The sequence below is a fragment of the Silurus meridionalis genome, chromosome 12 (assembly GCF_014805685.1).
Source record: "Silurus meridionalis isolate SWU-2019-XX chromosome 12, ASM1480568v1, whole genome shotgun sequence".
NCBI lineage: Eukaryota > Metazoa > Chordata > Actinopteri > Siluriformes > Siluridae > Silurus > Silurus meridionalis.
In genome coordinates, this window is record NC_060895.1 from 19879751 (window position 1) to 19940698 (window position 60948).

Sequence of the window (60948 nt, forward strand, 5' to 3'; positions counted from 1 at the left end):
AAAAAATAAATAAAATAAATAAATAAATCCTCTCAACAGAGTTGTAGGCTGAGGAAGTTTGTAATCTAGCGTACCAGTGTAGATTAATTCATTGATAGAGACTCAAAGCACTTTTGTACAATTATTTAAATGTAAATGTAAAACCTACAGACACACTGGCCCTTTGCAGGCATGCTAAAGAGGCCCATTCATTTACTAACATTCCTTGCCTCATTTTGTTACAGCATGCACTTTATTAACTGGAGTATTCTTTTTAAGCATTTTTACAAGGACCTTTCTGAAATCCTTAGTATTCAAGACATAAATGATGGGATTTAACATGGATGGAATTGTGAATGATAGTGAAGTATTAATTATCCTAACATTAGGATGAATTGAAGATGTTATAACAGCAAGGTATGTACTTAATACCGGAAGAAATATTATTCCTACTACCAGCAGATGAGAGCCACAAGTCTTGAACGCTTTAAGACGACCCTTCCACGTTGTAATCTTAGTTAAGGCCAAAAAAATGCCAATGTATGATAAGATTATGGCAGTCAATGGTACATAAAGGTAAACTATAATACAAAATCTTGCCATGAACATATTCAGGCTGGTGTTATTACAAGCAATTTTGTAAACTGGCCCATGGTCACAAAAGAAGCTTTTTACCTCATTGGTTTTACAGAACGAAAGTCGTGTAATCAAAATCACCATTGTGCCAAATATGCTAAAATTAAATACCCATATTGCTGTTAAAATTGCAAACATAAAGGAGTTATTTACAATAGCATGGTACCGCAGAGGTAAGCAAATGGCAATAAATCGATCATATGCCAGAACAACAAGAGTTAAAGACTGTCCACCAGAAAAGAAAAAAGTAAAAAACATATTAGCCAAACAAGCATCATAAGCTATGTACTGTGAATCAAAAAGAAATGTCTTTACAAGATTAGGAATTAGTGCATTTGTTTCACCAAAATCTGAAAGAGCCAAATTAAAGATTCCCATGTATTTAGGAATATGCAGACTTTTGTGTATTAATATCATTAAAAGAACAACTGAATTTCCACACAGTGTGAACATGTAGACAACAATTAAGAAAACAAAGTAGTATTTACTAAAAGGTATTTCAGAAAATCCACTGATGAAAAAGTATTTTGGACGAAAAAAAGATTCATTTTGTAATAAACTGGAGTTCAAAGCGCTCATGATGGATTTAATTGCAATATTGTGCACGTCTTTTCCAGCCTGAAATGACAGACATAATTAAATAAATAAATGAAATAAGTACACATTTATCATATTTAATTTTTTATAATGTACACTATAGTATACAATTATCAAAGAATACATGCAAAAAATAAGCATTAACAGCTTTAACAGTAAATTTGTGAAAATAATCAATTTGATATTTTATGAATAGTTCATTTTATTGTAGCACTTTACTTTTCCTTACCTTATACGTAAAATAACTTCTATTACAGTATGTTCCGCCTTTGTACGAGCATTATATGTAAAGGTATACTCATGTGACAAAGTTCAGAAGCTGCTGCTATATAACCCACCTGCTACTGTTTTTATAGGCCAATTTTCTTGTTAATTATTTTTTTTGTTTGTTTGGGAACAAGGGGGAAGGACTGACCTTGTTACAATTATTATTTTTTTATTATTTTGGGAACCTGAAGGAAATCTTGACATATTGGAGACTATAACAATAACAAAAACAAAAATTGTGAATGTGATATTATGAATGTTATAAAAAATTAAACATAAATGTCTTTGCTGTCATTTATGCTGAGGCATAATAAAATGTTTTAAAGATGAGTGGTAGTATGTTAGCAAAATCATGCAAATAATAATAATACACTTAGTCATCGGTTTGTATGTCAAAGTTTAAAAGTATAATTTACCACATTGTTACATGGACTAGAATTGGATAAATATGAATTCAACCAGAGTTATATAACGAGTAAGCAAAGTCATATATTGTACAAGTTGTACAACACAATTCAATTTTCCTGAACATGACCCTGCTGAATTTTGAGCCTATGTGAATTTTGCAACAAATTGTTTAATTATTATAGTTAATGTAGTTAGAAGATGAAATGAATGAACAAAACATCAGCCTCACAAGTCCTAAATCTCATCAAGTCAACAAAGCTTGTTCCAATGGTAGCAAACCCCTAAAGACTCTGGGTTGAATCTGCCATCATAGAGACCTCATTCCTAGCTAAACATGTCCATTAACATACTTTTTTCAAATTGCAAACAGAGTAAGCCCAAAGCATCAAGGCCTTCATAGCTGCACAGGCCAAAGTGTCTTCAACCAATGAGAAATCCCATAAGCCTCCATAGGGATTTGCTGAATTGAATTACTGAGGAGGCAAGACCAACTCGGCAAATTGGAAGGAGAGACCTTTACAGAGCAAACAAGTGTTTGCAGAATCACCCAAGATGAGCTTTAATCTGCTTGGAAAGTGTCAATATAGAAAATGGGATTTCTACTTCTTTTGCTTTATATAAATTGGAGATTCTTTCTTTTACTTTGTTTGGAGCCCTGACCATGTTTCAATACCTCATGTACAGACTTCTGTGCACATTCAGCAGTTAAGTTTGTCTTTGAAAATTTGAATCTGGAAAGTCTCACAGCAAACCTAAAGGAATATGCAATTGCATGAGTGAAAACACAGTATCCTGGTTTGCATCTTGGGCAGGCATAACCCCAAATTAATACCTGGCTACCCTTAATTCTACAAGATCATTAGAAACAAACTCAGCTATGGCGACTGTGATAGATGTTCAGAGATTATTCCTGCATACACAGAAGAGACAAAATAAGACCCTAAAAGATCTGGAGTCGGTAAATGTCATTACCTCGTTAGTTTTAGTGTCAAAACCATCAATAGTTCCCATGAGGATGAAACACTCTTTGGGAAACCATGGCAACATGTTTGTTGGCTAGGATAATTGCCTCTTTCACCCAGTGGGCCTGTCTTTGCTTTGACTGGGAACAACTTATTATTTCACATTACATTAGAATAATAAGATAAATGTTATTTATTTTTAAAAAAGTATATACAGATTTACAAAAATCATATATTTTATGTTAAATTTGGATTTACAAAATATAAGAAAAAATATAAAAAATGTATTTGTAGAATTGAATTACTGAGGAGGCAAGACCAACTCGGCAAATTGGAAACCTGTAGTAGTTACAGGGAATAAAGTTGATCAGTTACACCATGAAGTTATGGGAAAGAGTAGTGGAAGCCAGGCTGAGAGAAGAGGTGACCATCTGTGAGCAACAGTATGGTTTCATGCCGAGAAAGAGCACCACAGACGCATTATTTGCTTTGAGAATGTTGATGAAGTATAGAGAAGGTCAGAAGGAGTTGCATTGTGTGCTTGTGGATTTAGAGAAACTGTACGACAGCGTGCCGAGGGGGGAATTGTGGTATTGTATGAAAAGGTCAGTTGTGGCAGAGCATTATGTAAGGTTGGTGCAGGACATGTTTGAGGACAGGGTGACAGCATTGAAGTGTGCAGTAGGAATGACAGACTGGTTCAAGGTGGAAGTTGGACTGCTTCAAGGATCGGCTCTGAGCCCTTTCCTGTTTGCAGTGGTGATGGACGAGGTCAGACAGGAGTCTGCATGGAGTATGATGTTTGCAGATGATATTGTGATTTGTGGCAAGAGTAGGGAGCATGTTAAGAAGAGCCTGGAGAGGTGGAGGTAAAGAAGAAGAAGAAGAAGATTCATTTCATGGTATAAATCCATTAAGGCAGACACTTTGGCTGCAGAAAATTAATAAACTTCAAATTCAGATAAGCATATGAATTATATATATATATATATATATATATATATATATATATATATATATATATATATATATATATATATATATATATATATTAATATTATTAATGTTATTTGTACTTTCATTATCATCAGTTATTTATTGTGATATGTCTGTATTAGTCTGATGTTATTTTATTTATTTATCTTTTCAAATGTATACATAGCACTTTTTTTTACTTTGATCAATTATGTACTATTGCCATACAGTACATACACTTTTTGACTAGAACTCAACTTGAAGGTGCAAGTTTGCATTAAGATCAAATATCACATATTAGAACATTAGGATCCACTTTATTTATTAATATATTACACTCAGCATAGCTTATAAAAATGTCAAAGCCACAGTCATAACTACATTACAAAAATAATTCTATCAATTCACAAGGTTAGTAAATATAATTTGTTTTACCAATGTCTGTAACTACCAAGTTTAACATCTTTGTTCTAAATTTGGAAAAAACATAAAACCATTTATTTTACACGGTGTCATTGTTACAGCTCTGTAATTCAGCTGTGCTTGTTAAATTCAATAGAGTTGAGAATATATAAACAAATAATGCGCTGAAGTAAGAAAATTGCTGATAAAATTGTTCCTAATGCTTCTAATGAAATCATGTGTTGCCTTTGGTTTCCTGGTTGCAACTATGTTGCAGATTGTTGAACTTTCCATAGAAGATACCTTATAAAAGGAAGCCAATAGTTTTGTTGTATTGCATTGAGCAATCTTGAAATCCTAGTACACTATTTTTAAGACAAATATTATTGTATTTTCTTGAGAGTTTCTCTCCTAATTTGTATTTGTTTCTGTTTAATTAACCTTCGATTGTGTGATTTTGTTTAGGCAAATGCAAGTCTTTTATTCCCCAAAAATAAATAAAATAAATAAATAAATCCTCTCAACAGAGTTGTAGGCTGATTTATCTTAAGTTTGTAATTTAGTGTACCAGTGTAGATTCATTCATTGATAGAGACTCAAAGCACGTTTGTTCGTTGCTCTGGACAAGGGCGCCAGCTAAATGCTTTAAATGTAAATGTAAATGTAAATGTAAAACCTACAGACACACTGGCCCTATGCAGGCATGCTAAAAAGGCTCATGAAATAACTAACATTCCTTGCCTCATTTTGTTAAAGCATGCACTTTATTAACTGGAGTATTCTTTTTAAGCAGTTTCACTAGGACCTTTCTGAAATCCTTAGTATTCAAGACATAAATTATGGGATTTAACATGGGTGGAATTGTGAATGATAGTGAAGTATTAATTATCCTAGCATTTGGATGGATTGAAGATGTTGTAACAGCAAGGTATGTACTTAATACAGGAAGAAACAATATTCCGACTACCAGCAGATGAGAGCCACAAGTCTTGAATGCTTTAAGACGACCCTTCCACGTTGTAATCTTAGTTAAGGCCAAAAAAATGCCTATGTATGATAAGATTATGGCAGTCAATGGTACATAAAGGTAAACTATAATACAAAATCTTGCCATGAACATATTTAGGCTGGTGTTATTACAAGCAATTGTGTAAACTGGCCCATGGTCACAAAAGAAGCTTTTTATCTCATTGGTTTTACAGAACGAAAGTCGTGTAATCAAAATCACCATTGTGCCAAATATGCTAAAATTAAATACCCATATTGCTGTTAAAATTGCAAACATAAAGGAGTTATTTACAAAAGCATGGTACCGCAGAGGTAAGCAAATGGCAATAAATCGATCATATGCCAGAACAACAAGCGTTAAAGACTGTCCACCAGAAAAGAAAAAAGTAAAAAACATATTAGCCAAACAAGCATCATAAGCTATGTACTGTGAATCAAAAAGAAATGTCTTTACAAGATTAGGAATTAGTGCATTTGTTTCACCAAAATCTGAAAGAGCCAAATTAAAGATTCCCATGTATTTAGGAATATGCAGACTTTTGTGTATTAATATCATTAAAAGAACAACTGAATTTCCACACAGTGCAAACATGTAGACAACAATTAAGAAAACAAAGTAGTATTTACTAAAAGGTATTTCAGAAAATCCACTGATGAAAAAGTATTTTGGACGAAAAAAAGATTCATTTTGTAATAAACTGGAGTTCAAAGCGCTCATGATGGATTTAATTGCAATATTGTGCACGTCTTTTCCAGCCTGAAATGACAGACATAATTAAATAAATAAATGAAATAAGTAAACATATTCATCATATTTAAATTGTTTTAAATGTACACTATAGTATACAATTATCAAAGCATACATGCATAAAATGAGCATTAACAGCTTTAACAGTAAATTTGTGAAAATAATAAATTTGATATTTTATGAATAGTTCATTTTTATTGTAGCACTTTATTTTTCCTTACCTTATACTTAAAGTAACTTCTATTACAGTATGTTCTGCCTTTGTACAAGCATTATATGTAAAGGTATACTCATGTGACAAAGTTCAAAAGCTGCTGCTATATAACCCACCTGCTACTGTTTTTATAGGCCAATTTTCTTGTTAATTAATTTTTTTTTTTTTTGTATGGGAACCAGGGGGAAGGACTGACCTTGTTACAATTATTTTTTTTTATTTTGGAAACCAGAAGGAAATCTTGACATATTGGGGACTATAACAATAACAAAAAAAATTGTGAATGTGATATTATGAATGTTATAAATAATTAAACATAAATGTCTTTGCTGTCATTTATGCTGAGGCATAATAAAATGTTTTAAAGATGAGGGGTAATAAGTTTAAAAGTATAATTTACCACTTTGTTACATGGACTAGAATTTGATGAATATGAATTTAACCAGAGTTATATAACGAGTGAGCAAAGTCATATATTGTACAAGTTGTACAACACAATAAAATTGTCATGAACAGGACCCCGCTGAATTTTGAGCCTATGTGAATTTAGCAACAAACTTTTGTTTAATTATTACAGTTAATGTAGTTAGAAGATTAAATGAATGGACAAAACATCAGCCTCACAAGTCCTAAATCTCATCAAGTCAACAAAGCTTGTTCCAATGGTAGCAAACCCCTAGAGACTCTGGGTTGAATCTGCCATCATAGAGACCTCATTCCTATCTGAAGTCATTCCTATCTGAAGTCTATTAAAATACTTTCTTTAACCTTTAAACAGAGTAAGCCCAAAGCATCAAGGCCTTCATAGCTGCACAGGCCAAATTTTCTCGGTGAGAAATCCCATAAGCCTCCATAGGGATTTGCTGAATTGAATTACTGAGGAGGCAAGACCAGCTGGGCAAATTAGTAGGAGAGACCTTTACAGAGCAAACAAGTGTTTGCAGAATTACCCAAGATGAGCTTTAATCTGCTTGGAAAGTGTCAATATAGAAAATGGGATTTCTACTTATTTTGCTTTATATAAATTGGAGATTCTTTCTTTTACTTTGTTTGGAGCCCTGACCATGTTTCAATACCTCATGTACAGACTTCTGTGCACATTCAGCAGTTAAGTTTATCTTTTAAATATTTTAATCTGGAAATTTTCACAGCAAACCTAAAGGAATGTGCAATTGCATGAGTGAAAACACACTATCCTGGTTTGCATCTTAGGCAGGCATAACCCCAAATTAATACCTGGCTACCCTTAATTCTACAAGATCGTTAGAAACAAACTCAGCTATGGTGACTGTGTGTGATGCAGAGAATGAGGCAGAAGCCGAAGTTTACGCACAAAAAGTCTTTAATAAACAAAAGCAGGAAAATACACACACCGGCAGCAAAGCTGTATATTCCTGAGAACAAAATACGGCAGTTTGTGTAATGTAATCCACTGGACCACGCTGGGGAAAGCGTGGCGCTGGCAGCAGCAGAGAGAAAGCAGTGCAGACAGCGTGACTTGTGGAAACAATAACGGACAACGTGTGGGTGAACATGGGCTGCTTATATGTGTGTGGTTAATGGAAATCAGGTGCACCGTGTTAATAATCAGGCGAGCAGCTCCGTGCGGGCAGGGCTGGTGCGGGTGAAGACGCAGGGTGTTCCCTGACACTGTGATAGATGTTCAGAGATTATGCCTGCATACACAGGAGAGACAAAATAAGACCATACAAAATCTGAAGTAGGTAAATGTCAATACCTAGGTTGTTTTAGTGTCAAAACCCTCAATAGTTCCTATGAGGATGAAACACTCTTTGGGAAACCACGGCAACATGTTTGTTGGCTAGGATAATTGCCTCTGTCAACCAGTGGGCCTGTCTTTGCTTTGACTGGGAACAACTTATTCTTTCACATTACATTAGAATAATAAGATAAATGTTATTTATTTAATAAAACGTATATTCAGATTTACAAAAATCATATATTTTATGTTAAATCTGGATTTACAAAATATAAGAAAAAATATTAAAAATGTATTTGTAGATGTTTTGATGTAACAAACATTGTTAAAAAGTATTAATATAGTTTATTTAAATAGCAATCGCTTGCTATGGGAAACAAATAATCAAAAAAGTAGCCAACAGGCACAACATTACTGAAAACGTTTGGTTTATATAAGAAATAAATTAAAACTAGCAGTTAGGAGTAAAGCAGTTAGGAATAAACTAATTTATTTTATTTAGACTGGGATATTTAAAATCAGTGGATCAATTTTAGAAATTTTATTGCATTATGTTAAAAGAAATAAGGTTATTTGCTTTAGGCTCTATTGAATCTGTACTAATCTACAGCCTTTTCCAACATGACAATGAAGACGTGAAATTAATTAAGTGCCTTGCCTAACTTAGTTGGTCTTTTTCAACGGTTTCTAAAGTAATTTATGTTTAAGAGATCTAACATGGGTGGAATTTTGAATAATAATAAAGTATTTGTTATCCTATTAATAAGATGATATAAGTAAAAACAGCAAGGTATTGTATGTACTGTACTTGATGCAGGAAGGGAAACGTTCCTACGATCGTCAGATTATTGCCACAACTTGTGACTTGTTGACCCTCCCATATTGAAAATTATAGCTAAAGCTAACAGAATGCCTATGTATGATTAGATTATAGCAGTCAAAGGTGCATACAGGTACTGTATATTATACAGATCTGCCATCAAGTCATTCATGCTGTATCATTACAAGCAACTGTATAAATCGACCCATGATCACAAAAGAAGCTTTTTATTTTGTTAGGGTTTACAAAGTGAAAGTTATGTAATCAAAATCAGAGTCTGAAAGAGCTAAATTAAAGATTTTTATGTATTTCTGAATATTGGTCAGCTAATATAGTGAAAAGGACAATTGAGTTCCCTCACAGTGAAACAATAAAGATCTCATATAAAGAACACAGCATACTATTGGATTATGTTGACATATTAATATTTAGAAACTTTAAGATCTATAAACAATACAAGCAATCAAAGTTTATACGGTTTACACAAATATACAGCCAAATATATATGTGCACACTTGACCGTAACATTCATATGAGGCTGCACAGACCCTAACCACAAATTAACTGTGCACCTATAGAAAGAATTTGAACACCAATTTCATTTCAGGCTTTTATGCCAGATTCAGTGCCCAAACTCATGTGCTCTTGTGGCTAAATAACTATATAAACTTATTTCAAAACCTAGTCGAATGTCTACTCAGAAAGTGAAGACTGCACTTATCGCAGCAATTGGGGACCCACCATATTAATACCAATGGTTTTAAAATGAGGTATTTAATGGTGAGATGTTTACAGACCTTCAGCTATATAGTGCATGTACAGTATAAAATGTTATCTCTTACTATATCCAGTCCTAGGAATTATTAAAATGCCTGGCCTTACTTTGTTATAGCCTGCACCTGAGAAACTGAATTATTCTTTTTAAAAATATTCACTATGAATTTTCTAAAGTCCTTTGTGTTAAAGACATAAATGATTGGGTTTAACATGGGTGGAATTGTGAATGATAGTGAAGTATTAATTATTCTTGCATTAGGATGGATAGTGGATGTTAGAACAGCAAGGTATGTACTCAAAATTGGAAGAAAGAATATTCCTACTACTAGCAGATGAGAGCCACATGTTTTGAGGGCTTGGAGACGACCCTTCCATGTTACAATCTTGGTTAAGGCCAACAGAATGCCTATGTATGATAAGACTATCGCAGTCAAAGGTGCATAGAGGTATATTGTTGTACACAATTTTGCTATGAAGGAATTTATGCTGTTGTCATTACAAGCAATTGTATAAATTGGCCCATGGTCACAAAAAAAACTTTTGACCTCATTGGTTTTACAGAATGAAAGTCGAGTAATCAAAAATACCATTGTGAAAAGTATGACAAAATTAAATAACCATATTACTGTTAAAGTTGCAAACATAGACGAGTTATTTACAATTGCATGGTATCTCAGGGGTAAGCAAATGGCAATGAAACGGTCGCATGCCAGGACAACAAGAGTTAAAGCCTCTCCACCATAAAAGAAAAATGTAAAAAACATGTTAGCCAAACATGCATTATAGGATATGTACTGTGAATCAAAAAGAAATGTTTTCACGAGGTAGGGAATCAGTGTGTTTGTTTCACCAATGTCTGACAGAGCTAAATTAAAGATTGCAATGTATTTAGGAATATGCAGATTTTTGTTCACTAATATCATAAAAATGACAAATAAGTTTCCACACAGAGAGATAATATAGACAAAAATTAGGAAAACAAAGTAGTACTGGCTGAAAGGTAACCCAGAAAATCCACTGATGAAAAAGTACTCAGGACGCACAAATGCATTTTGTAATAAACTGGAGTTCAGTTCGCTCATGATGAAATTAACTTTACTGCTGTTCATGTCCTATTTTTTTACCTGAAAGTATAACGTTAATTCAATAAATAATTGAATAGATACACATAGTCAACATAGTTCATGTTATTTAAAGTATTTTAGCTGTTTAAGCATTAATATCTTGAAAACATCATTTATAATACTTTTAACACCAAAATTTTAGCAGTGAACATTAGACTTAAATTATTACAACATTTAACTTTACCATTGGTGTTTATTTTTCTGCAGGATACTGATTATCTTGTATTGTTAATTCAACTTGTATGCTTTAAAATGTTTTATTTCTACATTTATTCTCATGTGATAGCTCAGATAGTGACACTAATATACTCATCTGCTAGTGTCATATGGTTTTATAACCCTGTTGGTACGTTTTAATTCTCCTCTTTTGGGAACAAGAGGGAAGGGCAAATACATTATATATGAATAGAAACAGGTTGGGGATCATTAGAAACCTGAAACAAACAATAGCAACCGTAAACAAACACCAAAATGTATGAGAAGAATTATACCGTATGTTCACAAGACCTGTATGTATTATATTTGTTTTCAAGAGGAGATTTTTAAATTGCATGAATCTTCTATTTTTAACAAAGGAATCTATAGTAATTATATTGTGTCTGATCCATGAGGTTAAATGGTTAAACTCAAGAACCATGAAGATGGCAATGGCTTAGGGCTGCAATTGCCATTTTGCATGAGCAGTTTTCATTCAGGTGCCCACCAGTGAGCAGTTGATAACCCAAACAATGATGAAACTAAAATGCATGGATTTTTCTTGTCACCCAAATAGATAGATAGATACAACTTTATTGTCATTGCATAGTACAGGTACACAGCAACGAAATGCAGTTTGGCATCTAACAGAAGTGCAAAATGTAGCAGTCGTGCAAAAGTGCAGATAAATATCTAGCATATTTACAGTGCAGATAACTATCTGGCATATTTACAGCAGTGGTATATATGAAGTATATACAGTGAATAAATATAAAGGCTATTTCAGTGCAGAGATGTGTGGACATTCAGAAGTACAGTGAATAAATATAAAGGTGTACAGTAATTAAGAAAAATGTGCAGAAATGAAAGGTTACAGATCACAAGATTATGGCATTTAAGGAGTAGCAAGCTGAATAAACAGTCTACTATATATAAAAATATATATATATATATATATATATATATATATATATATATATATATATATATACACATACATTATATACACAGATGAATGTGAAATGTTGGGCAGAATGTACAGTAATGATAAATATACATACAGATATAAAAGTGCAGATGTAATGAGGAGTGAAAAGATATAATATGTAGTATGTACATGTATTGTACAGAGGTTATATACAGTCTTTTGTTTATGTTTGTTTTGTAGTGATTTAGCGGTGTAGTGTTGAGTTCAGTAGTGTGATGGTGGATGGAAAAAAGCTGTCCCTGAACCTGCTGGTTCTGGTGCGTAAGTTCCTGTATCTCCTTCGTGATGGAAGGAGGTTAAACAGTTTATGACTGGGATGTGAAGAGTCCTTGATAATGTTGTGAGCTCTGCGCAGACATCAGTTGTGGTGAAGGTGTTCAATGGCAGGTAGTTGGGTGCCAGTAAAGCGTTGGGCGGTTTTGACCACCCTTTGCAGTGCTTTACGTTCACACACAGTGGAGCCTCCGTACCATACAGTGATGAAGTTGGTCAGGATGCTCTCAATGATGCAGCGGTAGAAACTCGTTAAAATCCCCGGGGACAGATGAGATTTCTTGAGACTTCTCAAGAAGTACAGGCGTTGTTGTGCTTTTTTTTACCAGAGCTGACGTGTTCTGCTGCCAGGACAGATCCTCAGAGATGTGAACTCCCAGAAAGTCCAGAATCCATCTGCAAGTGGAGGTGCAGATACCCAGCTTACTGAGCTTAGTGATCAGTAAAGTGGGGAGGACTGTATTGAATGCAGAGCTAAAGTCAATGAACAGAATTCTGATGTATGTGTTGCTTTTATCCAGGTGGGTGAGCGCTGAATAAAGAGCTGTGGAAACTGCATCCTCTGTTGACCTGTTCGGGCGATAGGCAAACTGGTATGGGTCCAGTGTAGGTGGTAGGCCCGCAGTGAGGTGATTCATTACCAGTTTCTCAAAGCACTTCATAGCAATGGGGGTGAGTGCAACCGGGCGAAAGTCATTCAGGCATTTAGCAGCTGAGTGCTTAGGCACTGGTACGATAGTAGTGGTCTTCAGGCATGTTGGTACCGTGGCTTGGGCCAGTGACAGGTTGAAAATGTCAGTAAAAACCTGTGCCAGTTGTCCAGCGCATGCTCTGAGAACACGTCCCGGTATGCCATCCGGGCCAGCTGCCTTGCGTGCATCCACTCTGCTAAACACTGAATAGACGTCCGTTGTTGAGATTGAAAGTGGGCTGTAAGCAGTAGCAGAGTCCGTGGTTGGTGTAAAATGTCCTGTGCTTTGGTCAAAACGAGCAAAAAAGTGATTAAGTTCGTTCGGTTGGAAGGCACTACTGGTTGGTTGAGCTGTAGGTTTGTAGTCTGTGATTGACTGGATGCCTTTCCACATGCGTCTGGGGTCAGAGTTGTGGAAGTGCTCTTCTATGTGGAGTTTGAATGTGAGCTTTGCTTTCCTGATGCCCCTTTTCAGGTTGGCCCTGGCTCTGTTGTAGTCCTCTGCACTGCCAGATTTAAAGGCAGCATCTCTTGCTTTCAACAGGAGACGGACTTCAGAGTTCATCCACGGCTTCTGGTTAGGAAAGCATTTCACGTGTTTGACGGTAGTGACATTGTCAATGCACGTGTTAATATGGTCCAAAACAGATGATCAGTCAGAAGGTCCAGTGAAGTTCTCCAGACTAATCGGTAGAACGGACAGATAGTGTTTGGAAGTGTGTGCTTATGTAGTGTGAGCTGATGAGAGTCAGGTGTGCATGATTAGTAGGACAGGAAGCTGCTAGGAGGAATGTGTGGCTCAAGTGAGAGTGTGGCTGGTGGATCCCTGACAGTACCCCCTCCCCCAGGGGCCACTCTCAACGCCCAGACCTGCCGCCTGGGCCGGCCCCGGGGCGCCTGCCGTAGCGGATGAGACGCATAAAACTCCTCGAGGAGCGCTGGGTCAAGGACGTCCCGCCGGGCCACCCACGACCGCTCCTCTGGGCCGTAACCCTCCCAGTCCACCAGGTACTCCAGACCGCCAGCTCAAAGACGGGAGTCCAACACCTCCCGTACCGAGTAGACCGAGGGCTGGTCCAAGATCTCCGGAGGCGGTGGTTTCGATGTCTCGCCTGGATCCCGTGACGCCGGTGGAACATAGGGCTTTAGGAGAGACACGTGGAAAGCGGGGTGAATGCGGTACAGGGGAGGTACGTCCAGCCTGTAGGACACCTCGTTAATCCTTTTCTCTACTCTGAAGGCCCGATGTACCTGGGGCTCAGCTTTCTACAGGGAAGCCGAAGTCGGAGGAGTAATGAACGCCGTTTTCCTCTCGTCCCCCTGGTGTATGCATACCAGGTTGTACGCACTCCGCAGATCGAACTTGGTGAAGATCTGCGGAGTGCGTCCAACCTGGTACGCATACGCCAGGGGGAAGTTCGTAATTCCTCCAGGGCGGCAGGAACCAGGGGGAGAGGGTACGGCTGTGGAGAGATTTGTGCGTTCAAGCCAAGTCAAGGCAGGGCCGGAGTCCCCCATCCTTCCTGCCCACAAAGTTGAAGCTGTAGGCTGCAGGAGATGAGGATGGGGTGATGAAACCCTGTAGGAGGGCCTGACAGATGTACTGTTCCATCGCTTGGTGTTCTGGAGCTGATAAGGGATAGATCTGACCCCTGGGTAGTTTGGCCTCAGGCATCAGGTTGATAGCACAGTCCCACGGCCTGTGGGGTGGCAACCTGGTGGCAGCCTGCTCGCTGAAGACGTCTTCGTACTCCCGATATTCCGCCGGGATCTCCACCTGTGGGGCCTGTGAAACGCCCTCCACCTGAGTGGCTGCCAGAATCATTGGTCTCTGGCAAAGCACGGGGAGTGGTTGTAGGCAGTTCCTCAGGGCTCCACTCGAGGATGTCACATGGGTCCCAGGAACACCTGGGGGAATGTTTAGCGAACCAGGGACAAACCAGGATGATTTCAGCAGTGGAGTTCTCCAGCACCAAGAACCGTATCTCTTCCTGATGTAGCACCCCAACCTGGAGTGTGATGGTGGGTGAGCAGTATCTGATCCAGCCCCTTCCCTGCGGGCGTCCCTGAATGGTGTTGACAGCTTGCTTGTGAGTCCCCGTCTCACGGTGTAGCTGGAGGCGTTCTGGGCACGCCTGGGAAATGAAGTTCCCCGTGGAGCCGGAGTCGACTAGAATGGAGACAGAGAGTGTGAGAGAAGGGGTTATCAGGGATACGGGTAGCTTGGGTAAATGCGAGATGTCAGAGGAAAAGTCTACAGCACTCCGTTGAGGAGGACGTGTTGGGCACTGGGCGACTCAGTGTCCTTGTTCTCCACAATATAGGCAGGCTCTGAACGCCATCCGGCGTTCTCGCTGATGGGAGGTCAGTCTGTGGGAGCCCAGTTGCATGGGTTCTGGTTCTGAGGCTGTAGATAGCGCAGAGGCTTGGGAGGTTTCTGCTGCAGGAGTGCGACTCGATCTTTGTATAAACGCCTCCAATCGCTAATTGAAGCTCCTGATTTAAACCTCTTTTGTATGTCCCAAGCAGTGCTGCCTCATTCCAACCACTAGGGGTGGCCAGCATGCGGAAACGGAGGCTGTAATCCACGACGCTATCCGCCCGCTGGCGGAGTTCAAGGAGTTGGTCGGCCATGGAAGTATTACCGGTGCTCGTGCAGAAGACTTCCGTGAAGTGTGCTATGAACGTGGCATATGACGTAATCGCTGGGCTCTCTGCACTCCAGAGTGCTCTCGGCCAAGCCAACGCACGTCCGGCGAGCAGCGAGATTAAAAACGCAACCCGGGCTCGCTCTGTGGGAAATCGCTGGGGTTGCATTTCAATGTACAGAAATACCTGAAGCAGGAAGCCGTGACACTCGGCCGTGCTTTCAGAAAAAACAGCCGGGAGAGCCATCGGGCTTCAAAGTGGTGGTGCAGCTCGGCTGGAAGCGGCCGACGTGAAAGCTTTGCGGATTGCCTTGGTGAGCTCTCTCACAGGATCATCGGATACTTCGGGCTGGGAATAAATAAGGTAACGCTGTTAGGTTTCCTTTTATTCCCAGTTGGCAAAGGTCCGTTCTTCTGTCAGGCTGAAAGAATGAGCAGAAGCCGAAGTTTAACAGAACAAAGATGTGTTTAAAACCGAAGGAAATGAAGATGAACCAAACCAGCATTAAGCACGGGATGACAGAATGCACAGGCAAAGAGCAGTTTAATAGATATATCCACAACAAAATAGTCCAATAAAAAGAGCAGACAGAAGGTCCAGTGAAGTTCTCCAGGCTAATCGGTAGAACGGACGGGGAGTGTTTGAAAGTGTGTGCTTATGTAGTGTGAGCTGATGAGAGTCAGGTGTACATGATTAGTAGGACGGGGAGCTGCTAGGAGGAATGTGTAGCTCAAGTGAGAGTGTGGCTGGTGGATCCCTGACAGTTCCCTTCAAACCAGTGAGAAGGACATTACATATAAAAACATAGTGTGCAGCTGCATTCTGCATCAGTTAAAGATGTCGAATATCTTTCAAACGCAGACCTGCCCAGGGTGAGTTGTAGTATTTAAGTTTTAAGTAAGTGTGGGACTGAATGTGTAGCTGAGTGGCCTAAATGGACAGAAAGAGCAAATTCTGCTAATGCTGTATAGGAGAGATTTATACAGGGAGTGCAGAATTATTAGGCAAGTTGTATTTTTGAGGATTAATTTTATTTGAGGATTTAATTTGAACAACAACCATGTTCTCAATGAACACAAAAAACTCATTAATATCAAAGCTGAATATTTTTGGAAGTAGTTTTTAGTTTTAGCTATTTTAGGGAGATATCTGTGTGTGCAGGTGACTATTACTGTGCATAATTATTAGGCAACTTAACAAAAAACAAATTCATACCCATTTCAATTATTTATTTTTACCAGTGAAACCAATATAACATCTCAACATTCACAAATATACATTTCTGACATTCAAAACCAAACAAAACAAATCAGTGACCAATATAGCCACCTTTCTTTGCAAGGACACTCAAAAGCCTGCCATCCATGGATTCTGTCAGTGTTTTGATCTGTTCACCATCAACATTGCGTGCAGCAGCAACCACAGCCTCCCAGACACTGTTCAGAGAGGTGTACTGTTTTCCTCCTTGTAAATCGCACATTTGATGATGGACCACAGGTTCTCAATGGGGTTCAGATCAGGTGAACAAGGAGGCCATATCATTAGATTTTCTTCTTTATACCCTTTCTGCCAGCCACGCTGTGGAGTACTTGGACGGTGTGATGGAGCATTGTCCTGCATGAAAATCATGTTTTTCTTGAAGGATGCAGACTTCTTCCTGTACCACTGCTTGAAGAAGGTGTCTTCCAGAAACTGGCAGTAGGACTGGGAGTTCAGCTTGACTCCATCCTCAACCCGAAAAGGCCCCACAAGCTCATCTTTGATGATACCAGCCCAAACCAGTACTCCACCTCCACCTTGCTGGCGCCTGAGTCGGACTGGAGCTCTCTGCCCTTTACCAATCCAGCCACGGGCCCATCCATCTGGCCCATCAAGACTCACTCTCATTTCATCAGTCCATAAAACCTTAGAAAATCAGTCTTGAGATATTTCTTGGCCCAGTCTTGACGCTTTCAGCTTGTGTGTCTTGTTCAGTGGTGGTCGACTTTCTGCCTTTCTTACCTTGGCCATGTCTCTGAGTATTGCACACCTTGTGCTTTTGGGCACCCAGTGATGTTGCAGCTCTGAAATATGGCCAAACTGGTGGCAAGTGGCATCTTGGCAGCTGCACGCTTGACTTTTCTCAGTTCACGGGCAGTTATTTTGCGCCTTGGTTTTTCCACACGCTTCTTGCGACCCTGTCGACTATTTTGAATGAAACGCTTGATTGTTCGATGATCACGCTCAGAAGCTTGGCTATTTTTAAACTGCTGCATCCCTCTGCAATATATCTCACTATTTTTGACTTTTCTGAGCCTGTCAAGTCCTTCTTTTGACCCATTTTGCCAAAGGAAAGGAAGTTGCCTAATAATTATGCACACCTGATATAGGGTGTTGATGTCATTAGACCACACCCCTTCTCATTACAGAGATGCACATCACCTAATATGCTTAATTGGTAGTAGGCTTTCCAGCCTATACAGCTTGGAGTAAGACAACATGCATAACGAGGATGATGTGGTCAAAATACTCATTTGCCTAATAATTCTGCACTCCCTGTATGTGTGAAAATAGGGTTACTCAAAGGTTACATGCATTTCTTACATGCACAATGCCAAGTTCCTAATAAAAATAAGGCTTTAATAAAGAGTGTGGTAAATCTGCATGGCCTATAAAAAACTTCTCAACAAAAAGTTCTTTTTTTTTTCTTGGCAACAGCGTTACGGGTTAGTCAAAGAAAATAATAAGGACATAATCCTCGGTCTTGCACACGTGCAGTAATACCGGAAAAATGCGGCGGCAGGCTGTTCCCAAAATGTTGCTTTGCTCTTAAAGGAGCCACAACATATTTCACCAATTACAACGTGTAACAGACACTGTCTTTTGTTAAAGCCTGTGTAAAGTTAATTAGTTTCAGTGTAAAAATATTTGTCAAATTCAGTGGTTGCGTCTTATGTATGGGTACGCTTTATAGTCCGGAAATTACGGTATATCAACAATATTCAATGTTTAATGCATGCTGGCAGAATAATTTTTATTATATATCATTTTATTAATTAGGAGAAATGCTTTGCCATAGCAATATCCAAAACCTAGCAACCTACAAACATGGCAGTGATCACCAGAACATAATTTCATACACAATCACTGCCAAGGTTTAAATGGACTTTGTTTGTATATAATCAGTTTATCACAATGTTTCTAAGTTTCTTAAAATCAAATTTTTTATTTTGCCTAGTTAAGTCTTGAGAAAAGGCCCTTACATCAGCATGAAACTTTTTTAAACATACACAATGTGTTGCATTTTTATTATGGGTCTTGCACTAGCACCTCAGGATATAGTGCATTGAAGGACCTTAACTGTTTAATTCTGGAGCAATGAAAAATATTAAGTTACTGATCATATTGAACACAGAGAAAACACATATGACATGATATGATTTATAAATAAAATAAATGTCATTTATTTAAAAAAAGTATATCCAGATTTACATGTATATATTGTATGTTAAATCTGGATTTACAAAATATAAGAAAAATATAAAAAATGTATTTGTAGATGTTTTGATGTAACAAACATTGTTAAAAAGTATTAATATAGTTTATTTAAATAGCAATCGCTTGCTATGGGAAACAAATATTCAAAAAAGTAGCCAACAGGCACAACATTACTAAAAATGTTTGGTTTATATAAGAAATAAATTAAAACTATTTAGCAGTTAGGAATAAACTAATTTATTTTATTTAGACTGAGATATTTAAAATCAGTGGATCAATTTTAGAAATTTTATTGCATTATGTTAAAAGAAATAAGGTTATTTGCTTTAGGCTCTATTGAATCTGTACTAATCTACAGCCTTTTCCAACATGACAATGAAGACGTGGAATTAATTAAGTGCCTTGCCTAACTTAGTTGGTCTTTTTCAACGGTTTCTAAAGTAATTTATGTTTAAGAGTTCTAACATGGGTGGAATTTTGAATAATAATAAAGTATTTGTTATCCTATTAATAAGATGATATAAGTAAAAACAGCAAGGTATTGTATGTACTGTACTTGATACAGGAAGGGAAACATTCCTACGATCGTCAGATTATAGCCACAACTTGTGACTTGTTGACCCTCCCATATTGAAAATTATTGCTAAGGCTAACAGAATGCCTATATATGAATAGATTATAGCAGTCAAAGGTGCATACAGGTACTGTATATTACACAAATATCTGCTATCAAGTCATTCATGCTGTATCATTACAAGCAACTGTATAAATTGACCCATGATCACAAAAGAAGCTTTTTATTTTGTTAGGGTTTACAAAGTGAAAGTTATGTAATCAAAATCAGAGTCTGAAAGAGCTAAATTAAAGATTCTTTTGTATTTCTGAATATTGGTCAGCTAATATAGTGAAAAGGAAAATTGAGTTCCCTCACAGTGAAACAATAAAGATGTCATATAAAGAACACAGCATACTATTGGATTATGTTGACATATTAATATTTAGAAACTTTAAGATCTATAAACAATACAAGCAATCAAAGGTTATACGGTTTACACAAATATACAGCCAAATATATATGTGCACACTTGACTGTAACATTCATATGAGGCTGCACAGACCCCAACCACAAATGAACTATGCACCTATAGAAAGAATTTGAACACCAATTTCATTTTAGGCTTTTATGCCAGATTCAGTGCCCAAACTCATGTGCTCTTGTGGCTAAATAACTATATAAACTTATTTCAAAACCTAGTCGAATGTCTACTTAGAAAGTGGAGACTGCACTTATCGCAGCAATTGGGGACCCACCATATTAATACCAATGGTTTTAAAATGAGGTATTTAATGGTGAGATGTTTACAGACCTTCAGCTATATAGTGCATGTACAGTATAAAATGTTATCTCTTACTATATCCAGTCCTAGGAATTATTAAAATGCCTGGCCTTACTTTGTTATAGCCTGCACCTGAGAAACTGAAGTATTCTTTTTAAAAATTTTCACTATGAATTTTCTAAAGTCCTTTGTGTTGAAGACATAAATGATTGGGTTTAACATGGGTGGAATTGTAAATGATAGTGAAGTATTAATTATTCTTGCATTAGGATGGATAGTGGATGTTAGAACAGCAAGGTATGTACTCAAAATTGGAAGAAAGAATATTCCTACTACTAGCAGATGAGAGCCACATGTTTTGAGGGCTTGGAGACGACCCTTCCATGTTACAATCTTGGTTAAGGCCAACAGAATGCCTATGTATGATAAGACTATAGCAGTCAAAGGTGCATAGAGGTATATTGTTGTACACAATTTTGCTATGAAGGAATTTATGCTGTTGTCATTACAAGCAATTGTATAAATTGGCCCATGGTCACAAAAAAAGCTTTTGACCTGATTGGTTTTACAGAATGAAAGTCGAGTAATCAAAAATACCATTGTGAAATGTATGACAAAATTAAATAACCATATTGCTGTTAAAGTTGCAAACATAGACGAGTTATTTACAATTGCATGGTATCTCAGGGGTAAGCAAATGGCAATGAAACGGTCGCATGCCAGGACAACAAGAGTTAAAGCCTCTCCACCATAAAAGAAAAATGTAAAAAACATGTTAGCCAAACATGCATTATAGGATATGTACTGTGAATCAAAAAGAAATGTCTTCACGAGGTAGGGAATCAGTGTGTTTGTTTCACCAAAGTCTGACAGAGCTAAATTAAAGATTCCAATGTATTTAGGAATATGCAGATTTTTGTTCACTAATATCACAAAAATGACAAATAAGTTTCCACACAGAGAGATAATATAGACAAAAATTAGGAAAACAAAGTAGTACTGGCTGAAAGGTAACCCGGAAAATCCACTGATGAAAAAGTACTCGGGACGCACAAATGATGCATTTTGTAATAAACTGGAGTTCAGTTCGCTCATGATGAAATGAACTTTACTGCTGTTCACGTCCTTTGAACCTGAAAGTTCACCTTAATTTAATAAATAATTGAATAGATACACATAGTCAACATAGTTCATGTTATTTAAAGTATTTAGGCTGTTTAAGCATTAATATCTTGAAAACATCATTTATAATACTTTTAACACCAAAATTTTAGCAGTGAACATTAGACTTAAATTATTACAACATTTAACTTTACCGTTGGTGTTTATTTTTCTGCAGGATACTGATTATCTTGTATTGTTAATTCAACTTGTATGCTTTAAAATGTTTTATTTCTACATTTATTCTCATGTGATAGCTCAGATAGTGACACTAATATACTCATCTGCTAGTGTCATATGGTTTTATAACCCTGTTGATACGTTTTAATTCTCCTCTTTTGGGAACAAGAGGGAAGGGCAAATACATTATATATGAATAGAAACATTTTGGGATCATTAGAAACCTTAAACAAACAATAGCAACCGTAAACAAACAAATAAAAAACAAAATGTATGAGAAGAATTATACAGTCGCCACGGCTTGCTCATCATGTCTGTTGTGAAAAGCGCTATAGAAATAAACTTGACTTGACTGTATGTTCACAAGACCTGTATGTATTATATTTGTTTTCAAGAGGAGATTTTTATTGTAGGTGTCATACATTACAAACTTTTGTGCAAAAAATTTCATGAATCTTCTATTTTTAACAAAGGAATCTATAGTAACTATATTGTGTCTGGATCCATGAGGTTAAAAGGTTAAACTCAAGAACCATGAAGATGGCAATGGCTTAGGGCTGCAATTGCCATGAGCAGTTTTGCATTCAGGTGCCCACCAGTGAGCAGTTGATAACATAAACAATGATGAAACTATAATGCATGGATTATTCTTTCACCCAAATGAGGATGGGTTCCCTTTAAGTGTGTTCACTTTAAACCAGTGAGAAGGACATTACATATGAAAACATGGTGTGCAGCTGCATTCTGCATCAGTTGAAGATGTCGAATATATTTCAAACACAGAACTGCCCAGAGTAAGTTGTATTATTTAAGTTTTAAGTTAGTGAGGGACTGAATGTGTAGCTGAGTGGCCTAAATGGACAGAAAGAGCAAATTCTGCTAATGCTTTATAGGAGAGATTTATGTGTGAAAATAGGGTTACTCAAAGGTTACATGCATTTCTTACTTGCACAATGCCAATTTCCTAATAAAAAGAAGGCTTCAATAAAGAGTTTGGTAAATCTGCATGGCCTATAAAAAAGTTCTCTGCACAGAGCTCTATCGACTTAAGTAAACGCACTATATCAACAATATTCAATGTTTAATGCATGCTGGCAGATTAATTTTTAATTATATATTATTGTATTTATTAGGAGAAATGCTTTGCCATAGCAATATCCAATACCTAGCAGCCTACAAACATGGCAGTGATCACCAGAACTTCATACACAATGACTGCCAAGGTTTAAATGGACTTTGTTTTTTACAATATATGATCAGTTTATCTCAATGTTATTTAGTTTTTTAAAATCAAATGTTTTTTTATTTTGCCTAGTTAAGTCTTGAGAAAAGGCCCTTGTGTTTTTGATTACATTATTTATCTAACATTTTGGAATGGTCTGTTTGGTTTCCATAAAATACAGTAGAACTTTGAACTGAAATTACATCAGCATGAAACTTTTTCAAACATACACAATGTGTTGCATTTTTATTTTGGGTCTTTTTGCACAGACCTCAGGATATAGTGCATTGATGGGCCTTAAACTGTTTAATTCTGGAGCAATGGATAATATTAAGCTACTGATCATATAAAATAACAGAGAGAACACATATCTGACCATATTTTGTCATTTTATTTCATATTTATGTTGAACAAAATGGTTTGTTCAGATTTGATGAATTTATTTAGTTCCGTGGTTTACCACCCATGGAGTAAAATTAATATGGTTAATACTATACTCATATGTTAATATACATGAATTAATATTTTTTCACATTGTTGAATATACTGAATTCCTAATTATAAGTGTAACCACATTAGTACCAGGTGTTTATATGCTAACACTATTGCATTCATATGTTGACAGTAACAGATACAAACCTGTTAGTTCCTAACTAACGGGCATTGTCATGTGTAAATGCACCTAAGTGTGATTAACTTTGGTTTACATTTCCTTTATGCAATTTCACAAGAGCATTGTGTGTGTGTGTGTGTGTGTGTGTGTGTGTGTGTGTGTGTGTGTGTGTGTGTGTGTGTGTGTGTGTGTGTGTGTGTGTGTGTGTGTGTGTGTGTGTGAGTTTAGCAAGTTAATTATCTCATTTAAGATTATTCCCAAGATGAGAAACAAACCCCAAACCCCTCACCCTGTTTATTCTTTCATACCAGCTACTCCTGAGTCCTCATTCTCTCTGTCTAGGGTGTCACAGTGGTGGCAAAAACTCAGAGGATTTGTGACAAATATGTTATCGTGGAGACATCAACCCTAGCTGAGCACAAGCCTCTCGACAATTTACACCAAGTCAATCAGCAGGTCAAAATCAAAAAAAGGACAAAGTGGCTGTAAGGACAAAGTGGATTGAACCTATATTCATACATGTATGGAGGCCCTGCAACTCTCTAAATGATTTTCCTTTTGTGAATTACTGAATAGCCATGCCCAGCAGTATCTTAAAAGCTTTCTTTCTGGGAGAATTACCAAGAGAGACTTTTATCGAGCAATGATCTTGACCTGAGAGCAGAACAGAAAGCAAGTGTTTCGATTATTAAGATGAGCCCTACATTAATTGCAAACTGTGGCATGCCTTTTAGGTATTAGATTAAGTCAGGACATTAACTAGTAGTTATGCTTTACATCTGGCTTAAAAAGTGAAAGTCAGTCCACCCCAGTTGGCATATACTGTATGTCATATACAATTTATTGTTTATCATTTATTTAGTTTTAGAGTAAAATAGTTTGTCCCATAATCAGATTCAGTGTTTATTATTGTAAAATTAAAAAAAACAGTTTTATTCATAGTCAAAATCGTAAACTAGTTTGACAATTTTTTATATATATATATATATATATATATATATATATATATATATATATATATATATATATATATATATAAATAATGTGGATATAAGACACAGATAAAATATTTTCAAATTAAATAATTAATTAATTCAGATTACTAACTGATGTTAGGTTCAGAATACCACACACATATACACACACACACACACACACACACACACACACACACACAGAATGAGAGAGAGACTCCTTTATATTGTTTATGATTTGTGGGCCTATAATCCTATTACTCACTTTTTCTGTAAATGTTAAAAACAGCATATCATTCGTTGCTTCTGCCAACTCTCACAGTTCTCAGTATTTTGTTTCTAATCTCTTTGGTTCTAAAAGAATATATAAAAGGATTTACTAAGGACGGACCAAGAATTGTGCCAATTCTGAACCCATGTCGCATCTCTAAAGTAAGAACTATACCTGTCCTAGTTAAAAAGGTTATAAGAAAAGTAGGCCCGTAATAACACACTACAACCATCAAATGACTAAAGCATGTGTTAAATACTTTTTTCTTGCTACCTTTTGAGTTCATTTTGAAAACGACAAGAACTATCATTATATAAGACACACAGATGAAACTAAATGTTCCAAACAGTAGAATGAAAGTTACAATTGCCATTAAATCAAAATATGGGTTAGGATCTACACAGGTGGCTCTGACAACAGATCCATAATCACAAAACATGAATTTAAGTGTAGAGTAACAAAATGATAGAGGAAGAACAGTTCCAGGTATGACAGATATTGCAGCAGAACCCAGAATCCACAGTATGAAAGTGAGTATTACAGAACGAACATTTGTCAAAATTGAATGGTAATGCAGTGGCTTAATTACGGCAAGTAATCGGTCAAAAGCCATGACAGAAATAGTAAACACCTCCATCACAAAGCCTAATCCAAACACATACATCTGAATAATGCATGGTGCAAAAGATATAGTTTTAAAACCAACTAAAAGGTTTCCTACCATTGTTGGACATGAACATGAACAATAGAGCATGTCCACAATTGCTAAATTGCAGATGAAGAGATACATTGGCTGGTGTAGACGTTTATCCATGGCAATAACACATATGTTTGTCAGGTTCCCAAGCATTACAAGAAGATATAAGGTAAGGATGACAATTCCAACAGTCATTGGTTTTTCAAAATTGTCAAATCCTGTGATGATAAATTCACTGATTGTTTTTCTGGAAAGATTCTTCGACATATTTACCCCATTGTAGCTCTATTATAGTTCAAAATAATTAAAGTGGCACTATTAAAGTACAGTACTTTAAGTAAGACTGGAACTGTATATCCAGTCATCTGGTACTGTAGAGCTCTTCTATTATACCACCATAATGCTGCATTAGGCATCCAGTGCTCATCTTCTGGCAAAAGGGTAAGAACTGGTCTGTATAAAAGTTCATGGTATTATATAACCACATTTGTTGAAGCTCATTGGCTACATCAAAAAGATTACGTTGCTTCTGTACTATTCCCAATGCATTACACTATATAAGACATACAGTTGTTTGCAATGTTTCAGCATGTGTGCATTCATTCTGTTATAAGGATAAATATTTCACATGATTGTCTTTTATGTTATGTACAGTAAATTTTACTGACAAAATTAGTGAATGCTAAATGATTTGCAGTTAAGTAATCAAAATCAAGATCATTCTTGATTAAATTCAACATTATTCATTAAAATCAACAAATATACAAAATAAAAATTGCATTTATAATGAATAATAATTTGTGACTTCAAAGTAAATTACAGTTAACAGAGTTTAGTGTCAACATAATATGAAATTAGGAGTTAATAATACAAATGTGGGATCAAGAGGTACTATAAGGTTTTGAATTGAATATTACTTCTCATAGATTTTGATTATTTAGCGATCTGAGATACAGTGGAACCCCATTGTACGAGGAACCTATTGTACGAGCAAACGGAGATACAAGCAACCTCGCTCGCAAAATTTTACCCTGTTTCACGAGCAAATTTCGAATGCACGAGCAAACCCACGCTGCCGGTTCCCCGTTTTCGGCGGAGGGTCGCATCAGTCGCTTAGTTGATGACGTATCACTCGGTTGCTCTCGTTGTTCAGTGCAGCAAAAATGTAACTGTGGCAGCGGGGGCATGGCCGAGCAGCGGTTTGTGAATGGAGGGCGGGTCCGGGAGCAGATAGGCAGGGGATTGCCTCACCTGAAGTTAATGTGACCTAATGATTGTTCTCTATTTTCAAGTGATCGGAGGGTGCATTTAAGGAGGAGACTGTGTGTGTGTGTGTGTGTGTGTGTGTGCGCGTGCCAGAGACGTGCTGCGTGGGGCACTAAGCAGACTGACACAAAAAAAAAACAAATAAAAGTGGCTGTGAAGCCTTTGCACCTGACCTGTTGTGGCGTTCCTTATTCCCGTATTCATACGCTCTCCCACAGTACCTTTTTTTAGTTTTATATTTTTAATTCACTAGAAATCTTGAAAAATGTCTCCCAAGAAAATCAGTGATGGTGCTGTGAAAACGAAAGTAAATAGAATTACATGGAAACCGAGGAGGTCATGAGTGTGGTGCGTGTCTCACACTCGCAATCAACCACTATCACACGAGTAAGTGTTAAATTATGTTTATATTACGGTCATTTGCTGTGTATTTGTTTTGAAAAATAGGCTACAAATACTTTTTAAGTGCAGAAATAAGCGATTGGATGAGATCTCGGAACGGATTAAATCACTTTTACATTCATTCCTATGGGGAAAATTAGTTTGAACATACGAGCAAATGGACACACAAGCAATTTTCAAGAACGAATTATGCTCGTACAACGGGGTTCCACTGTATTATGAGCAAATTTGAGGGATGAAGCCAGACAAAATATAATCCTAAAGATATCCATGAATGTCAGGCATAGGTGAGCACATGTTTAATCTCTTGAGCTCACCACATGAAGGATGGGGTGGGGGTATAAATGCACTGCTAGTGAAACACAAAATATCACTTATCTTCAGGAGTCTGGGCTAGGGTGAAAGCTGAAAATTTGTTTACTAGATTCTGTATACTCTTATATTTACATAAAGTATTTGTTTCTAAATTCAAATTCTTACAATATCTATAAACATTTTTTCTCAGTTTCCATTGTGGTGGAAAGCTAATATTGTATCGGACATCATATTAAATGAACATAATTTTTACTGACATTGGATACACAATTATCATTAACATTTACAATTACACAATTTTACACAGAATCCTTGTTCCAGCATGCCAGTGCCCTATGCACATTTTAAACTTTATAAAAACATGGTTTGCCAAGGCTGCTGTGGAAAAACTGGAGTGGCTTGTTCAGAACCCTTCTTTATTCCCACTGAACACCTTTTGGGATAAATAGACTGTGTTCCAAGCATTCTCTCCTAACATTAGTGCCTGCTCTCATTAATGTGTTTGTCGCTAAATAAGTACAAATCCCTAAAGCCTAGCTCTAATATAAAGCTTTCACAAAAAATGCTGGATGTTATTGTTTAACTGGCATATGATATTTAATTAACAGATATGTATGTGATGGCCAGGTGTCCATGTATTTATTAACATATATGTCTCTCTCTGAAAAAGGGAGAACAACAGTATTTATCTTCTCTAGTGGAAAAGATGGCGATTGCCTATGGAAATACATATTAATTAAGTTTTCATTTATTTACCTTAAAATTTTGTGTCTGAAAGTGTCAGAAAATGTCAATTTTCACAACAGTGTTGGGAATGTCTTGATAAAGTGAGTGAGGTCTCTAGCATAAGAGATGAATCACATGCTGTATGAGACAGCTTTCCTCAGCCAAGATTGAGATTTAAGCTTGTGAGATATGGCTAGGAAAACTATATGTGGTTCCTGGGTCTGCCCTGAGCCTTAACTAGATGAGAGATACCAAAATCACCTGAACCCTCTTTCTCACGACCCAGAGAGACTATGGCTGCTGGCAAGGATTGATAATTTGTATTAAGAAATTGCTCCTAAGGTATCAAATTGATTTAAAGCTTCTAATGAAACAAATGTAATGAAATATACGTATATAATCATAACAAGGCACTGATTTAATCCTTTATTTATATGTTTGTTTGTTTGTTTGTTTGTTTGTTTTTATGAAGTGGCTCTGGAATCTTATAGACCCTAAACAAAATATGAGTTAAGTAAAAAGCACAATGCAAGCAGAAAACCTGAAAACTGTATAATTTAACTTTTGTTTGGTCTATAATTTTTTATTTAAAGGGCTACATGATAACAGAAAAGCATAGTAGAAATAGTGTAATATATAGTTTTATCTAAATGAAATGTTCACCAAATCTTTCTGTATTATATATTTCCCTACCAGAAAGCACCTCTAAACTAAGAGCACATATTTTTATTTTTTTTTTGGAATCATTATGAGTTTGTCAACAGAACACAGAAATTGTGCAAAAAAAAATCCCTCAGTCACCACACTGAACCTTTTGGAATTAATTACACTGTGGACAATGCTCCAGGCCTTCTCTCCTAACATCACTGTCTAATCTAACTATTGTTTTCTTTAACTGAATAATCACAATCTAATAGGAAGCTTTTCCAAAATACTCAGGCTATGATAGCAACTTTGAAATGGGATGTTCAACAAGAACATATGAGTGTGATGGCCGGTGTCCATTTACTTATGGTTATGTATGTTTCTCTGAAAAGTGAAAAAGACAGTATTTATCTGGTCTAGGAGAGAGAATGTTGATTGCACATAAAAAAATATTTGTTCATTTATCCATTCATTTTCCTTTCAGACTTAGTGGAAATAGTTTCATAAAACAACTGTAAAACAAAATCTCACAAGCAGTCCCTGGGTCTGCCCTTATACAGAAATTGGACAAAAATCCCTCAGTCAACAATGTGTGCTGCAAAGTCCAAAAATGCTTTATTCAGTTGGTCCAACTTTTGTCACAAATTGTATTATTTTATTTCTAATCTCTTTAGTTCTCAAAGAATATATGAAGGGATTTACTAAAGCAGGTCCAAGAATTGTTCCAACTCTCAGACCGTTCCGTTCCTCAAGTGATAAAACTACCCCAAGCCTGGTCAGGACTAACAGAATAAATGTTGGTCCATAATAGCAGATTATTACAATTAAATGACTTAGACAAGTATGAAACACTTTTGTCTTGCTACCTTTTAAGGTCATTTTGACAACAACAATAACTATTTTAAAATAAGATAAACAAATGAAAGTGAATGTTCCAAACATCAGGATAAAGGTGAAACTTGATATTAAATCAAAATAGGGGGTTGGATCTATACAACTGGTTCTGACAACAGCTGCGTAATCACAGAAAACATACTTTACAGTTGAGGAGCATAATGGTAAAGGAATCACAGTAACAGGAACAATTGATATTGCAACAAAACCCAACATCCACATTAAAAATGTCAGAATAATGGAGCGAACATTTGTTAGAATTGCATGTGGCTTGATTATGGCAATTAATCGGTCAAAAGCCATAACTGAAATAATAAACACCTCCATCACGAAACATAAACTAAAGCCATACATTTGAAAGATGCATGATATATAAGTTATTGTTTTATAGCCAACTATTAGAATGCCTATCATAGTTGGACATGAACATGTACAGTAGAGCATGTCCACAATTGCTAAATTGCAGATGAAGAGATACATTGGCTGGTGTAGGCGTTTATCAACAACAATGAAGCATATGTTTGCCAAGTTTGCAAGCATTGCAACAATATATGCAGCAAGTATGACACAACCAACAATCACTGGTTTTTCTAAAGTGTCAAATCCTGTAAGAACAAATTGATCAATTTTTTTACGGGAAATATTTTGATCCATGGCCTGCTGTACTCTTTACTAATGAACAGGGTATACAAGCTATTTTTAATATCATAATACTTCACAAGAGTCTACAAATGTAAGCTATTTCAAGTCACAATTGTAAGTTATTTCAATCCATCCATCCTCTTGTGTTCCTTGCTATCTCTGTGAGTCATCTAAAGTGTGAGCATCAAGAAGTCTCTCAGTGTCCAGGTAACAGAAACAGAAACGACCATAGTACACATCTATCCAAAACAGACTGTGAAAGACTCTTCAAATGGCTCTTTATATAATTCAGTTGGAACCTTCTCATTGGTTTAACATATATATTATGTTTCTATTCTTAACCCTATGAGCCAATCTAAAATTAGTCGCAAGATTCCCGCAGGGCCACCTTAATTACAATTCATCATAATAGTCAATTATAATTCAGGGTCATGATGCTATCCAGAGAATTGGTGTCCATAATTATAATTTAAAAAAGTAACGTGTCTTTGAAGTGGATATATGAAATTATTTTAAGTTATAAAAATAAATATGCCAAAATAATTACCCACCCACACTGTACCTAGACAAGAGCTTAATATACAATACATCCCAAAAGCATTCAGACACTGTATTTAAGTGTTATTTCTATTATATTAATGAATTATTAACAAATTAATGAAGGTTAATTAAAAAAAAACATGAGTGGCGTGTCCAGCGCTCTCACCTCATTTACATTTACATTTGCAGCATTATGCCGAGACACTTTTCGCTGGGCATGAGTGGCATGTCTAGTGCTCTCACCTCATTTACATTTGTGGCATTTAGCAGACGCCCTTATCCAGAGCGACATACAAAAGTGCTTTTAGTCTTTAGCAATGAATAAATCTACACTGGTATGCAAGATTACAAACTTAATATAAATATAACTTTAATTCTACAAAGAAAACTTGGAAAATGCTAATTTAAGTGTTTCAGGAAGAGGTAGGTCTTCAATTGTCGCTTATAAAGCCAGGGACTCCAATGTACGGACATCTAGGGGAAGTTCATTCCACCATCTTGGTGCCTCGGAGCCTTAAAGTATACTTACCTCTCATTCTGAGAGAAGGTGGTACCAGTCGAGCAGTGCTGGAGGATCTCAGACAGCGTGGTGCAGTGCGAGATGTGATGAGGTCTCTGAGGTAAGATGGCGCTGGTCCATTTTTGGCCTTGTAGGCACGCATCAGTGTTTTAAATCTGATACGTGCAGCTACTGGAAGCCAGTGAAGGGAACGCAGCAGTGGGGTAGTGTGGGATAACTTGGGCAGATTGAACACAAGCCGTGCAGCTGCATTTTGGATCATTTGCAGTGGACGAATAGCGTTCAGGAGAAGACCTGCCAGTAGTGAGTTGCAGTATTTGAGTCTTAAGATGACAAGAGACTGAACAAGCACCTGGGCAGCCTGTGTGGACAGAAATGGTCGAATCCTTCAGATGTTGTAGAGAAGAAATCGACAGGAACTCACTCGTGGCTCACATTAGCGACATGTGGGAAGAAGGACAGTTCATTGTCCATAGTTACCCCGAGGATACGAGCAGTGGCTGAAGGGGAGAGCAGAGAGTAATGAGTTATTTGGAGATCTTGGAGACCTGGAGATGAATCACCTGGGATGCCCAGCAGTTCTGTTTTGCTAGGGTTGAGTTTTATTTGATGAGCATTTATCCATGAAGATATGTCTGTCAAGTATGCCGAGATCTGAACGGAAGCTGTGGTATCTGATGGAGGGAAAGAAAAGATTAGTTGAGTGTCATCTGGATAGCAGTGGTAAGAAAACCCATTTGAGGATATGACTTCACCAATGGAGTGGGTATAGAGGGAGAAAAGGAGGGGGGCTGAGTACTGAGCCTTGTGGGACACCAGTGGTGAGTCTGCACGGGGCAGATTTGGATCCCCTCCATGTTACCTGGTATGAGCGAACTTCAAGGTAGGAAGCAAACCATTCCCATGCTGTTCCATGGATACCAAGACTCTTGAGGGTAGACAAGAGAGTCTTGTGATTGACTGTGTCAAATGCTGCTGAAAGGGCCAGGAAGATAAATAAAGATGACAGCTTGGCTGATTGAGCAGCACGCAGTTTCTCTGACACAGCCAAAAGGGCCGTCTCTGTGGGTTCCAGAGATTTAGAAAGAAAGGAGAGAAGTGATACCAGTCTGTAGTTGTTGATGTCTGATGGGTTCAGAGCAGTTTTCTTTAAGGGGGGTTGAGTAGTGAAGAGATGATGTTGTGGAGCTTACGAGGATCTTGTGCAGAGGCCTTGAGCTTTTCCTTGTAGAAGGTTTTAGCAGAAGTCACATCCGGAAAAAATTTGGTCAGGAGTGCGTGTTAAGATGCGAGGTCTACATCGAGTTGTAATTTTTTCCACCTCCTCTCTACTGATCTGAGTTCTTGTCGATTGCTGCACAAAACTTCTGACAGCCAGGGTGTGGGATAATAAGTCTTCTTGGGTTTTGTAGTCAAGGGGCAAAGGAAGTCCATGGTTGAGGAAAGAGATGAGAGTCAGTAGCAACGTCTAAGGGTAGAGAGGAAAATGAGTAATGGTCAGCAAGAGATGAACAAGTACAGGAAGCTACAGAGGAGGGAGAGATGGAGTGAAGGTTAGGACGGATAAGAGAGACATTTAAATTGTTTTTTGGTAGAATAGGAAGAGAGATTGAAAAGGAAACCAGGTGATGATCAGAGATACCACCACCTCTACTGGTTTCTCTTGGTGAGTGAGAGAAAGCATAGGCAGAAGACAGAACAGCTAGTGTAGCAGTGTTCTGTGGGGATATACAGGTCTCAGTAAGTGCCAGAAAATCGAAAGGTGTAGTGGGAAGCCAAGGCTGTGATAAAGTCAGCTTTCCTTACAGTAGACTGGCAATTCCAGAGCCCACCTACCACCACTGTTTGAGATTGAAACAACAGAGGAGGGTAGATAAGGTTACTGGCAATGTGACCTCTGTTCTGTGGATGGGAACGTCTGTGTCTGTAAGAGATGACTACAGAGATGGTTTTAAGGCACATGACTGATCTCCCAATTTAAGATCAATGTATTTTAAAAAGAAAAAGTAAAAATATAAGAAATTCTAAATAAACACTAAGCCTAACTGGCCTTTAAGGGGGCTACCTACAACCGCTACGTAGTGGAGCACCTTCAACATAAGCAAGTAAGCCATGCCCACAATTCACACCTCAAGTGAGACTGAAATTACTCTTGATTATTCACCTGACAGAACAAATCAGTGTGATTGCCAGTGTGCATTTTCTTATGGTCATGTATGTTTCTCTGTGAGAAAGTGAGAAAGACTGTATTTATCTGCTCTAGGGGAGAGAATTGTGAATGCCGATTAAAATATTTATTCATTTATTCATTCATTTATCCATTAATTTCCCTTCCAGATTTTCTGGCAATAGTTTTTAAACCAACTATGAAACAAAATATCACAAACAGTTCCTGAGTCTGCCCTGATAAGGATGGTGCTCTATTCTACTGTAAGATGCCTAGACTATCTGAACCAGCTTCTTTCAACCCCTTAAAAAATCATGGATGCTGACAAGGTTGAAAATTCTAAAGTACTATTGCTACACAGTTCATGTAAGCACCTTACATAATAAAGATACATAATAAAGCAATAAAAAAACATCTAAATATGGTTTGTTTGTAAACTGGGGTTCTGCTTTAAAACCACAAAACCACTGTAACATTGGTGACATTTACCTGAACCTTTCTTTAATAAATATATTCTTTAATCTTCAGTTAATGGTTTATTTCAGTCAGGCCAAAACACTGTTGAAACACTGATATAACAAATGTTATGGTTTAAAGAGCGATGAAAAGGGAAACAAGCTGTAAGCAGAAAAAAAGAACTGTGAAATACACTTTTTGTTTGGTATATCATTTCTTGGTGTATATAAAGTTATAAACAATATTTAAGAAAATAAACCTATCACAATCCACACTTCAAATTAAGATTGCAAAAAGCTTTTATTTTAATGGCATAGTAAAATATAGTAGACTCTGAACAAAGCATGTGTCTGCATCCAATTATTCATTCAGTTTAAAAATATTTGTTTTAGGCAATATCCATTTTATTTTATTTTTTACGTGCTTTGAATTAAGTATTATATGTTTTCCTACTGGTGAGCATCTCTAAACATAATGTAATTATTTTTTTAACTTAAACAAAATGTTCTAGTGGTTAGGATGCGGTGCTCTCACTGCTGCGGCCCGGGTTCGATCCCCGGTCAGGGAACCAACCCCAGCCATTAGGGTTGCACATGCCTTAGTGCCAGTCCCAAGCCCGGATAAATGGGAAGGGTTGCGTTAGGAAGGGCATCCAGCGTAAAAACATGTGTTTATCAAAGATGCGGATGATCCGCTGTGGCGACCCCTAACGGGAGAAGCCGAAAGATAAATTAATCAGATTAGACATTGATATTAGGAAAGAAGGCATGGAGTATCAACATTATAATTCATTTCAATTAATGTTCCGGAAACCCTCAGTCAAAGGGTGCTGCAAATCTAAAAAAAGAAAAATATTTTCCAATTTTTATATGTAAAAAATATTTAAAAAATGCTTTATTCAGTTGGTTCAACTTTTGACACAAATCGTAATATTTTATTCCTCATCTCTTTAGTTCTAAAACAATATACAAAAGGATTTACTAAAGCAGGACCAATAATTGACCCAATTCTCAGGCCATTTCGTTCCTCAAGTGATAAAACTACCCCAAGCCTGGTTATGACTGCTAGAATAAATGTTGGTCCATAATAGCAAATTATTACAATTAAATGACTTAGACAAGTATGAAACACTTTTGTCTTGCTACCTTTTAAGGTCATTTTGACAACAACAAAAACTATCTTTAAATAAGATAAACAAATGAAACTGAATGTTCCAAACATCAGTATAAAGGTGAAACTTGATATTAAATCAAAATAGCGGGTTGGATCTATACAACTGGTTCTGACAACAGCTGCGTAATCACAGAAAACATACTTTACAGTTGAGGAGCATAATGGTAAAGGAATCACAGTAACAGGAACAATTGTTATTACAGTAAGACCCAATATCCATATTAAAAATGTGAGAATAATGGAGCGAACGTTTGTTAGAATTGCATGGTAGTGCAGTGGCTTGATTATGGCAATTAATCGGTCAAAAGCCATAACTGAAATAGTAAACACCTCCATCACGAAACATAAACTAAAGCCATACATTTGAAAGATGCATGATATATAAGTTATTGTTTTATAGCCAACTATTAGAATGCCTATCATAGTTGGACATGAACATGTACAGGAGAGCATGTCCACAATTGCTAAATTGCAGATGAAGAGATACATTGGCTGGTGTAGCTGTTTATCAACAACAATGAAGCATATGTTTGCCAGGTTTGCAAGCATTGTAAGAATATATGCAGCAAGTATGACACAACCAACAATCACTGGTTTTTCTAAAGTGTCAAATCCTGTAAGAACAAATTGGTCAATTTTTTTACGGGAAATATTTTGATCCATGGCCTGCTGTACTCTTTACTAATGAACACGGTATACAAGCTATTTTTAATATCATAATACTTTACAAGAGTCTACAAATGTAAGCTATTTCTAGTCACACTTGTAAGTTATTTCAATCCATCCATCCTCTTGTGTTCCTTGCTATCTCTGAGTCATCTAAAGTGTGAGCATCAAGAAGTCTCTCAGTGTCCAGGCAACAGAAACAGAAACGACCACAGTACACATCTATCCAAAACAGACTGTGAAGGACTCTTCGAATGGCTCTTTATATAATTCAGTTGGAACCATCTCATTGGTTTAACATATATATTATGTTTCTATTCTTAACCCTATGAGCCAATCTAAAATGAGTCACAAGATTCCTGCAGGGTCACCTTAGTTACAGTTTATCATAATAGTCAATTATAATTCAGTGTCATGATGCTATCCAGAGAATTGGTGTCCATAATTATAATAAAATGTTGTCTTTAAGAGCTTAAAGTGGATATTTGAAATTATATTAAGTTATTAAAATAATAACCCACCCACACTGTACCTAGAAAAGAGATTAATATACAATACATCCAACAAGCACCCAGACACCGTATTTTAGTGTTATTTCTATTGTATTAATACATTATTAACAATATAATTAGGGTTAATTAAAAAAAAAAAAAAAAAAAAAAAAAACATGAGTGGCGTGTCCAGCGCTCTCACCTCATCCCACTGAACCCTTTATAATTATTTATAATGTGGGGGATGCTCTAGGCCTTCTCTCCTAACATCACTGTCTAATCTAACTATTGTTTTCTTTACCTGAATAAGCACAAATTCCTATAGCCCTTCTTTATAATCTAATGGGAAGCTTTCCCAAAAAAAACTCAGGTTATGATAACATCTTTGGAATGGAATGTTCAACAAGAACAGATCAGTGTGATGGTCAGTGTCCATTTACTTATGGTCATGTATGTTTCACTCTGAGAAAGTGAGAAACACCGTATTTTTCTGCTCTAGGGGAGAGAATTGTGATTGCTGTTAAAAATATTTATACATTTATTTGTTCATTTATCCATTAATTTCCCTTCCAGATTTTCTGGCAATAGTTTCTTAAACCAACTGTGAAACAAAATATCACAAACAGTTCCTGAGTCTGCCCTGATACTGATGGTGCTCTATTCTGATGTAAGATGCCCAGACTACCTGAACCAGCTTATTTCGACCCCTTAAAAAATCATGGATGCTGTCAAGGTTGAAAATTTTGAAGTACTATTGCCACCTAATTAACTACACAGTTCCTGCAAGCAGCTTAAAAAATTATATAGCTTTTTTATGAAATAAAGAACTGTTCTTAAAAGCTCTGTTGAGATTGGAATATAATATGATACATAATGAAGCACTAAAACATTTTAATATGCTTTGTTTTTAAACTGTTTTAAATCTTTGTTAAATGGTTTATTTCAGTCAGGCCAAAACACTGTTAAAACACTGATATAACAAATTTTATGGTTTAAAAAGCGATGAAAAAAGAAACAAGCTGTAGGCAGGAAAAAGAACTGTGAAATACACTTTTTGTTTGGTATATCATTTCTTGGTGTATATGAAGTTATAAACAATATTTAAGAAAATAAACCTATTACAATCCACACTTCAAATTAAGACTGCAAAAAGCTTTTATTTAAATAGAATAGTAAAAAATAGTAGACCCTGAACAAAGCATGTTTCTGCATCCAATTATTCATTCACTTTTAAAATATTTCTTTTATGCAATATACATTTTTTTTTTACTATTTTTTTATTTTTATATGTGCTTTGCATTAGGTATTATATGTTTTCCTACTGGAGAGCATCTCTTAACATAATGTTTTTTTTTTTTTAACAAACAAAATCTTTTTGAGCATGTGCAGAGAAAACAGAAATGTTAAAAAATTATTAATCAGATTAGACATTGGTGTTAGCAAAGAAGGCATGGAGTATCATCCACATTATAATTCATTCTATTTCATGTTCCGAAAACTGTCAGTCAAAGGGTGCTGCAAATCAAAAACAAAAACAAACTTAATACATAAAAAGGAAAAAAAAAATGCTTTATTCTGTTGGTTCAACTTTTGACACAAATCTTAATATTTTATTCCTAATTTCTTTAGTTCTAAAACAATATACAAAAGGATTTACTAAAGCAGGACCAATAATTGACCCAATTCTCAGGCCATTCCGTTCCTCAAGTGATAAGGCTAATCCAATCCTGGTTATGACTGCTAGAATAAATATAGGTCCATAATAGCAAATTATTACAATTAAATGACTTAGACAAGTATGAAACACTTTTGTCTTGCTACCTTTTAAGGTCATTTTGACAACAACAATAACTATCTTTAAATAAGATAAACAAATGAAAGTGAATGTTCCAAACATCAGTATAAAGGTGAAACTTGATATCAATTCAAAATAGGGGGTTGGATCTATACAACTAGTTCTGACAACAGCTGCGTAATCACAGAAAACATACTTTACAGTTGAGGAGCATAATGGTAAAGGAATCACAGTAACAGGAACAATTGATATTGCAACAAAACCCAATATCCATATTAAAAATGTCAGAATAATGGAGCGAATGTTTGTTAGAATTGCATGGTAGTGCAGTGGCTTGATTATGGCAATTAATCGGTCAAAAGCCATAACTGAAATAGTAAAGACCTCCATCACGAAACATAAACTAAAGCCATACATTTGAAAGATGCATGATATATAAGTTATTGTTTTATAGCCAACTATTAGAATGCCTATCATAGTTGGACATGAACATGTACAGTAGAGCATGTCCACAATTGCTAAATTGCAGATGAAGAGATACATTGGTTGATGTAGCTGTTTATCAACAACAATGAAGCATATGTTTGCCAGGTTTGCAAGCATTGTAAGAATATATGCAGCAAGTATGACACAACCAACAATCACTGGTTTTTCTACAGTGTCAAATCCTGTAAGAACAAATTGATCAATTTTTTTACGGGAAATATTTTGATCCATGGCCTGCTGTACTCTTTAGTAGTAAACACAGTATACAAGTTATTTTTTATATCATAATACTTCACAAGATTCTACAATTGTAAGTTATTTTAATCCATCCATCCTCTTGTGTTCCTTGCTTTCTCTGTGAGTCATCTAAAGTGTGAGCATCAAGAAGTTACTCAGTGTCCAGGCAACAGAAACAGAAACGACCATAGTACACATCTATCCAAAACAGACTGTGAAAGGCTCTTCAAATGGCTCTTTATATAATTCAGTTGGAACCATCTCATTGGTTTAACATATATATTATGCTTCTATTCTTAACCCTATGAGCCAATCTAAAATTAGTCGCAAGATTCCCGCAGGGCCACCTTATTTACAGTTCATCATAATAGTCAATTATAATTCAGGGTCATGATGCTATCCAAAGAATTGGTGTCCATAATTATAATTTAAAAAAAGTAACATGTTGTTTTCAAAAGCTTAAAGTGGATATATAAATTCATATCAAGTAATAAAAATAAATATGCCAAAATAATTACCCACCCACACTGTACCTAGATAAGAGATTAATATACAATACATCCAGAAAGCATCCAGACACCGTATTTTTTAATGTATTTTTAATGTATTAATTAATTTTTTACAAACTAATGAAGGCAAATTAAAAAAAAAATCATGAGTGCCGTGTCCAGAGCTCTCACCTCATCCCACTAAACCCTTTATAATTATTTATAATGTGGGCGATGCTCCAGACCTTCTCTCCTAACATCACTGTCTAATCTAACTATTGTTTTCTTTACCTGAATAAGCACAAATGTCTATAGTCCTGCTTTAAAATATAATGGGAAGCTTTCCCAAAAAACTCAGGTTGTGATAACATCTTTGGAATAGAATGTTCAACAAGATCATATAAGTGTGATGGCTGGTGTCCATGGCTGGTTTATCTGCTCTAGGGGAGAGAATTGAGATTGCCCATGAAACTAAATATTTATTTATTCATTCATTTATCCATTCATTTCTCCTCCAGATTTTCTGCCAATAGTTTCATAATCCAACTGTGAAACAAAATATCACAAACAGTTCCTGAGTCTGCCCTGATGCTGATGGTGCTCTATTCTGATGTAAGATGCCCAGACTACCTGAACCAGCTTATTTCGACCCCTTAAAAAATCATGGATGCTGACAAGGGTTTAAATTCTGAACTACTATTGCCACTTAATTAACTACACAGTTCCTGCAAGCAGCTCAAAAATGATTTAGCATTTTTATGTGAACAGAACTGTTTTCAAAAGTTCTGTTGAGATTGGAATATATTATGATACATAATGAATCGATAACAAATCTAAATATGCTTTGTTTGTAAACTGGGGTTCTGCTTTAAAACCACAAAACAGCTGTAACATTGGATCAATTTACCTGAACCTTTTGTCAAGAAATACATTCTTTAATACATGCATCTTCAGTAAATGGTTTATTTCAGTCAGGCCAAAGCACCATTTAACAAATTATAACAAATAACATATAACATATTTTATGGTTTAAAAAGCGATGAAGAAGGAAACACAAAGTAAGCAGAAAAAAGAACTTTGAAATACACATTTTGTTTGCTATATTATTTCTTGGTGTATATGAAGTTATAAACAATCTTTAAGAAAATAAACCTTACATTACAATCCACACATCAAAATAAAACTGCAAAAAGCTTTTATTTGAATGGCATAATAGAAATAGCAAACCCTGAACAAAGCATGTGTCTGCATCCCATTATTCATTCATTTTTAAATATTTATTTTATGCAATATCCATTTAATTATTATTTATTTTTTTTAATTAAATTTGTAATGTGCTTTGGATTAAATATGTTTGTATTATATGTTTTCCTACAGGAGAGCATCTCTAAACATAATGTAATTATTTTTTTACTTAAATTTATTTTGAGCATGTACAGAGAACACAGAAATGTTAAAGCAAACATTAATCAGATTAGACATTGATGTTAGGAGAGAAGGCATGGAGTATCATCCACATTAAAATTCATTCCAATTCATTTCCAGGAAACAATCAGTCAAAGGGTGCCACATATCTAATAAAAAATTTGTTTCCAATCTTTATACACAAAAACATTGATAACATGCTTTATTTAGTTGGTTCAACTTTTGACACAAATCGTAAAATTTTATTTCTAATTTCTTTAGTTCTAAAACAATATACAAAAGGATTTACTAAAGAAGGACCAATAATTGCCCAAATTCTCAGGCCATTTCTTTCCTCAAGTGATAAGGCTAATCCAAGCCTGGTTATTACTGACATCATAAATATAGGACCATAATAGCAGATTATTACTATTAAATGACTTAGACAAGTATGAAACACTTTTTTTGTATTACCTATTGACTTCATTTTGACAACAACAATAACTATCTTAAAATAAGATAAACAAATGAAACTGAATGTTCCCAACATTATGGAAAAGGTGTAACTTGACATTAAATTAAAATAGGGTTCTGGATCTACACAACTGGTTCTGACAACAGCTGCATAATCACAGAAAATATATTTTACAGTTGAGGAGCATAATGGTAAAGGAATCACAGTAACGGGAACAATTGATAATGTAGCAAAACCCAATATCCACAATAAAAATGTTAGAAGAACAGAACGTATATTTGTTAGAATTGCATGGTAGTGCAGTGGCTTGACTATGGCAATTAATCGGTCAAAAGCCATAACAGACAGAGTAAACACCTCCATCACAAGTCCTAAACTAAAGCTATACATTTGAAAGATGCATGGTAAATAAGTTATTGTTTTAAAGCCAACTATAAGAATGCCTATCATAGTTGGACATGAAGATGTACAGTAGAGCATGTCTACAATTGCTAAATTGCAGATGAAGAGATACATTGGTTGATGTAGATGTTTATCAATTACAATAAAACATATGTTTGCCAAGTTTGCAAACATGACAAGAATGTATGCACTGAGTATGACACAACCAATAATGACCGGCTTTTCTACATTGTCAAATCCTGTAAAAACAAATTGATTTATAATTTTACTGGACACATTTTGAACCATGATCTACTTAGTTCATAGGAGTGAAAACCATATACAAATACTAATGATATTGAAATATTTAGACTATAAAAGTTATTTTGAGCCACCCATTTTCCTCTGCTTTTCTTCAAAGTTATTCAAAGTATAAGTACCAAGCAGTTCCTCGCTGTCCATGCAACAGAAAGAGACACACAGTGTTAAAACAGACTCTGTAAGGCTCTTTATATAATTCAGGTGGAATTCACTCATTGGTTTTAAACAAACCAACCCTATAGGCTAGTCTAAAATTAGGCACCAGCAGACTCCTCCAGGGCCACCATAGCTGCAATTCATCATTATAGAAGTCAAATACAATCCAAAATCATAATCCCATCTATTTGTGTGCAAAGAATATATTGCATATGTGTGATTTGTGTGCATGATTATAATTAGAAAGGTAAAAGATGAAATACGTATACCCCCAACTCTATACTTCAGAAAAAAGTGAACATTTCTGAACAGGTTAAAGCTGTTGTTTATGTACCCCAACTGGGTTATAGATGGACCTTGAGGTACTAATATTGTACTATTTTGAGGTAAATAAGGTACAAATATGCTTCCAACTGTCAAAGGCTCTGAAACCGGGTGACAGATTTTAAACAAAAAATCCTGGAACTGACCTAACGTGCTCCGCTCCCAAGCAAGCCACACCCATAGCTCCTCAAAGCCTAGCTCACAAAGCAAGGTCCATTTGTGAGCCCCAGGAACTGGCATGCCAGAACCAGAACCACAAGGAGCATGGGCACCCTCCTCGAAGAGTGCCCTTGGGGAGCAGAGCGATCGCATTGACATGCAAGGACAGTGCTCACAGCCGGATCCCTCGAGACTCGACCTAGCGTGCTCTGCTCCCAGTTGGCTATTTTTTCAATAGACCAACAATTCAACATGAAATACATATAGACTGCTTTATAAACAAACAAAAGCTGGCCCCGGCTGTACTCCATGAGTTTTATAGCTTCCTGGTGATGACGTCACCCCGCTGGTGACGCCGTGTGTCCAATTTGACTAATTACGCACATTATTTTAGAGCGTGGACAACGTGGTCACATTCCCAAAGCACTGCGATGCAGCTCGAGTTCCTGAAAGGGAACAAATTTCTGTTCTATTCAATTTTGGTAAAAGCAAATTTTACTACTTGTATTTACTACAATTACCAGAAAACTGCATGGACAGCAAACATGGTCCTAAGAACAATACCCAGTCACCACAGATACTTTTAAGTTCAAACTTACTGTGTTACTGAACACAACTGAACCAAATTACATCCACACTCTTAGAATACAAGGCCTTGCATTCCACCTACACAAAGTGTATATTTCATTGTATGTGTCATTTATGAATCCAGACTGTTTTTGCATTGTTTTTCTTTCCAGTATTTTTATATAGTTTCTGACCTTACAATATAATTTGTGACCAAATTGACATAACTTCTCCTACAGATATACCCCATGTCCCTCCTCTGCACATGTTCAAACCATCTCAATCTCACCTCCTTCACCTTGTCTCCTACATGCGCTGTCCCTAATAAACCTAATAAACTCATTTCTAATCCTGTCCATCCTCGTCACTCCCAACGAAAACCTCAACATTTTTAGCTCTGCTACCTCCAGCTCCATCTTCTCTCTTTTAATTAATGCCATTGTCTCTAAACCATACAATATCACAGGTCTCACCAGAGTCCTATAAACTTTCCCTTGCACTCTTGCAGATACCCTTCTATCACAATTTACTCACCACAGTCTTATACACTTTCTCTTTTACTCTTGCAGATACCCTTCTATCACAGCCATAAGGGTTTCACAAGCCAGTGCACTATCCGGGTCCCAAGCCCGGATAAACTGGGAGGGTTGCGTTAGTAAGGGCATTCAGCATAAAACGTGCCAAATCAAATATGCGGGTCGGAAAATAAAAAAGTATATCAAATAAAAAATGTTGTTGTAATTCCAAAAATATTTGGGATAGAGGTATGTATGCAAACATTATAGCCTTAAAACATTTATTTCTGTTTGACATAATATATTGCAAATAAATGGCATCAGATCCTTTTGTCCCAATTATGTTTTGTCCAACAAAATTTAAACCAAAACATAAAGTTCTGTTTACCCAGTAGTTTTTATTTATTAGTTCAAAAGAAAAATAATGTTTTTATCTAATAAAAGTGGATCATTTTCATTTAGAGCTTTAAGAACAAATGTAGAAAAGTACATTTCAAATATTAAATATACATACATTACAAGAAAATTCATATAATGGTACAAACTAATATGTAGCCTAGAAATGAATAAAGTGTTGAATAAAATGTGATCATAAGTTTTATCTGAAATGTGTGTAAACTTAAGGTTTCCTACTTTCAACTTTTGAAAATATTTTGAATAACTTATTTTTTATCTCCTTGGTTCTAAAGCAGTATATGAAAGGATTAACTAAAGATGGGCCGATAATTGATCCCACCATCAAGCCATTTCTTTCCTCCAGTGTTAAAAGTAAACCAATCCTGGTGAGAACTATTCGTGTGAAACAAGGTACATAATAGCAGACTATGACTATAATGTGACTTAAACATGTATGTATAGCCTTTTTCTTATCAGAGTTTGAGTTCATTTTGAAACAACAATAACAATATGTATATAAGATAAGCAGATGAAACTGAATGTAACAAAAATTAAGCAACTTGTTAAAATAGATATAGTATTAAAATATGGTTCTGGGTCTGCACAGCTTGCCCTTGTAATAGATGCATAGTCACAAAACATGTACTTCAGCGTAAAGTAACAAACTGGTAGAGGAACAACAGAAGCAGGCAAAATAAACATGGTTGAAGCTCCCACCAGCCACAGTGAAATAATGATAAAAAAACATCGACAATTTGTCATAACAGTAGGATACCAAAATGGACTTCCTATAGCAATAAAACGGTCAAATGCCATGACAGCAATTGCAAACGTCTCCATTGTTGCTCCTAAATGGAAGGTGAACATCTGAACAATGCATGAATTGTAGTATATAGTTTTATACCCGACAAGAAGAATACCTATCATAGTTGGACATGAGCTTGTACAGTGAACCATATCTACAAGTGCTAAATGGCAGATAAAAATGTACATTGGCTGGTGCAGACGTTTATCCATTATGATAAAGCCAATGTTTGCAATGTTACAAATCATAGTAAGTACATACAGTATCAGCATGATCACTCCAACAGCCAGAGGTCTTTGTACAGTGTCAAATCCAACAAAAACAAATTCAATAGTGGCTTTCCCAGAATTGTTTTGAAATGACATGATGGACTAAAGTGCTGTTAATTTTAAATAATCAAAAATAATGTGCGAGACAATCATTTGTAAAAAAAAAAAAATATTTCTGCAGAACATTTGGAATTCAAAAAGCATGACTAATGTCACTAATTTATTTGTCAGATGAGATACATTAACAGCTGCCTAAAGAAACATTTGACGTATAAAATAAGATGGATGTTTATTTATATGCATTACTATGTTTTTCATGAAGACGCTAATTAGGTAATCCTAAGTACAACCCTATTCCCCTCCCATTTTACCTGGCAACATATCGGAAATGATTTCTTCCTAAGTTTTCTGGTCTCAAATTGATGCCATCAATTTGTCATTTATAGTACTAATATGCAGTATACGGTTTACCTTTCTCTGCACAGTTTCTCTTAATTTATTTGCTATTTATGTCGCTGGTTGGATGCTAATTTCTGTTTTTCAGTGACACCGAGTAAAAGAACAGTGACAGTGACAATAATTTTGACATTAAACACAATAAACCTAACGTACGCTATATGAAAATGTACATTTACATTTATGCCATTAATGGCTTTTATGAAGCAATAGAACATTTGTGAACATCTTAACATTGCATTTTTTTTTTAATGTATTGGTAATGTTTTACAAAATGACTAATTGAAATTTAATGAATTGAAAAATCAGAAATACCACTTGTATGACCAGAGAATTTCTTTGCCAGAATTGGCACCCAATTACAATTTTCAGAATACAGGCCTACGAACATTGCCGACAAGAACTACAACACCTAGTCACCACAGACTTTCTCGTGTTCAAGCACAATATCTTACTGATTTCACACACCTGAAGTCAGTTACAATTACAGCCACACTAACAGTATATAAGGACCCATGTTCCACTTACTGTATATACATTAAGTATATATGATGTGTTTTTTCTGTTAGTTGAGGCTAGAATGTTTATTCATAGAGTATTTCTGCAACTGTGTTTGTAGTTTGCCTTCACTGTGACAAATAAATTTAAATTTCATTAAAAAATATATGAACATTTAGAAGTGGACAGACTTGTGTCATAGCTGAAAAAATAGATAAGTGCCACACAGCATAGACTCGCAAGCAAGTACAATTGTCTAACAATTTATTTGTCTCATTGATTGGACAAACTCTGGTTATATTTAGTTGATAATATTAACTTTCTATTTTACTGAGACAAGCAAAAGCAAAAATATGTTATTTATTATAATAATAATTATTACCAAAATGTATTAGTTTAGTTTATGGGCTTGTATGTCATTCAAACTGAGCATATTAAAATCCATAATCTATGTGAGTAGTACTTAATGAACATATGAATGTACATGAAAGTGGTTATATCACTCTATTTGAGAGGCATACATTGTATTATATGTATTGTATTACATTGATTTACATACAGATTTGTGAACAATATTTAAGACAAATAGGACTTTTTTACACAAAAGGCCTATTTGTCTTAAATATTGTTCACAAATCTGTCTAAATCTGTGTTAGTGAGCACTTCTCCTTTGCCCAGATAATCCATCCACCTCACAGGTGTGGCATATCAAGATGCTGATTAGACAGCATGATTATTTCACAGGTATGCCTTAGGCTGGCCACAATAAAAGGCCACTCTAAAATGTGCAGTTTTACGGTATTGGGGTGGTCCGAAAACCAGTCAGCATCTCGTGTGACCACTATTTGCGTCACACAGTGCAACACATCTCCTTTGCATAGAGGCTATTGATTTTGGCCTGTGGAATGTATGCAGGAACTGGAACACGCCATTGTATATGCCAGTGATGACAACGAGCATGCAGATGAGCTTCTCTGTGACGGCTTCTGACAGTTTGAGCAGAAATTCTTTGGTTATGCAAATCGATTGTTGCAGCAGCTGTCCGGGAGGCTGGTCTCAGACAATCTTTGAAGTGAAGGTGCTGGATGTGGAGGTCCTGGGCTGGTGTGGTTACATGTGATCTGCAGTTGTGAGGCTGGTTGGATGTACTGCCAAATTCTCTGAAACGGCTTATGGTAGAAAAATGAACATTCAATTCACGGGCAACAGCTCTGGTGGACCTTTCTGCAGTCAACATGCCAATTGTAGGCTTCCTCAAAACTTGCGACATCTGTGGCATTGTGCTGTGTAATAAAACACATTGCACATTTTAGAGTGGCCTTTTATTGTGGCCAGCCTAAGGCACACTTGTGGAATAATCATGCTATATAACCAGCTTTTTGATATGTCACACCTGTGGGGTGGATTTAGACAGATTTAGACAGATTTGTGAACAATATTTGAGAGATATAGGCCTTTTGTGTAAACAGAAAAAGTCTTAGGTCTTTGAGTTCAGTTAATGAAAAAATGGGGGCAGAAATATGTGTTGTGTTTATAATTTTGTTCAGTGTATATACAGTGAAACTGCATAGAGAACAGTAAAATCTTATTTAAAAAAATAATATTAAAATATTTGATTTAAAATGAGGTAATGATCTGACATTATTGAAATACTGTGCCACTTTGCTCTTTACTTACATGAAGAGATAACATGTAAGTATATGAAGTACAGTATGTGAATTGATATAATTTGTTATATGAGTCTATGAAGCTATATAGCAAATATAGTACAGAATATATGATGCATTTTATTATGCATTTTTAGTGTATATCTGCTTGTAGGCTTCCTTGTGACCTTCGAAATGAAAACTTCTGTCTGGGGAAGAGCAGTTATAGAGCAAAATATATTCTTTCGTCTTCCCAATTAGCGGTCGCCACATATCATCAGTCTTCATACCCCCTTGTCTTCTACATCTGCCTCTTTCAAACCAACTACCTGTATGTGTTCCCTCACCGCATTCATAAACCTCTTCCTTGGCCTTCCTCTTTTCCTCTTCCTAGCAGCTCCATCCTCAGCATTCCCCATATATATACACAATATAACCCATGCCTCTCCTCTGCACATGTCCAAACCATCTCATTCTCTCCTCCCTCACCTTGTTTTCAAAACATCCTACATGCGCTGTCTCTCTAATAAACTCATTTCTAATCCTTTTTTTCCTCGTCAGTCCCAACGAAAACCTCAACATCTTTAGCTCTGCTACCTCTAGCTCCACCTCCTGTTTTTAGTCAATGCCACTGTCTCTAAACCATACAACATTGCAGGTCTCACCAGATTCAAATAAACTTTCCCTTTCAAATACTGCAGATACTCTTCTATCACAATTAATTTCTGCTGCTCTTCTCCACCCACTCCACCCTGCCTACACTCTTTTCTTCACTTCTCTACCACACTCTCTATTACTTTGCACTGTTGACCCCAGGTACCTGAACTCCTCAACCTTCTCCACCTCTTCTCCCTGCAACCGCACCATTCTACTGCCCTCTCTTTCATTCACACACATGTACTCTGTCTTACTCCTTCTGACTTTCAAGCAATAATTTTTATCTTGAATCTTTATATGTAGTTGTTTTTATATATTTTGCTAAAATGACATACAATTATATAAGATTACAATTATTAGGGTTTTTTTGGGAAATAGTACAAACTGGAATAGACATATGTAATAAAGAATATATCTGGTATAACCCATAAACATAAAACTTGACAGGTATAGATCAAAGGTCATAGTGAAAGGTTCAAGATCATGGGGGAGGGGGCAATAATATTGCGTTAATTATTGACAGGTGTAGAGCTCTTCTTTTGACTTAATAAGTTTAGTTTTTTGTAACTTAATGTTGGTAGGTGTAAGACAAAGGGGGGTTTATTGTTGTGTGAAAAGTTAAACCCCCTTGGAAGTTTTGAAAAAAATTTTTATACAGACACAGACACAAACACACCTACACACACACACACACACACACACACACACACACACACACACACACATTTAGGTGTCATTTGTTCCATTAGTGTGTCAGGGCCGGAATCCCACCTTGGACATTAAACATTGACAGGTGTATTGAACTCAAGAATTCTTTGGACACAATTAGTTTAGTTTGTTGTATCTTAATGTTGGTAGGTGTAAGACAAAGGGGGTTTATAGCTGTATGTGAAAAGTTGATCTTGTTAAATGTTGATGTTCCATTAGTATGACATAGCCTGAATCCCACCGCATTTGTTAAAAGAAATGTAAACACACACACACATACACACACAAGTACACACAGAAGTACACACACACACACACGCACGTAATAATTTAATAATTGCATTAATTCTCTCAGTCTAAGATACCTGTCTAATGCAGTGCTCCATTATATTGTGTTTCTCTATAATATTTATGGTTCTTATAGCCATGGCATCATAATGATGCTGTTAAGAGGTGAATTGGTTCAGGTAGGACTCTACTAAAGGCCTATGTATGAATGCACACCTGCCAATGGGTCACATCGAATCTGAACCAATTCCAGAAATAGAAGAATTTACCCGAGATAGAATGCCTGTCCATCACAAATCACCAGGCAACAGTGAAGTTACATTTGTAAAATATATTTCTTATTGGTAAGTTACTATTGAATAACAATAGCTAGTTAAAACTGCCATACCTGATGGGACCAATCAAAGACACTGAAATCATCAATTTTAATAGTTGTTCATGAAAAGAAAAGCTCGCTGTTTTAACATGATGTGTTTTCTGTGGTGTTGCTGCATTGTCATAATAATATAACATTGAGTTATGGAGAAAAAAACTTTATGTCCCTAATGCAAACAGGTGTTTATAAAAAGGTCAGGCCTTATATTTAAAAAGGAGTTAATACCTGGGAAGTGGTTGTATTTCCTTTTAAAATGTAGACCATTCTAGACAAAATGTTGAAATAGGAAATACTTGTTCTACACCATCCATCATCATCATTATTATTGAAACCTGATAAAAAAATGTATGTATACTATTTATAAAATAAATGATTAGCTAATATCAGGTGAGTCAAGGCCAATTAGATACAATGTTTGTCTTTTCACCATTCAGATTGTAAGAAAAATAAATAATGAGCTTTGTGTGTGCATGCACATGTGTGCTCATGTGTATACAGCTTTGTTATGCTGTTTCCTTAGAGAATGCATTAGAAGTTTTTGCTCCTTAACCTCTCAAGGGCATCCAGGGATAATTACTGGTAAACATGTGCATAATTAAGACTACAGGGAAGGTGGCTAATTGGTGAACTTTTTCTGTTTGTGTCACAGTGTATTCATTTTGGTATACTTTCAAATTAAATCCCCTGTTTCATGTAAGTTAATAGCAGGTAATTAGAGAGCAAGTTTCTGAAAGGATTGCATCACATTGTGTCAGGTGAATGTAGTTTATTGCAAGAACAAATTATTTGCTTGTCAAATCTGTTCATGATTTGGTTCTGACCTTTTATAATGTACACCTAAGAATGTTCAGCTAACAACAACATACATTTTACCCCATGTACCCCAAGTGTCTCAGGATGTCTTATACTATTAAAATAATACTTTTTTTTCATTCAGGGCATAGGGAATAGATATAATTTAATTTACCTATTAACAGAGTTACCCCATGGGGAGTAATAAAATAAATCACACAAAATCCCAATAGATAATATCCACACCAGTGCAAAAGACTTGTCTCAAGAGATTTGTCCATTGTGAGGCCTGTTTGCATGTATACAGCAAGAACTAAAAACTAAATGTTTTTACATGAACCCTGGTCAGATAGTAGATAGTGGTGGCTATATTATAACAAAATATCACTAGATGCAGGTAAAGATGCAAAGAGACTATGTTTTAACTGATTATGTGCACATGAACCAAGACTTTTTTATTTTTTTTTATTTTTTGCAGACAATTCCACTGCTTATTTTTATCTTGGAATCCTTTCCCAAATTGTTTTTAAAGCTGTTATAGCCTTTTGAAAGCATATATTTTATTGCCCATTATTGCAGCAACTGTATAATGTGACGACGAGACGCTGACCTTTGCACAAAGGAGGCGATACGCTCTGAACCACTGACAGGGTGCTGAATAGACATGGCTGGAGAAAGATAATAAGCAGGGCAGCTCATCAGCATTAATGAGCAGCGAGGAGAATATAAAAGGACGCTAGGAGGCTACATGATGGAGATGATTTTGCTACACAGTAATGGTCAAACTTGCTCTTTCTTTAGTTAGCAGCAGCAGCGGAGTTGACTCCCAGAGCCCCACACTGCACCTTGTGATGAGAGAGACAATACTTGGCTCATTGCTCATCAGATCGCTTTGACCTCCTTTTACCAGCATCACTGCATGGCAGGCTCCAACTCCTGCCTATGAGCTGACACATTCTCACACACACACACACACACACACACACACACACACACACACACACACACACACACACACACACCCCTCTTATGACACCCTCACTAAAGGCACTCCATTCCCCCTCTCTTCTGAATGATTTACATTAACAACACCATCATTGTACATATACACCTTGTTCTTGTGTGTATCATTTCTGTGCTCTCCCATTGCTGCAGTGTGGCGCTACACTGGTGGAGAATGTGGATTTAAAAACAGACTTGTAAATTTCCATAAAAAAACATATATCATCATAGACCAAATGTTCCAAACTGACCAAACATCTCCTGTAGACCAACCTCTAACAACAGGGGGTTCACCCAGGTGATAGCCGAGGGAGTTAATTGCATCAGATAGGTGCTCCGGAAAACTAAAGAGGTGACTACATCAACCTTAACTCACACAGGAGGCGCAATGCCTCATAACACAAATGTCTACGACCGACAAGGTGGAAATATTCTGCAGGGATGCAGGCAGTGTGGCATAGAGATGCAGTGTCTTGTTCCCTCTTGGAACCATGTTTAAATATGTAACCTGGAGACGTTCCCCTCCAGGAACTCCTGCTTCAGAAACACTTTGGGAACGTGAGTCTAAATCAAGCCAGACTGACCAATCCCTGCCTAGTGTGGACAGGCACAGCTAGGGCAAAAGACAGAGTAAACTTCAGGAAAAGAAGGGGCCACAGAGAGGACCTGAAGATCCCCTACTCTTCTGAGAGAGAAGATGGCTAAGAGGAACACAGTCTTAACCATGAGGAACCTCACAGGTACCTCAGTCAGAGGCTCAAAGGGAGGCTTTGACAGGGCCTCCAAGATAATGGGCCAGGCACTCTAGGTCATACTGGAGGCCTAATATTGGTAAGCTTTGGCCCTAAAAGCAAACCTTAGGAACTTCCTGTGAGCTGGAAGGTTGTAAAAAACGTTGTACCGCCACCCGGCCGCAAAATGGACATTGTACCATCGCCTGGCCACAAAAAGTACGTTGTTGCACGGCCTGGCCGCCAAGGGATTGCCTTACCACCACCAGACCATGAAAAGGAGGTCTTACTGCCGCCGGACTGAGCAACGTCTCATCTCCAAGCTCCTCAGAAGGTGACGTCTCGCCTTCAAGCACCTCAGAAGGCTACGTCTCATGTCCAAGCTCCTCAGAAGGCGATGTCTCACCTCCAAGTCCCTCCGACGGCAGCATCATGCCGCCAAGTTCCTCTGAAGGCAGCGTCAGGCTTTAAGTCCCCTCCGAAGGCGACGTCAGGCTTCAAGTCCCCTCCAAAGACACCCACGCAATCCAGGGTCCCTCAGAAGCTGTCGCTGCGAACCTAGGTCCCTCCGAGAGAGACAACAGGGTCCAAGACTCCGCAGAAAGTACCGTCGCACTTCAAAGTTTCTCTGAAGGCGACAACGTGGTCAGAGATTCATCCAAGGATGCTGTCGAGCCTCAAACACCTGTAGAGAGCACCACAGTACCTCGGACACCCATAGAGGACACCCTTATACTCCTGAATCCTGCCGAGGGCGCCATCATGCCCCAGAGTCCACCAAGGGCACCACCGTGCTCCTGAAGTCTGTCAAGGGCACCGTTGGACCCCGGTGTTGGCTCCAAACCTCCACAGGGGCGTCACTTCATCCCTGAACTTAGCAGAGGGCATTTTCCAGCCTCTATTCTCTGCCGAGGACATAGTTCTGCTCCCGATCTCCGCTGAGTGCATTGTTTGGCCTCTGTGGATTACTAACGTTCCGTGGATTACTCAAATTCTGTGGATTACTTACGTGTCTGGGGATTACTCAAATTCTGTGGATTACTTGCATTCCGTGGATATTTCCCTATCGGATTATACCAACTTTACGGATTTAACCCGTGTTACGGTTCGTATGCTCTCTAACCGTGTGTGTGTGTGTTTTGCAGTAATACCATAAACCATGATAGAGCTACTTCCGCTTTCGATTCGTGGTCCGTACCCTGACAACTGTTCTTCTTAAATTTATTTAGTATATTGGACAATTTTTTGCCTTTGAACCAGGAGATAATTTTTAAGTTTTAACAATATACAAGAGCTCACTAAGATTCTCTCTAATCTTAAAAAGAACCATGAAGTAGGCCATTTGATATGGAGCCCAATAAAATAATTAAGGAAGATGGAAGATAAACAGGCCAGATATAAAGAGTATAATTTGTCAGCAGCATTGTATTGGGTTGGCCATTAGAATTGTATTTTTACTCTAACAGTGTATCCTATGATAAAGTTAGCGGGGATCACAAATAGACATATAGTGACACTATTCTGTCAGCAGACAGCATCATCAAACACCCTGAAGGAGGTAGGAAGCCTGAAAACTCCATGTGTATATTCAGGATAAAGAGTTGAAAGTACTTGTTAGAAAAAGATAACTTTAATTATCAAATGTCTTCAGCTGTGGAATGTACAGAAAAACTGTGAACTAATTTGGAGAGGTAAATCTCACATTGTTTTATTGACAAGGATTTTTTTTATGATATGCATTTTAATATTGTCACTGAAATGGTTATATTTGTATAGTTTATAATTAATTTATGTGTTAATTATTTTGTAATAACTTGAGAAAATACATACAATGCATTACATAAATGACTCAAAATGTTTCTGTACACTAGAGTACCTCAACCCTTTAACCGTCTGATATCTGAACATCAACGCATCATGCCTGAAGGAAATATTACCAATGTGAAGAATTTTTTCATTCTGTGTTTTCCTGGACTTCTTCCTGATTATTATGGCCTTGTCTCAGCGGGTATGTTTTGTGCATGTTATTGGGAAATTGACTATTTTTTGCACTGTATATAAAAGAAAAAAGTCTTTAAAACCTATGTATTTTATCATGCTAAATCTTGCTGCATCAGATGTACTGTTTAGTACCACAATTTTACCCAAGATGATTGCTAGATATTGGTTTGGAGACAGCTCAATTTCATTTGCAGGCTGCTTTATTCAGATGAATTTTGTCCACTATTTTGGTTCAGTTAATTCATTTATTCTAGCCATTATGGCATTTAATAGATATGTGGCAATCTGTTATCCCCTCAGATATGCTAATATTATCAAAGAATCCACTATATTGGGTTTATGTTTAACATGCTGGCTGATAGCTGAACCCACAATCTTTTCTATAGTTTTCAGGGCAACCACTCTTTCTTATTGTGCTTCCAACAAAGTCACGCATTGCTACTGTGACCATGGGTTTGTCACAAGGCTTTCATGCACTGACAGAACACCTAATGTATTTTCATACATTTTTATTGTGACAGTGTTTCGAACCTCATCCAGGTGTGGACCCTTAAAAGCTCTCTCCACGTGCAGTTCTCAGCTTTTAATTATCACCCTCTATTTTTTACCAAGGTGTATAAATTATTTAGGGACCTCTGTGGGTATCAATGTGGGTATACACAATAAGAAAGAGTGGTTGCCCTGAAAACTATAGAAATGATTGTGGGTTCAGCTATCAGCCAGCATGTTAAACATAAACCCAATATAGTGGATTCTTTGATAATATTAGCATCGATGTGCAAATATTTCTTATTCTTTTGTATAGTATGTTGCCCCCTATGATCAACCCAGTCATCTACTGTTTAAGGACAAATGAAGCTAAGGAATGCATTAAAAAAACATTTAAAATGTGATCCTTTTTCAGTTTTTTAAATGAAAGACTAGGGTTCTCTTTCTAACTTATTAATTAAATACATATAAAATTACATATTTTTTATGAATTGTTCTGCCACAAATATCAAAATAATTTTGGATTTCTAAAACTTGGATTTTGAGACCATTAGCAGTTTTTTATTAGTTTATGGTGCTATTTTTTAATCACCCTCTTTTTTTTGGCAAGATGTTTACATGTTTTAGTAACCACTATAGCTTTCAGTTAGAATAGAATTTAGATTTCTTTTTCCTCGATAGAATTTCGCATGTGACAGTTTTAAAATGCAATTTTTTTTTGTGTATTACGCTGTCAAATTTCAAGGTTTACACCCACAAATACAGTATAGGTAGGTAAAGAAATGTTAGACTTTGTCAATGATTTGAAAGAAATCAACACAAAATTAATTTAGAATTAAAGGCAAATAAAGCAAAAGTAAACAGCTTGCAACAAAAAAACTTTAATTAAATAAATAAACAAATAAATAAATACCAAAAAAACTGAAAGCTAGTTATCACATACCTCAGGTAATTCCATTATTGCAGTTTTTTTTTTTTTTTTCGGAGATATAGTTATTTACTTATGTGTTTGTTTATTTGTGTGTTTAATTTTAACATTAAATAATAAAAACTGGGATAAAAAATATCATAATATATATTAATACAATCATAATAATTCATAATAATAGTTATAATAATTTAAACAACAATAAAACCCTAATTCCAAAAAGTTGGGACAATGTATAAAATGTAAATGAAAACAGAATGCAATGATCTGCAAATCTCATATCATTTACAGTAGAACATAGAGAACAATACATGTTTAAACTAGGGAAATGTACCATTTTAGTGAAAAGAATTAAGCTAATTAAGAATTTGATGGCTGCAACACATCTCAAACTAGTCAGGACTAGGCAACAATAGGCTGTAAATGTACTGTAAATGATGTACTGTTAATAAAAATAATTGGCTGGATGAACATTTTGCAACCGATTAAGTTAATTGGCAACAAGCCAGTAATTGGGTATAAAAAAAGTGGTACTTAGAGAGGCAGAGTCTCTTAGAAGTAAAGGTGAGCAGAGGTTCACAAATGTCTGTCTTCTCTTGGCCAAAGCTAATTTAAAATGGATTGAAGTGGAAAGACAAGTTTGAATCTAAATTTTTTTTGGAAAACCAGTGACACCACATCCTCCGGACTAAAGAGGAAAGGGACAAGCTCAGTACACAATACAGCATTTTTGATAGTATGGGCATGCATTAGTGCCTATGATAGGGGCAGGGTTCACATTTGGAGAGGCACAATCAATGGTGAAATAACAAAATAACAAATCCGAAAACAAAATAACACATCCAAAAACAAAATAACAAATCCGGAACAAATGAACAAATTCAAAAACAAAATAACAAATACGCAAACACATTAACAAATCTGAAAACACAACAACAATTCAGACAAACAGGAAAAGGTAGGTATAGTTTGTGAATGGAACACTTACTGATCATTGGACAAGACATCTGTCATTCAAAATATACAGGTATGAAATCTTATAACTTTGTTTCTTGTACATGTGTAAAGTTCTCTGTTTACTTTAAACTATTTTTTATTTCGATTAGTGCACCTTTAAATATAAGAAAAATAACAGAAGTATCTGTTAGTGTTTTCTTATTTGTTAATTTGTTTTCTTTTTGTGTTTTGCACTTCTTGGCCACTGTAGTGAAAGGTATACATTTTTTTTTAGGGAAGGTCTTGTATATTTCAGCAATACAATGCTAAACCTCATACTGCATCTGGTACATCAGCATGGCTTTGTAGTAGAAAAGACTTGACCTTTCACTAATTGAACACATTTGGCAAAATGAAATAAATAATATAAAGAAAAAACTGTTGATCAGGTAGAATAATGCATGGGAAAATATTATTTTCCCATAATTTTAGCAACTGGTCTCCTCAGTTCCCAGATGTATAAATAGAATATAATAAAATAGAATAGTGGTTATATAAAAAAGAGGACACATTTGTTTATACACATTTGTTAACTTTGCCCTGTCCTAGCTTTTGTGAGATGTGTCACAGCCATCACATTAAATAAAATACTTATTAATTATACTAAATGGAATATTTCTGCAGTTTAAACATTTGATATGTTTAACCCAGCCATTATGGTTGCACAAGCCAGTGCACTCTAGGTGCCGGCCCCAAGCCTGGATAAATTGGGGGAGTTGTGTTAGGAAGGGCATTCAACGTAAAACATGTGCCAAATCAAATATACAGATCAGAAATCAGAATTTCATACTGGATCAGTCGAGGCCCGGGTTACCAACAACCACCACAGGTATTGTTGGCCAACTGGTTACCAGTGGAAATTGGGCTACTGTTGGCCAAAGGAGGAGAAGGAGAGGAGGAAGACGCCTGGAGGTTAGGGTTGGTACATTAAATGTTGGTACTATGACTGGTAAAGGGGGAGAGGTAGCTGATATGATAGAGAGGGGAAAGGTAGATATGTTGTGTGTTCAGGAGACCAAGTGGAAAGTCAGTAAGGGCAGGAGCATTGGAGGGGGGTTTAAACTGTTCTATCATGGTGTAGATGGAAAGAGAAATGGTGTAGGGGTGATTCTGAAGGAAGAGTACAGTAAGAGTGTAGTGAAGGTTAAGAGAGTTTCTAATAGGGTGATGAACATGAAGGTGGAAGTTGAAGGGGTGATGATAAATCTCATCAGTGCTTATGCTCCACAAGTAAGTTGTGAGATGGAGGAGAAGGAAAAATTCTGGAATAAGTTAGATGGAGTGGTAAAAGGTGTAACTAGGAATGAACAATTGGTGATTGGGGCAGACATTAATGGGCATGTAGGTGAAGGGAACAGAGGTGATGAGGAGGTGATGGGTAGGTATAGCCTTAAGGAAAAGAATGTGGAAGGGCAGATGGTAGTAGATTTAGCTAAAAAGGATGGAAATGGCAGTGGTGAACACCTATTTTAAAAAGAAGGAGGCGCATAGGGTGACATATAAGAGTGAGGCAGGTGCACACAGGTGGACTATTTTCTATGCAGGAGATGCAACCATAAAAGAGATTCAAAAGTGTAAGGTGTTGGCAGGGGACAGTGTAGCTAAACAGCATTGGATGGTGGTCTGTAGGATGGTTTTGAAGGTGAAGAAGACGAGGAGAGTGAGGCCTGAAAGAAGAATAAGGTGGTGGAATAAGGAAGTGCAGGAAAGCAAAAGGAGAAAGAAGTTGGCAAATTTGGGATCAACAGAGTGATGAGAAAAGTAGGCAGGAGTACAAGGAGATGCGGCAGGTAAAGAGGGATGTGGCGAAAGCCAAGGAAAAGGCATATAAGGAGCTGTATGAGAAGTTAGACACTAAGGAAGAAGAAAAGGATTTGTACTAATTGGCCAGGCAGAGGAACCGGGCAGGGAAGGATGTGCTGCAAGTTAGATCAATAAAGTTAGGAGAGTGTGTTGAGAAGATGGAGGGAATATTTTGAGCAGCTGATGAATTAGGAAAATGGGAGAGAGAAAAGGTTGGTTGGAGATAGCAAAGCAGGAAGTGGATACAATTAGTAAGGAGGAAGTGAGAGCAGCGATTAAGAGGATGAAGAGTGCAAAGTCGGTAGGACCAGATGACATACCGCTAGAAGCATTGAGATGTTTAGGAAAGATGGCAGTGGAGTTTTTAACTAGATTGTTAAACAGGATTTTGGAAGATGAGAGGATGCCTGAGGAATGGAGAAGGAGAGTGCTGGTGCAGATCTTTAAGAATAAGGGAGATGTGCAGACCTGCAATAACTACAGGGAAATAAAGTTGATCAGTCACACCATGGAGTTATGGGAAAGAGTAGTAGAAGCCAGGCTGAGAGAAGAGGTGACCATCTGTGAGCAGCAGTATGGTTTCATGCTGAGGAAGAGCACCACAGATGCATTATTTGCTTTGAGAATGTTGATGGAGAAGTATAGAAAAGGTCAGAAGAAGTTGCATTGTGTGTTTGTAGATTTAGAGAAAGCATGCGATAGGGTGCCAAGAGAGGAGTTGTGATATTGTATGAGCAAGTCAGGTGTGTCAGAAAAGTATATGAGAGTGGTGCAGGACATGTATGAGGACAGTGTGACAGCAGGGAAATATGCAGTATGAACGACATACTGGTTTAAAGTGGAGGTTGGATTGCATCAAGGATCAGCTCTGAGCCCTTTCCTGTTTGCTGTGGTGATAGACAGGTTGACAGACAAGAGTCTCCCTGGACCATGATGTTTGCGGATGATATTGTTATTTGTGGTGAGAGTAGGAGGCAGGTGGAGAAGAGCCTGGAGAAGTGAAGGTACACACGGGAGAGAAGGGTAATGAAAGTCAGTAGGAGTAAGACAGAGTAGGTGTGTGAATGAGAGGGAGGGCAGTGGATTGGTGCAGTTGCAGGGAGAAGAGGTGGTGAAGGTGGAGTTCAGGTACCTGGGGCCAACAGTGAAAAGTAATGGAGAGTCTGTTAGAGAAGTGAAGAAAAGAGTGCAGGCAGGGTGGAGTGGGTGAAGAAGAAAGACAGGGGTGATATGTGATAGAAGGGTATCTGCAAGAGTGAAAGGTAAAGTTTATAGGACTGTGGTGAGACCTGTTATGCTGTATGGTTTAGAATAAAAGAATAGAATAGCCTTTATTTGTCACATATACATTACAGCACAGTAAAATTTGTTCTTCGCATATCCCAGCTTGCTTAGAAGCTGGGGTCAGAGCGCAGGGTTGGCCATGATACGGCACCCCTGGAGCATAGAGGGTTAAGGGCCTTGCTCAAGGGCCCAAGAGTGGAAGCTTGGCGATACCGGGGCTTGAACCCCCGACCTTCCGATCGGTAACCCATCGCCTTAACCCACTGGAGCTACCACTCCCCCCAGAGACAGTGGCATTGAGTAAAAGACAGGAGGTGGAGCTGGAGATAGCAAAGCTGAAGATGTTGATGGAGATATTTTCGTTAGGAGTGACGAGAATGGAAAGGATTAGAAACGAGATTATTAGAGGGACAGCGCATATAGGGTGTTTTGGAGATAAGGTGAGGGAGGCACGCTTAAGATGGTTTGGACATGTGCAGAGGAGGGACATGGGATATATCAGTACGAAAATGCTAAGGATTCAGCCGCTAGGAGGAAGGAAAAGAGGAAGGCAAAAGAGGAGGTTTATGGATGTGGTGAGGGAAGTCATGCAGGTAGTTGGTTTGAAAGAGGCAGATGTAGAGGACAGGGGGGGGAATGGAGACAGATGATCTGCTGTGGTGACCCCTAATGGAAGCAGTCAAAAGAAGAAGAAGAAGAATTTAGTGAAATAAAACACATACACCTAATCACTCCACCCAACCATGAAGGGGTGGGGTGGGGTGGGGGGTCACCACCAGAACACATGCAAAACCCTGGGTAGATGAGGTTAATATTGTTGCTTCTACTTCTGTATGCAGGACATGCAGTGGTGGCTGTAATGGAAGGAGACTTGTTGAAATGTGTTAATTGTGTTTCTTGTTATATTAAAGCCATTCATTCTTACAGCATGAGATATCTGTCTGTGGTTCACTGCACTATTCTACTATGTTTCTGTATAATATTTATGTTTTCTATAGCTGTGGCATTATAATGATGGTTTTATAAGGTGGATTCATTCATGTAGGACACCAATAAAAGATAGATAGATAGATAGATAGATAGATACAACTTTATTGTCATTGCATTGTACAGGTACACAGCAACGAAATGCAGTTTGGCATCTACCAGAAGTGCAAAATGTAGCAGTCGTGCAAAAGTGCAGATAAATATCTAGCATATTTACAGTGCAGATAACTATCTGGCATATTTACAGCAGTGGTATATAT

General features: G+C 36.8%; 11 protein-coding genes across 11 annotated transcripts; 1 reads left to right on the plus strand and 10 right to left on the minus strand.

Moving 5' to 3' along the window:
• Nucleotides 1-210: 210 nt before the first annotated feature.
• LOC124394806 (olfactory receptor 10AG1-like) lies at nucleotides 211-1194 on the minus strand. Its single transcript, XM_046863272.1, has one exon. It carries the CDS (start codon nucleotides 1192-1194, stop codon nucleotides 211-213), a length of 984 nt encoding a protein of 327 aa, XP_046719228.1.
• A 3774-nt stretch (nucleotides 1195-4968) lies between these two features.
• LOC124394764 (olfactory receptor 10AG1-like) lies at nucleotides 4969-5952 on the minus strand. The gene has a single exon (XM_046863204.1). The coding sequence runs from the start codon at nucleotides 5950-5952 to the stop codon at nucleotides 4969-4971; it is 984 nt and encodes a 327-aa protein (XP_046719160.1).
• Nucleotides 5953-9614: 3662 nt separating this feature from the next.
• On the minus strand, nucleotides 9615-10595 carry LOC124394624 (olfactory receptor 51I1-like). Its single transcript, XM_046862983.1, has one exon. It carries the CDS (start codon nucleotides 10593-10595, stop codon nucleotides 9615-9617), a length of 981 nt encoding a protein of 326 aa, XP_046718939.1.
• Nucleotides 10596-20358: 9763 nt separating this feature from the next.
• LOC124394623 (olfactory receptor 1M1-like) lies at nucleotides 20359-21342 on the minus strand. The gene has a single exon (XM_046862982.1). It carries the CDS (start codon nucleotides 21340-21342, stop codon nucleotides 20359-20361), a length of 984 nt encoding a protein of 327 aa, XP_046718938.1.
• Nucleotides 21343-24690: 3348 nt separating this feature from the next.
• Nucleotides 24691-25632, minus strand: LOC124394295 (olfactory receptor 8I2-like). Its single transcript, XM_046862437.1, has one exon. The coding sequence runs from the start codon at nucleotides 25630-25632 to the stop codon at nucleotides 24691-24693; it is 942 nt and encodes a 313-aa protein (XP_046718393.1).
• Nucleotides 25633-29334: 3702 nt separating this feature from the next.
• On the minus strand, nucleotides 29335-30267 carry LOC124394296 (olfactory receptor 6C1-like). The gene has a single exon (XM_046862438.1). The coding sequence runs from the start codon at nucleotides 30265-30267 to the stop codon at nucleotides 29335-29337; it is 933 nt and encodes a 310-aa protein (XP_046718394.1).
• Nucleotides 30268-34832: 4565 nt separating this feature from the next.
• LOC124394297 (olfactory receptor 6F1-like) lies at nucleotides 34833-35774 on the minus strand. The gene has a single exon (XM_046862440.1). The coding sequence runs from the start codon at nucleotides 35772-35774 to the stop codon at nucleotides 34833-34835; it is 942 nt and encodes a 313-aa protein (XP_046718396.1).
• Nucleotides 35775-37838: 2064 nt separating this feature from the next.
• Nucleotides 37839-38780, minus strand: LOC124394298 (olfactory receptor 6F1-like). Its single transcript, XM_046862441.1, has one exon. It carries the CDS (start codon nucleotides 38778-38780, stop codon nucleotides 37839-37841), a length of 942 nt encoding a protein of 313 aa, XP_046718397.1.
• A 2121-nt stretch (nucleotides 38781-40901) lies between these two features.
• On the minus strand, nucleotides 40902-42647 carry LOC124394299 (olfactory receptor 6F1-like). Its single transcript, XM_046862442.1, has 2 exons — nucleotides 42482-42647; nucleotides 40902-41794 (listed from the first exon to the last, which is right to left on the minus strand). The coding sequence occupies exons 1-2, from the start codon at nucleotides 42645-42647 to the stop codon at nucleotides 40902-40904; spliced, it is 1059 nt and encodes a 352-aa protein (XP_046718398.1).
• A 1548-nt stretch (nucleotides 42648-44195) lies between these two features.
• LOC124394300 (olfactory receptor 6N1-like) lies at nucleotides 44196-45142 on the minus strand. Its single transcript, XM_046862443.1, is given in 2 exon segments — nucleotides 44196-44465; nucleotides 44468-45142. Coding segments are annotated over 2 exon segments (945 nt in total).
• An 8975-nt stretch (nucleotides 45143-54117) lies between these two features.
• Nucleotides 54118-55082, plus strand: LOC124394629 (olfactory receptor 52I2-like; the record flags this gene model as incomplete). Its single annotated transcript, XM_046862988.1, is given in 3 exon segments — nucleotides 54118-54215; nucleotides 54217-54873; nucleotides 54971-55082. Coding segments are annotated over 3 exon segments (867 nt in total), but the record flags the coding sequence as incomplete, so codon positions are not given.
• Nucleotides 55083-60948: the final 5866 nt, after the last annotated feature.

What these genes read in the sequence shown, in the direction of transcription:
- LOC124394295 (XM_046862437.1), bottom strand. Translation starts at nt 25,632, where the DNA reads ATGTCGAAGAATCTTTCCAGAAAAACAATCAGTGAATTTATCATCACA.
- LOC124394624 (XM_046862983.1), bottom strand. Translation starts at nt 10,595, where the DNA reads ATGAGCGAACTGAACTCCAGTTTATTACAAAATGCATTTGTGCGTCCT.
- LOC124394623 (XM_046862982.1), bottom strand. Translation starts at nt 21,342, where the DNA reads ATGAGCGAACTGAACTCCAGTTTATTACAAAATGCATCATTTGTGCGT.
- LOC124394806 (XM_046863272.1), bottom strand. Translation starts at nt 1,194, where the DNA reads ATGAGCGCTTTGAACTCCAGTTTATTACAAAATGAATCTTTTTTTCGT.
- LOC124394299 (XM_046862442.1), bottom strand. Translation starts at nt 42,647, where the DNA reads ATGCGATCGCTCTGCTCCCCAAGGGCACTCTTCGAGGAGGGTGCCCAT. An exon ending in TTGGGAGCGGAGCACGTTAG is followed by an intron (nt 41,795 to 42,481) that starts GTCAGTTCCAGG and finishes TTGTTTTTACAG; the next exon opens with GATTTGACAATGTAGAAAAG.
- LOC124394296 (XM_046862438.1), bottom strand. Translation starts at nt 30,267, where the DNA reads ATGGATCAAAATATTTCCCGTAAAAAAATTGATCAATTTGTTCTTACA.
- LOC124394297 (XM_046862440.1), bottom strand. Translation starts at nt 35,774, where the DNA reads ATGGATCAAAATATTTCCCGTAAAAAAATTGACCAATTTGTTCTTACA.
- LOC124394764 (XM_046863204.1), bottom strand. Translation starts at nt 5,952, where the DNA reads ATGAGCGCTTTGAACTCCAGTTTATTACAAAATGAATCTTTTTTTCGT.
- LOC124394298 (XM_046862441.1), bottom strand. Translation starts at nt 38,780, where the DNA reads ATGGATCAAAATATTTCCCGTAAAAAAATTGATCAATTTGTTCTTACA.